This window comes from Diospyros lotus, chromosome 9 (genome assembly GCF_014633365.1).
Source record: "Diospyros lotus cultivar Yz01 chromosome 9, ASM1463336v1, whole genome shotgun sequence".
NCBI lineage: Eukaryota > Viridiplantae > Streptophyta > Magnoliopsida > Ericales > Ebenaceae > Diospyros > Diospyros lotus.
In genome coordinates, this window is record NC_068346.1 from 31,525,604 (window position 1) to 31,597,692 (window position 72,089).

Below are 72,089 nucleotides of genomic sequence, written 5' to 3' on the forward strand. Positions count from 1 at the left end.
ATTGCACTCCAACTCTCCTTTTTTCCACTTAGGAATTTTAATAAATACACTTGGACCCTCCAAGCCTTAATTAATTATCATCAAGCCACACAATATCTTGATTTATTCAAAATTAATAATCGGCATTTACTCAATAAAGACCGATTTCATCCCTATGCCTTTAGATGACCTTTATTCCACCCAAAAACACTTTAGAGTTGCCTTACACACAAAATCGGACCACCCCTAGGATCTATTCGACTTCCCAGAAATTCTTCATGATCATTCGGTACTGTCAACAATTCGGGCTTATATAGAAATTATTCTGAAAATTATTCCCGACCTGATTACTTTCAGGGTCATTAGTCTCACCTTAAGATGCTCACCAATCTCATGCCCTCTTCTTTGGACATCCAAGTCCCAGGGCATTCCCTGTCGTCGATTCAATAATTTTATTAATTAATTTCTCAAAATTCATTTTTTGGGCTCTTCGGACTACCAGGTCCTTTAAAAATAATTGAAAATTTTATATTTTCCAACACCATGTAATATCGAGTGTTACACCTTACCTTTAAAGGACCATAAACATTGGAATGCACTAACTCAAGAACATCGGCTTTTCTCAATGGAGGATGCTTATGAAATGAAATTCTATTTTGCTTTCCTACTAGACAATGAACACGTCTCTTTAACATTCCACTTGTAGTTCTAGGAAGCAACTTCTTTCTTACCAAACAGTTAAGCCCTTTTTCACTCATATGACTAATCCTCCTATGCCATAATTCAATTGAATTTTCATTTTCTGCCATATTCACTACTCCTTTAGATATAGATACTTCCATCATATACAAATTGGAGTATTTGTTTCCTTGAGCTATAACAAGGAAGCCTTTAGTGAGATTCCATTTTCCCTCACTAAAGGTATTACAATACCCTTCATCATCAAGCTTATCGGCTGAAATCAAATTCAAATGCATATTTAGAGCATGCCTAACATCCCTAAGCATCAACCTTGTTCCATTACTTGTTTCCAAGCAAACATCCCCAATGCCAACTATTTGAGCCAACCCTTCATTGCCCATCTTCAGTATCCCAAAGTCACCAGAAGTATAAGATGTGAAGAATTCCTTTTGTGATGTCACATGAAGTGAAGCACCGTTGTCTATCACCCAATTAGTCTCATAACTAGTAAGAGTGATCACATCATCATCGTGAACAACAAGAAGATCATCAGTGATCGTAGCATTAATACGATTATTGTTGTGATGATCTTTCTTCTCTAGTTTCTCACTACTAGCCTTATTCTCTCTTCTCTATTGGTAACAATGCTTCTTAATATGGCACTTCTTACCATAATGATGACAATCAACATTCTGGTATCTAGATTTGGACTTGTTTTGGCTTTTATCTCTACCATTCTTACCTTTGTATGTCTTTCCCCCTCTTTTCAGTGAACAAAACTTCAGATTGTGCTGACGAACATTGAGATCTTCTTCTCATCTCCTCTTTAAGAACACCACCCTTAACTAATTCCATGGACACAACACCATTGGGGGTAGAATTAGTAAGTGAAACCCTAGAGGTCTCCCAAGAATCTAGTAGTGTAGCAAGCAACCAAAGTCCCATCACTTCATCATCAAACTTGACACTCATAGCAGACAGTTGATCTATAACCCCTTGAAATTCATTCAAATGATCAGCCAATGAATTTCTTTTTCTATATTTCAACTGCATTATCTTTTTCAATAAGAAGAGCCTGTTGTTACCACTCTTTGAAGCATATAAGGTTTCCAGCTTAGTCCACAATGTTCTTGCATTTTTTCATTACAAATGTGATTATAAACGTTGTCATCGACAAATTGCTAAATGGAACCACATACCTGTTGATGCTCAAACTCCCAATCTTCGTTTGATATAAACACTGGTTTTTCAGTACTAAAAATTGGCAGGTGCAACTTTTTCACAAACAAAAGATCTTTCATCTTATTGTTCCATATATGATAATTTCAACCATTAAGATAAATCATTTTACTTGTATTCACCTCCATAATTCAATCAAATCAAACACACAACCTAACTCTGATACCACTTTCATGGGAGAGAGAGAGTAACCAAAGATTCACATATTCTCCCTATTTGATTGAACTTGTGAGGAGTTAACACAATGGCACAACAAACACCATAATATATGGAGCACAAAAATAAATTAAGTAAGAACAAAACAATTAACGTGAGAGACAAGCAATTTTTAAGTGAAAAACCCCTTCCAATGTGAAAGGGTAAAAATCACGAGATCTAATGGTCCACTCCAAAAAACTCCACTATGAATAATAAGTAACCACAAGTGATTGTTCAGCAGTAACAGTAGGAACACAACCTCAAATTAGCTAGCTATCATGAACAACTTCAAAGCATAACACAAAAGAGAGACTAGAGAGATATCACCAAAATTAGGCTGCAGTTACAGAGTACAAAACTAGAGTTGTAGAGCTCAAATAAACAATCCAACCGTCAAGTTGAAGTTCTAGATGTCCTTTATATGATGACAAAAAAATCGGCCCAATCAAACCATGGATGTCCCTCCAATCCGCAGATGATCAAAAACTGTTCGCTACTCTTTAACCTAAAAAATTCTAAATAGCAAAACTTTTATTTTGAGACCAATAACTGGAGCTGAAAACCTCAAAATGTTAATCTGGTCGATCAGAATGAAGAACCAGATGTCTTCTACAAACCGATGAAAAATTAGCAAGATCAAACCACGAATGATGCCTTGATCGATCACTTGATCAAACTTGTACACTTCACGCGCCTCTTCTCCAATTCTCCTCTCTTTGTTAAAGATTGTTGCACGCACACGCCCTTCTCCTTTTATACTAAAATTTTAGAAACCTCTAAGGGTTTTGGTGTAATATCCCAAATTTTAAAACTCAAATATGATATAATATCTGAGATTATTAGGTTATAATACTTGAGAAAATATGTCCTTTCAAGGGATTATAGAAGCCTTGAGACAAATGAGACAAAGGTTCAATTTCTAAACCAGGGGTAAAATCGTAAATATTGAGGTTCGAGTAAAAGTGTAATTTACCTGAAATCTTGTGGTATTAGTGTAATTTATCGTTTCTTCAAGGGCTAAAATGAAATTAAAAAAGTAGCCTGGGGACCAAGTTGCAAGGGGTCTAAGTGCAATTATCTAAAAAGTTTGAGCCAAGGTGTAATTCTTGGAACATCGCGACTGGATCATTAGGATAATGAACTAAGCCAACTAAACCATTTGGGAGTCATGATTGCGAAATCCAAACTTATTCTAATATAGTTAAGTCATGATTGCGGATCTCAAATAACATTTGAGCCACATTTGGATCATTTTCAAGTCTTAGCCTTCAAAGTTTCCTAACCTTATCCTCAATGACACATGACAAGCAACCATTGGGCACTTGAAAGATAAGATAAGGTCACATGATGATTCATAATGACCCCCCTGAGGTGGCATCGTGTGATTGGCCAGAAAAAGCTTACTTAGTCTCCAAGTTTGCTAAAGTCTCCAAACCTTATCCCCTAAGGACATGTGGCAAGCATTCATTGGTCATTTGGAGGTAGGATTTAAAGCCTCATGATGATCTCTCAAGGTGGTGACGTGTGATTGGTCCAGGAATTATTTAAAAAGTTTGGGCCAATGTGTAATTCTTGGAACATCGCAACTGGATCATTAGGATAATGAACTAAGCCAACTAAACCATTTGGGAGTCATGGTTGCAGAATCCAAACTTATTCTAATATAGTTAAGTCATGATTGTGGATCTCAAATAACATTTAAGCCACATTTGGATCATTTTCAAGTCTTAGCATCCAAAGTCTCATAACCTTATCCTCAAGGACACATGGCAAGCAACTATTAGGCACTTGAAAGATAAGATAAGGTCACATGATGGTTCATAATGACCCCCTCTGAGGTGGCATCGCGTGATTGGCCAGAAAAAGCTTACTTAGTCTCTAAGTTTGCTAAAGTGTTCAAACCTTATCCCTAAGGACATGTGGCAAGCATTCATTGGCCATTTGGAGGTAGGATTTGAAGCCTCATGATGATCTCGCAAGGTGGCGGCGTGTGATTGGTCCAGGAAGGCTATAAATAAAGCTATAGGTTTGTTCATAAATCATTCCAAGCATTTCTAGAGAAAATCTTTATTAAATTAAGGGAAGAAAATGGAAGAGTTTTGTTCTTGAGAAAGAGGGGAGAGTTCTACAAAAAGAAGAAAGAAAATTGGTGGAGAATCAAGAGAGAATGAGCCTCGCCGGAGTTTTCAAGTCTTTCTCAAAGTTCATGCCAAACAGTCAGAAAACTGCTAGGAAACCCATTTTCGCTTGTTGTAAACCCTGTTTCCTAAGATAATCAGTCAAGTTGAGTGTTTCTTACATATTTGTCCTAGATCCTGGTCATTTTGGCTTCATGTGGGTAAGGGTATTAATTTATGTAGCATGTTTTTCTTTTGAACCGAGCATTTTCCTTTATCTTGTCATGCATAATCGTGGAGTGTGTGGCTAGTTGATGTCAGGGCCTCATGTTAGACTGTTGAAAAATCATGGAGATGTGAGAACGTGATGGATCAACGGGGGTGATTGCAACACCTCGGCGTCTCTTCCACACGGGCGATTTCATGTCATTTGTATAACTCATTTACATGCATGTTTTCCTTCTTTGATGCACTCACTTAGATGTCATTATCTAACTTAGGTGTTTCATACCCCTAGGATATTCAACGTCTCAGGCTTATCAAACGTGCCAAGTGATCCAGGTTCTAGTTCGAGCAAGGGCAAAGAAGTGGTGCTTGGCTAGATTTGGGTTTTGTCGCTAGTTTTGGGTTTTATTTCATTACGTACACGTGTAATTCAAGTGATGTATTGTAATAGTTGTTAGGATGCTCAAGTTGTAAAAAGTAGGTGTGGGTGTCCTACAATTGTAATACAAATGATGTACGAGACATGTGATTGTAATACCATAGATTAGTGGGTATATGAGATATGTGGTACTATTGTGGTGGTCATGATCCCTGTGTTTGTGGTGGTCTTGCTCATGGGCCAAATAAATTTTGGGTTTCTCTACATAGGAAATGACCCAAAACCCAAACAAAACCATCCTGGGTCACATGAGTTCCTTGATCCAAACCACATAATACTACATCACTTCATTGCCACTTCTATTAATGTCAAGAATGGTTCCTTCCATTTTGTCACATCTTATCATTACGTGGTGTGCAATGAAAAATATCAATTTCAATCTTCCTACTTTCATCTTGGATAGAATGTATTGATTTGTCATCGATAAATCCAAGGGTAAACTACCTTATGGCATGATTGTTTGTCAAATTATGAGCAAAACTAAAGGAACATTTCAAAATGAAAGATCTGTACCACATTCTTCTTTTGACATGAACTCCAAACAAACTCTAGTAAGAATGAAATTCAAATGTGTTGATGGAGTATGGAAGATGCCTAAAAAAAAAAAAAAGTTGAGGCAGATAAGATTGATGAAGCATGACCTTCACAACCTCTTTCATCATAATCGTTTTTAATGAATTTATTTACACAAATAAGGGAGATTTTTTTAGTCATTTTGCAACTTCTTACAACTTTTAAGCTTTTCTTTTGCCAAACACCTAACTTTTTAACTAATAACTTAAAGTATATTTTATCCAAACATTTTATTAGTTGAAAACTCTATATAACTTAAAACTTTTAAACTAAGAATTAACTTAAAACTCTCTTTAAAAAAATCTAGGGAAAGGGCCCTTACACTACTACCACCCATTTACCCTAATATATAGGATAGCCCCACACATGCATAACCTTCATGCACTAATGAATCACACTACTATAAATAAATAAAGTTACCATAATCAATGTTAAGATGGGTAGTTAATTGGTAAAGAGATTTTTTTTTTTTAATTTTTGTAGATAATGGGATTGAATTTTAAACACAAATTTTGTTGAGGGAAGTAGACCTTGATTGTAATGTAGTGCATAGTGTTGAAATATTAGCCCAAAAGAAAGCTTGAGGGGGGGTGAATTAAGGTGTACAGATTTTTTCACAAATGAAAATATTGTTGAAAATAATAAATATAAGGAGATGAAAGTTAAGAGAGATTGCAGTAGATATATAGTGGTTTAGCAAACGGTCTACATCCACTACCTTCACTTCTCACAAAAAAAAATTCAAAATCGCTAATTGGAGTACTTTTTGAAAAAGGTAAGCATTATTCTCTATACATCTTGTGTTTTTGAGAGCTTAACACAAACCTTACATGGTTGCTTATAGTGAATGAATAAAGGAGAATGATAATGAAAATACAAGAATCTCACTTAAGGTAACACTTAAGGTTTTTTACAACAAGCTCTCGATAAGGCTTTCTCTAAAATCTATGACTTAAGAATGAGAAATAAATAGAATGGTTGCAGAGGGGTTTTTTAGAAGAAGGTAGAACTTGAAGCACTTGAATGTTTAAAGTTTTTAGCTCTTTCTCTTCTACTTCTTCATTTTTCTTGTCCTTTTATAGGTAGAAAAGTTGGTCAATTGGTCTTGTACTAGAGTTGTAAAAAATGGGTACATCAGCATGTTTCTCATGCTTTGAAAATGACCCAACATGTCCCTTGATTAGATAAAACAATTTGAAATTTGAAATAATCAACCTGCAACGGCAAAAAGACATTAGATGAAAATTTGAAATGATTTTTTATCCAAACAATTGTTTTCCAATGGCTTGATTCTCGAATTTTTTAATTAAGGGTTTTCGATACTTGAGTATCGCGAACTTGGTAATCAACTATTGTATAATGCATTTTTTCATATTTCAATATTTAGCTTCAAGTAGTCAGGATTACTTTAGATAGTCGAGTATTACTCTTTGGTAGTCGAATATCTTTGAGATTGAGACTTTCATACATTCTGTGCTATAATACAATACTCGAGTATTATATTTTTGTACTTGAGTATTTTTGGATTGTATTCAACCAACATTCTCTGCTACAATACCTAACTTGAGTATTGAATCCTTATACTCAAGTATTGTTGTTCTATACTAACAAGCATTTTGATTTACAATGTAAGACTTGAGTATTATACTTCAGTGCTCGAGTATCCGTTACCAACACAATGATACTCGATTATTTACTTTTAATACTCAATTATTTAATTAAATACCCAATTATATTATCATTTAAACCACATATTCTTCAATTTATTCTTGTCTATACCTCAAATACTTTGATAATTCATCAAACTTAAGTATAATTGTTATGTTGAGCATCGAAATCATTATGAATCATGCAAATAATTCAACACATAGGACCATAACTATGCTCCTTAGTGGGGCTAAAATGATAGATTCATTTTCTTAATAATAGCTATAACGCATATTAGATATTTCTAATAACAAAAAAAGAGAGGCTAAAAACAAACTTTTATTGCTCCAATTGATAAATTTGGTCTCCCACACGCCCTATTTCAGTATAATTTTTTGGTATCCTAAGTCAATTAGTTAGTGTCACGTAATTATTATTAAGCCAACTTACTAATATTAATTAAGTTTTGATGATTAATAAAAATTGTATTTTCAATATACAAATTATAGTTTTTTGATGATTAAAAAAAAGAGTATTTTTCTTAAATATAATTATTTTTTTTATTAATTTTAAAATATTTTGTTATAGTATATGTATTACCAAAAATACTATTTTCTATTAAAATTATTTACTAAATAATTTTAAATGCATAAAATTATATAAAAATAATTTTTACAAAAATTTGGACAAAAACTAGGCTCTTAGTATGCTAAAAGTCAACTCTTGATGTCCTAACAGTCAAATTTTTTACTGTTAAAAAATCTGCCAAATGAGTGCCAACGAAAGTTGACTTTTGCTATCGAAAGTTGACTGTTGCTCAAGTAAGAATCGTCTCTCATCCTAATGGTCAGAATTTTGACCGTTGCAATAGTGTCCAAAAATGTTTATAAATACCCCAAACTCATTTTAAAGACACCCAAATGCTCATATTGTATATCCAAAGCATCTGAAAACTTTCAAACGCTTTCAAACAAAACATCCAAGCAATCCAAAACTCACGAAGTATTATTGCACATCTACCGAAGAATCACAAAAAAAGAGGAGAAAAATAGATCGTAAAACCGAATCTAATCTTTTCCATTCAAATTGAGGTCATCGTTTATTTATTTATTTAAATATTATTATCTTGTATATTTTGTGTTTAATTGCTTGTTTATTTGCGTCCAAATGTAGACAAATTATTTGTAAACATTTAAATTATCATTGATGATTGTATAGGTTTTCTAAAACTATTAAAATCTAGGTGAATCTAGTTTTTAAGGTAAGTTAAGGTGAAAACCTTGATGTAGTGCTTTCCTAAAAACCGTTGAAACCTATGTGTGTATCTAGTTTTCAAAGCGATGTAGTGTGAAAATCTTGATGAAATTGATTTAGTGGAACCCCACGGGTGGTTAAACATTGTAAGAGTAGACTAGGTATGCGTGAAAACACTAAACTACTATAAATTGTCTTGTGCATCATTTTATTTATTTTTACTATATTCTATGGTGTGCATTTATCATTAATCACAAACATAATTTATTATATTTATCAAATATATATATTCTTCAATAAAATCATTAATTAAGAATATTTATTAAAATTATAAAAAAATTAATCACTCAATTCACCCATCTTGAGTGGCCATACCTTAAGGGACCAACAATTATAACTCATTATACAATATTTAAATATATATATTTTAAATAATTTATATTTATTATATTTTGATTTTCAAATTTAAATATTTTTATTAGTTGATTTTATTGTAATAATTACATTGTTTTAACACCAAATAACATAAAATATTTAAGCATAAAAATTAAATATAATAAATATGCATTATTTAAAAAATGAGTGTATAATAACCCTAAATTGCATTATTGTGTTATATTGTGAAAGTAATATTGATAAAGTACTGTTTGATAATTAGATACCGAGGGATGCGACGTTAGATTTGATTCATCCCCTATATTTAATTTGGAGAAATAATCATTCAAAAATTAAAAAAAAAGGTTTTAAAATAAACTTAATTAATTAATTTCAATGATTTATTAATTTTTGTTATCCCCAATGATAAAATCTAAGGAAAAAGGCCCATGGGGGGATTTGGGTGGGAGAATGTTGAGAGACTATCAAGTGATTAAGAGGTTAGTTAAGTAATCGAGAGACTATTGAATGACTAAAATGTTAGTTGACTAATCAAAGAAGTTAGTTGAGTAAATGATTGAGAGACTAAAGTTACTCAAGTAAACTGAGTGGTTAGTCTAGTAACTAACCAAGAGTATAATTGAGTGATTGCTGGTCGAGTGACTGACTAATCGAGAGAGTATTTGTCGAGTAACTTGGCTAAGTTAGTCGACTAACTAAGCGAGAGATTGAGGAATATAAGGTTGAATGACCTTATCAAGTGATCTGATTGGACGCTTTTTTTGACGTCATTGAGAGACCCTTTTGAGAGAACTTCACATGTCACTTGCTCATAAGAAAATTCATATTCGGGAGACTTTCGTGGGCCACTTAAATCCAAAAGCCTTTTTCCAAACTATGCGGGAGATTGTTTTCAAGATATTATAGACTTTGAGAGACTTGAACTCCAAATACAACTCACACAATATTATGAAGAATAGGTCAAACACACATTTGCGATGCCTCACTGGAGATTGTGGATCTCCTTCCATCATCTATTAGTCTTTTTGTTCCTATAAATGGGAGACTTTTTTCTCAAGTAAAGACATGTTTACGATTCTACTCAATATAACTCTACTTATCTTTTACTTTTTACATTTTGAGTATAAGACTAACTTAAATTATTAGAGGGTTTATGTAGAACACTCGTCCGCAATTCTAATTAATTTTTTTCTTTGCAAGTTTCTCAAAGATTACAATTAAATCACTCTTCTACTGTAAATAAATTTATTATTAATTCTAAGTAACAATAATTTTATTTTGACAAAAGAGATTCTATTTGCTCTTTTAGAGATATAGAAATAAAGAAAAAAATAAAATTTTTTAAATTATTTTGTAAATTAGTCAATTTATCAGTATTGTTATTATCTTATATAAAAAATATATAATAATACTAGACAAAGTCTATATTTTTTAATAAGACCGGACATAATATAATCCTATCACTAAAACGTGACATGACGTGATAGTCTTCGATTATTATATAGGGATATGATGTTTCGAAGAAAGACCGCAAACGGACGGCGCAGATGACACAAAAAGCCAAACCAGAGCTCAATTCCGCCACTCTCTTCTTTATCGTCCGATCCATTTCTCTCTCCTTCTACGCTGCCAAGTAACAACGTCGATCAAAGCTCGCGCCAAATACAAAATCTCTCTCTCTCTCTCTCTCTCATCTGGTAAACAGGCATCCTCCTTCCTTTTCTCTCCCTATAAATGCTCTGTTTCTCTCTCCCTCTCTCTCTCTCTAGGTTTTGCTTGCTAGGGCTAGGTTTTTGCTTGCAATGATGTAGTGTCTGTGGTTCAAAACCAGGATTCCGGCGACAATGGCGGATGCTCCGGCCAGCCCCCCCGGAGGAAGCCACGAGAGCGGCGGCGGCGGCGACGACCACAGCCCCCACTTCAACGTCCGCGAGCAGGATCGCTATCTCCCAATCGCCAACATCAGCCGGATCATGAAGAAGGCCTTGCCCTCCAATGGAAAGATCGCCAAGGACGCCAAGGATACCGTCCAAGAATGCGTTTCCGAGTTCATCAGCTTCATCACTAGCGAGTGCGCACGGGGTTCTATATATATATGTGTGTGTGTGTGTTCCTCCTGCGTATGTGTGGATTTTCAATTTCTTACTTTAGGATTGTGAAATAGGGCGAGCGATAAGTGCCAGAAGGAGAAGAGGAAGACGATTAATGGCGACGATTTGCTTTGGGCAATGGCGACGTTAGGATTCGAAGATTACATTGATCCGCTCAAAGTGTACCTAACTAGGTACAGGGAGGTGATTTTCTCTCTCTTTGAATTTGTATGGGTGTGATATATGGTTGCTCATTTGAAGAACTGGATTGGTTACTGGTTTACCGTTAATTGGCTGTTCTGATTAGGAAGGGAAGGATAAAGGTAGAATAATGTAAATTTGTTGTTGCTATTTTCTATATACTTTTTTGTACATGTTAATTTCTGAACGTTTCTAGAACTCAATTCTGCTTGGCCAGCTTATTAATAGGAACAGTTCAATGGGAGGGTCACTTTGTATGCTTAATTTTATCTGCAGCTGAATAACTATTAGCTAATATTCTGTCTGACTTTCTGTTAAAGTGCACACTTGTTTTGACTTTAAACTAATACCAGTTTTTGTCCTCCACTTTTGCTGGGTTGTTTTGTGGACTGATTGTGCTTTCTCAGTTAGAGGTATGTGAGCCATTTCCTCTCCAGAATTGCTGAAGTTTGTTTTTGGTTAATTGCTGATACAGCCAGTAACTTGTGCAAGTTTCTACAGGGTGACACTAAGGGATCTACTAGGGGTGGGGATGGATCCTCAAAGGAGGTAGTTGGTGCTCAGCTTCCTCCAAATGCACAGGTGTGGCAGCAAAGGGCATTTCTTTTTGACACACGACTGCAATAAGTTTAAAACTGTCTCCTTAAATTTGTTTGGATTGAGCTCCTACTAATAATTTTATTTTGTTGTCTTCTATTTGCATGTTGGTGGATAAATATTGCAGTTTGCTCATCAAGCTTCTTTTACACAAGGCATGAACTACTTGAATTCCCAAATTTGAAAGTAAATCTCTCTCACAGTATATCTATCTGTTTCTGCATGTGCTTGCATGCATTCTCATGCACTGTTGACATTAATAAAATTTATCCTTGTGGAGTGACCATCAATGTATACCATAATATGTGTTATGTGTACCATAATATCCTTCTTCCAAATGTCAAATTCTTTGGAGATTTTTTGATAGCCATGAAAAATAATCATCTACTTAATCTTTTTCTCGCATTTCAATTCCTTCTACGTGCTATCTAGATAAAAATATCCGCATGCCCTCCATGTAAAGGAATCGTCAGAGGTCCTCCTCTCCATAGTGGGTAGGGATGACAATTGCATCATGTATTGGGTGGGTTTGCATCAACCTTGCCTGACTTATAGGCCAATCTAAAGAGGAAACTCTCTTGACCCATGTAGCAAGTTTTGTTATCAATTTTGTACTTGTTTATTTTTCTTGAGTAGAACTTATACCCACCTCATTAAATTACATAAGTTATAATAGTGTAGGTTTTTAATTAGCTAGAGATTGAAAGAAAATTGTGGCTTCATATAGAAGGAAATTTTTTATCTTACTAATAAAATATTAAGAATAATTCTATAATTAAACATCTGATTGAGTCAACTTTAAAAAAATATGTTATTTCCATATTCAACTTGATTTCTCATTACATTTTGCTAAGCCCAAATAACCTTGCCCCATACTCATATAATGCACTCTCATATCTGCCTTATAATGGTTGAAACTGGGGACCCTCATTTTTTTGGTAAAATTGCCATGATGCCATCCCAAAAATTTGTGGGACTTCTAGTTTCATTTTAAAATCCTTCACTAAGTATACTTAATCCTGGCTACGATAACTGTTCTTACAGGGTGCTTGCTTGTTGCTTCCATTTATGTAGTGTTGTGTATCTAGCACAAGAGCAATTATAGGAGCTAACCTTTATATTCTTCACTTGAAGGGAATTACTCTCAACTCCTTTCTATTCTAATTAAATATTATCTGTTTAATGTTCTTTGTTATATACTTTTTGGGTGATTTTTATGGGCTATGAGTACATAGCTTTTATTCCTTTGTTTCTTTTATTTTTTATTTTTTATTTTCATATAGGTTTTCCAAATTCTTGATGACGGTCCATTATATATCATTTAAAAAATCACTTATTTTCATAGTCAGATTAAAAGGGTATTGAAAAGTTAAAAATAAAAATTAAGAGAGTTGCTAAAGTATGTCAATTTTAGGACTTGATATGCTCAACCTTGGGTTGTATTCATTCCATGACTCAATAATTTATTTCCTTGATATTCCTTTTACAACAAAACAAGATTGATAGTGCTCTTCTTCTACTCCTAGATCACATTAGATGCCCCTTAAATGTAAGATTTTCAAATAAGTTAGTACGCTTTAGGCTATCAGTTTACATTTTGATTACACAGTTTCTTATTTAAGATAACATTCAACCTCCTTGTTGGAATGGCTGTGTTCTATTTTTCTTTTTGCATCACGTGGCATATTTCATGCAAAAGGAATATGAGAGATTTTGAGAAAGTAGTAGTTTTCATGTGAGGGTAATTATTCTTCTTTCCCCTTTTCATGGCTTAAGGTGGACATTGAGAGTGTTCTTTTGTAAGGGATTTTTATCCCTTATACAAGGTTTGTGCAGCACGTTGATTGCTTCATGTTGTATATTGACTTGTATTAACAACGAGAACAAGAACAACCGCTGTAAGCCTTAATCCTACTAGATAAGGTTGGGTACATGAATTCTAGATCTCCAATTAGCTCTATCTATGGTCATATTCTTTGTAAAGTTATTATAACCTATTTTATGTCAAGAGTCTCCTACCAAGTTTCCTTTGGCCTTCCTCTCACCCTTTTGCTATAAATTTTCTCTATTTCATCCACTCGATTATCATGGACCTAGGGTTCAACCTAGGGTTTGAGAGATAATTTGAAGGAATTGGGGAAGATAGATAAGAAGCAATGGGAGGGAATTAGGGAAGAATAGAAATAGTGAGAGTGATTAGGGAGAACCAAGAGAAAGAGAGGGAAATTGAGAGAGAGATTGTAATCAGATTTCATTCAAATATTTTTCTGTGTCTTGAATTAGATTGGATCAACTTTATATACTGATTTGGTAGCTAAGGTTTGGCGCCAATAGGGTTGCCAAATATTTAAATCAGTATAGTTGAAGGCATTGGTTGCCAAATATTTAAATCAGTACAGTTAAAGGCAGTTGTCCTTTAGGTACAAACCACTACAACTACCATACAACTAAAAGGAAATTCATCAATACAACTAAAAGGAAATTCATCAATTATCTAATTACTACTATGTCCTTGGGTCATGACAATTCCCCCCCCCCCCGATAGAGTTCTTGTCCCCAAGAACTTGCTACAATTAGTCCCTTTTCTTCACCCAATCCCGACTTGCTCTTCTTCTCCTTCTTTTCCATCCTCCAATCCTTCCATATATAGTAACTATTTCTTGCACTTGTGACTTGGGCCAAACTGTTCTCCACACCGGTAGCACAACCCTACTTGTCTCCTTTGTTCCATCAAAAGAGACTTGGCTGTACTAGGGTTATTATAAACCTTATGATTTGGATTTCCTTCCACCTGCGAACTATTTGCAGGATGAATTTCAGTTAGGGGTTGGTGTTTCTTCATAAAGGCTTCCACTGTCATTTTTGCAATTGCACACTTTCTGCAGCATGTTTGACGGACTGTGGTTGAAGCATCTTAACGGTAGGTCTCAATTCTTTACTTAAGCTGCTGATGAAGCTTGAGACGAAGTACGCTTTCGTTAGGTTGTGATCAAGGATCAACACGTTGAAACTATTGGTATCTAAATGTTTTGTTGTTAATTAGTGGTAGCATTGATGTACTGTGTATGCTGGTTGTAGGAGGTTATGTGTTATTTGGTTTGCTGTATTAGAGTGGTTATGAGAGCTGACAGTATATAAGTTAGTGTCTCGTTGTGTACTAGTGTGGATTTTCATTTTTCTGATTTTCAATTCAAGTGCGCTTGAGGTATTGTTCTATTTTTATTTTCATTCTTTCCATCGTGAAGCTCTCGCTTCATGGCATCAGAGCCAAAGACTCACGTCAGTGGCGTTGCGCGATTCAATCTCATCCAATCCTCCTCACTCTTCCTCTACCTTGTCTGATGCTACTCAGTTGGACTTTATGACAGTAGCAAAAGCTTTTAGTTTCGTTCCGACAAAACTCGATTCCAGTAATTATCTCTACTGGAAGGCGCAGAACATGGCTACTATCCATATGTTTGATCTGATGCAATTCGTTGACTCTATCGCCTAAGTATCTGTACTCTGATTAAGGAGAACAACAGGCTATCAATTCGAATTATCTTGGCTGGATCCGATCTGATCAGTTTTTGTTAGGTTGGTTGTTCTCAACGATTGACAAGGAAGTCCTAGGTCAGGTAATACATTGTGAAAGCGCATTAGAGGTATGGTTTTTCCTCGAGAATCTGTATTCACAACAAACCGTTGCTTGTTCTTTCCAACTTAAACAACAACTTAGGTCTGTTAAGAAGAACGATCTGCCAGTGAATGATTATCTTTTGAAAATTAAGACCATAGGACTTCCTTAGCTGCTATTGGTGATCCTATCAGCGACAAGGATTTGTTAATGACGATATTGAATGGATTAGGTGATGACTATGATACTGTTATAGGTCTGATCACTTACCAAATGGATGAGATTAACATAGATAAGGTGCAGTATCTTCTGTTGATGCACGAGCAGAGACTGTCGACTAAGAATGTCTCTCATGTGTCTACAGTAAATAACTTTGAGAATGCAATGATGTTTGTGAATTTTGCATCTTAAACAACTAGAGGCGGTAGGAATTCTACTTGATTTCGAGGTGGTAGTTATAGAGGAGGCAATAATCGAGGTTGAGGCAGATCCTCAGGCAGAAGATTTTATTGCCAATTGTGTGGCAAACTAGGCCACTTTGCTGATTGCTGCTACCATAGGTTTGATAGAACCTTCCAGCGAAGTTCTAATTTGTTTGGTAGAGGAGGAGGAGGAGGAACATCATAGTCTGATTCTCAGGCTTTCATAGCTTCTTCTCAGGAGTCTAACAGAGGTTACTTGACTGATTTAGAGTTTCAGTCTGGGGCTTCCTATGAACATGTGTCACAACCTTTTGACTCTAGCTCTCAGTACTCTCAGTCTTATCCTCATTCTAATCAGTTTGGTGATTCATCTTGGTGTGTAGACTCAGGTGTTGCAAACCACATCACTTCAAGCTTGAACAATCTTTCTCTTCACTCTCCTTACAATGGCACTAATAAGGTGGCTGTCGGCAATGGTAAGACTCTTCCAATCTCAAATGTTGGCCTTAGTCAAATGCTTACTCATACAACTTCTATTTAAGTTCTTTCATTACCAAATGTTTTACATGTGCCTAACATGACGAAAAATCTCATTAGTGTCTCAACTTACTAATGAAAATAATGTCATTACTGAATTTCATTCCACCTTTTGTTTGATCAAGGACAAGGAAATGGGTCAGGTGCTATTTCGAGGGGTGCTTAAAGACGGTCTTTACCAACTTGCTCTAGCACTTGCTCGTGCTCAGCCTCAAGATGTTTCTTCTTCTGCACTCAGCAATTGCTCTGTTGTTACCTCAAATAGGTTTCCTACCACTTTTATTTCAGCTTGGCCTGTTAATTGTTGTAACAAACAGAGTTTGTCTTCGTCTAGTAACTTGCCTAGCACACAGTTATTTTGTAATAACAATAGAGTTTGCAAGCAATGGCATGATAGGCTGGGTCATCCTTCATTACATGTATTGAAACACATTCTCAATAAAATACATGTTTCTTGTAACTCTACTAATTTGTCCTTTTGTGATTCCTGCAAATTGGGTAAACTACATATCTTATAAAACTTATATAACATAAGGTTGTAGATTCGGTTCATTTTCTAGCATGCAGTTTGGTTTATTTCTGGGTGTCTTTCTGAGGTATGCCCGTTGGTCTTTTTGTAAACTCTTGTTTGGTTTTTCTTGTTAATACATTTTCATTTATAGAAAAAAAAACTTATTTAACATATATAATAATGTTGAGAGTATTTAAGATGTTTTATTTTTATATGCATTATTTGATTTCTTTTCATATTAAATATATTATTGTTATTATTATTTCGATAGTTTAGCTCCTTGTGTTGCTCAGTTGAGTGCTTTTTTGGGGCCTAGCACCACAGGCAATATAATGCCTTACTGCCTTATGGGTGCCTTTCGCCCTTGACTACCTTGAATATGACCTTCCCTCAATCTTGGCAAAGTGGGAGTATAGTGCATTGATGATGCCTTTTTATAAAATATTGGATACACTTCTCCACTTTAATCATCTTGCCCAAATTTTGTTAATAACATTTTCCATAATCTCCATTTCTTTTTGAAGAATGGATTCAACATATTGAAATTGATTTTTTTTTGGAATAACTTGACTTCCAAGTTTTACAATAACATTATCCACACTTATATTTGTACTAACATTTCATGTACACAGTTTTTGACCTACTTAGTTTAAACCTTTGAATTTTAAGCTATTACTCCATACTAAGTCTATACTTATTTGATTTAGTAATGGATGAACTCACTAAACACATTCAAACAGAGGTGCAATGGTGTATGCTATTTGCAGATGACATAGTGTTGGTGGATGAAATAAAAGAGGGAGTGAACACTAAGCTTGAGTTGTGGAGAAACAATTTAGAATCTAAGGGATTTAAATTAAGTAGAAGGAAAACAGAATATGTGGAATGTAAATTTAGTAAGAATGTAAGAGTGGAGGATGTTATAATAAAATTGGAAGACCAAATCTTACGAAGAAAAGACCATTTTCGATATTTGGGATCAGTGATTCAAAAAGATGGAGAAATTCACGAGAATGTCATGCATAGAATTAAGGCATGTTGGCTAAAATAGAGAAATGCATCCGGGGTGTTATGTGATGGTAAAATCTCATTAAAACTAAAAGGAAAATTCTATAGGACAACTATAAGATCAATTTTGTTTTATGGCTCAGAATGTTGGGCAATCAAATACCAGCATGAGCAAAAAACGAGTGTAGCGGAGATGAGGATGCTAAGATGGATGTGCGGCCATACAAGAAAAGATAAAATTAGAAATGAGGTTATTTGTAATAAGGTAGGAGTAGTGCCAATCGAGGAGAAGATGAGAGAGACTAGACTAAAATGGTTTGGTTATGTGAGAAGGAGACCAAGAGACGCTCTTGTGAGGAGAGTTGTTCAAATGGAACAATTAGTTAAAAAAAGAGGTAGAGGCAAACCCAAAAAGACTTTGGGAGAGACATTAAAGTTTGATATGAAGTATATGAGCCTAAATGAAGATATGACAAAAGACAGCAATACATAGAAGTTTAGAATTCATGTAGCCAACCCCACATAGTGGGATAAAGGCTGGATATGTTGTTGTTGTTGTTTACTCCATAATTGAAGTTTGTTATTTACAACTTCTTTTTCCTTATCTATCAAGACAATATCATCTGCAAAACATACAACAAGGCACTTCTTGGATGTGTTTTCATCCATAACAAGATCAAAGAGGTAAGAGCTCAATGCGTATTCTTGATTGGGAAAGAATTGGTATCTCCTCCATTAGTCCTCAATGCGTTTTTTTTATTCACTTGTATCTCAATAAAAAAATAAATGGTTTTATTAGATTATTAAAAATTAAAACTCAATAGTAGCATTCCAGCATGTTTTTGGCATAATACATCTTGTTTGTCTCCAGATGGGTTTAGACAACTGTTTAATTAATGTTTTTTTTTTTGGTCCCAAATTTAGTGCTGTGTACCTCAAGGATATGAGCTCTTCTCTCTTCCTACTTTCATCCCATAATTTTTAGTTGATTTTTTTGTTTAATATCATAGACTCACTAGCCCATCTCATTTTTACTAGAGGATGGCCTGCAAATGTTAAACCATCACACCATTTTTTTGTTTTTATACTGCATCTTCTAGAATTTTAATTGGATTTTGTTTATTGGAAGAAAGGGAACTTTTCTTGTATTTCAGAGGGTGGTTGTTTTCTTACATTGACTTTCTTCTGTACTATATTCATTAGCTAAAATCCATGTTATTTATTTTTACAGACTTTTAAGCAAGTCATCATCTCCTGCCCTCTTTTTTTCTTTTTATCATTCCAACGTTTCACATTCAAATCTGTTACCAATAGCCTCATTCATATGCAAGTGTGTAATGTATGTAATGTATTTGTATGGCAAGTGGATATGGTTCATATGCCTTTGAGAATTTGCTGAGTGACAATACCTGACCATGGTTACCAGGTTTGCTCCTCCCCTTGGAACCACAATCTGGATCCTGTGTTCTAGATTGTGGTTCTTTTGCGTCTTGGGATTGTGAGGAATGTAATCTGGATCCCAAGAATGGGGATCCCTGGTAATGCATAAATTCTGTTAATAATTTAAAACTAGGGCATAAACATAAAGTCAAAATAATTTTTCAAAGAAAATTAGAGAAAAAAAAGCCTACTTACCTCACTTTCTTGTATATTCTATTACATTTTAAATTATATTCAAACCTGACTTCATTTGCATAGGATTATATCACGTTACTAGGGTCTGAGAATGGAATTAGGGAATAGATTGGGAGGGAGAGAATGAAAAGGAAGGGAGAGACCAGGAGGAGGGAAAATTCAAAGAATGGAGGGAGAATTCAAAAGAATCGAGAGAAAGGACATAATTCAAATTCATTCATTCAATTCTAAGCTGCCTAGTCTCTACTCGTCAGCCTATTTAAAGGCCATTGCATCCCTTTCAGTTCGTGACAAATTGGAAGTACAATCCTATAACAACCTAAGGTACAACAAAGAAAATTATGTGTAAAAGAACAATGTTAGATCGGAGATTTGACAAAGGGGCCTCTTTCGTAATTGAGGAGGAGATTGAATTGGCGAGAAAAAGAATTGAGGGAATTCAAGAGAGGGGGGGGGGGGGAGATCAGTGGAATAAACCTCAGATGATCCCCATCCTCTTGTTAGCTTCTTATTTATAGGAGAGTTACATCCTAGAGAATTCCCATAACAAACTCTCGACAGTTAGGACCCAAGTGGCCATGTGCGCTTGGGCTCTAATTACCAATACACGAATTCCTAATTACAATCTTATCCCACCCTTAATTACAGTAGTGCTCTCAAGCTGTGACAACCCCCCTCCCCTTGAATTACTTCTTGTCCCCAAGAAATCAAAGAAGCTTGGCCACCTTGGGATATTGCTGGAGAAGATCTGGCAAGTACTCCCAAGTGGTGTTGTGGGGGTGTAGGTGTGTCCATTGCACCAAAACCTGTGTGAGGGGAATGGAATCCTTGTAATCACCCTTTTGTACAGCATCGCTTGAGGCTCCTCCTGCACAATCCTATCTTCAATGTTAAAAAGTTGTCTCGAGTATAGGATAAGAAGATCAGTGAAAGCAGAGCATTTGAGGGCCAATGAAGAATTAAATAGGAGTTTATATCCCAATCTATAATTAGTGATAGTTGGGAGGAGGGGGGGTAAACTATAAATATGTTTATGTCTTCCTTGGGATATCTGCCTACTCTATAAATAGAGGGCATGGGGTGTGTGTGCAACATAATTCATTCTTATTCTCTATGTTCGAAGTGTAGTGTGTGAGAGGAAAGACTTATATCCAAGAAAGTTCTTTGTAATCTCCAAGAAGATTGTACTCGGGTGGGATAGAGCGGGAAGAGAGTGATCAATCATCTTCTCATTTTTATTGTTATTGAGTGCAGTTTCATTTTGAGAGAAAGGCTGGAAAGGTAGCTTTGTAATCTTGTGGAATGAGGAATTGTTGTACTTAGATATAGAAAGAGAATGGCTGCTATTGTACTGATTAGTTTAATCAATAAAGAAAGACTGCATTATGGGGGTTTGGACGCTGGATGTAGGGTTGCAACTGGTGCAATCTGAACCAGGATAAATCTTTGTATCTTCTTGTGGTTTGATTCTTTCATGTGTGTTTTCATTCATTTAAATTTTGTTCTTGCACTTCAGTTTATATTTTTGTTGTTTGGTTTTGATTTTGGTTGAAGAGTGACTAAATTCTTGTCTAAAAAAATTGATCCAGTGACCCTTGGATTAACCTTCAACTAGTTTAGGAACCTCCCTACTAACTTCCTCAGTTGTTCCCACTGCCTTCTTCAAGAGGGATACATGGAACACAGGGTGTAGCCCTACTCCTTCAGGAAGTTGTAATCGATAAGCCACTGTCCCTATCTCGGTAGTGATCCTGAAGGGTCCATAGTACTTAGTGTTAATTTTAGATGTAGGACCTTTGTTGAAAAGGTGCTATTGAAACCTTTTAACCTTCAAATAGACCTCCTCTCCTACCTCAAAGGTCCTATATGAGCAGTGTCTATTAGCCACCTGCTTCATTCTCTATTGTGCCATAGTGAGCTCCTCTTTAATAACTTGTAGTGCCTCCTACCTTGCTTGTAGAAACTGATCGGCTGAGGTTTCAGCTGGAGTGTAATGCATGACAGCTAGGATTATAAGGGGTGGATACCCAAAGAGTGCTTCAAAAGTAGTTCTCTTGTGGGCTATATGGAAGTTGGTGTTGTACCACCATTGTGCCAATGCCATCCACCTACTTCAACTCCTTGGTTTTGTAAAGCATAGGCATTTGAGATATGTCTCTAGGCACTGATTTACCTGTTTTGTTTGTCCATCAATTTTTAGATGATAAGCTGATGACAACTGCAACCCTATTCCCATCCCTTGAAACAAGGTTTTCCAAAATTGACTTGTAAATATCTTGTCTCTATCGGAGACAACTACCATTGGTAACTGTTAGGTAACGATCTAACAGTAGGAGTTCTTTTGTAAATTTGGAAGAAGGGGCTGTGGTGGGAAAGGTTTGAGAAGAGAGAATAGGGAGAAATTAGAGAATAGAGCTAGAGATGGGAGAATTGAGAAATGAGAGGGAAGGAAATTGTGGAATAATCCTCACATGATTCCCCATCCTCAGCTTATCTGTATTTATAGAGGAATTACAAGACTTGGCGCGATAGTTAGGGAGCTAGCCCATGCGCGCGCCTTTTGAATTATCCCCTCATTGATTTATTACATCAATGCCATTATACCCTTCTAATTACACTTATACCCTTGGTCTATGACAATTTCCCCCCCTTAAAACCTTTCTTGTTCCCAAGAAATTACAGTAGCCTTGTCATCCTGGGAAAGCGTTGCAGAAGGTCAGGGAGATACTCCCATGTGGTGTTGTTCGGGTGTAGGTGAGACCACTGCACTAGGACTTGAGTCAATGGAGCAGTGTCATTGTAGATCACCCGTTTGTCAAGCATCGCTAAGGGCTCACCGTCTTCCTCTATGTCTTTCAGTGGGATGGGCAGTGTATTACTGGCGACATTTGCCAGGCCAATAGACTTCTTCAGAAGGGAAACGTGGAACATCGGATGAAGTCCTACTCCCTCAGGCAATTGGAGACGATAAGCTACAGGACCCACCTTTGTCAAGATTTTGAATGGCCTATAGAATTTGGGACTGAGTTTAGAGATTGGCCTTTTGTGGAAAAGGTGTTGTTGGAACCTTTTGACCTTTAAATAGACCTCAGCTCCTTCTTCAAATTGTCTTTCTGTTCGATGTTTATCCGCCAATTGCTTCATTCGTTGTCTTGCTAGGGCCAATTCTTGCTTAATGGTCAGTTGAGCTTCATGTCTGTCCTTCAGATACTGATCAGTTGATGTTTCCGAGGAAGAATAGTGCATTACAGCTGGGATGATGGGGGGTAGGTACCCAAACAGAGCTTTGAAAGGAGTCATTTTGTGTGCTGTATGATAGTTGGTGTTATACCACCATTGGGCCAGAGCTACCCATCTGCTCCAACTTCTTGGCTTGGAAACACACAAGCACCTAAGATAAGTCTTGAGACATTGATTGACTCTCTCAGTTTGCCCATCTGTCTCGGGATGATAGGCAGAGGAAAGATGTAGCTTGATGCCTAGCCCATGGAATAAGGACTTCCAAAATTTGCTGGTAAAGACCTTATCACGATCAGAAACTACCGCCTTAGGTAAACCATGTATTTTAAAGACCGAGTCCATCAATTTCCTCGCTACTTCAGTGGCTGTGAACGGATGAGCCAACGCGAGGAAATGGCTGAATTTAGTCAGCTTGTCCACCACAACCAATAGAGTGTCAGTCCCCTTTGATTTTGGTAAGCCCTCGATAAAGTCCTTTGAAATCAGTTTCCATGCTTGGGACGGTATTTCCAACGGTTGTAGGAGGTCTGGATAAGGAATTTGCTCATGTTTGCACCTTTGACAGATAGTGCATTCCATGACAAACTTGGTCACATCCAACTTTAACCCCTTCCAGTAAAAAAGTTGTCGGACTCACCGATAAGTTACATTGAGTCCTGAATGCCCACCTATGGGGGAGTCGTGTAGTCTCTGGAGTATCTTTTTCTTCAACTGTTCGTCATTTCCAATAACCACTCTGTTTTGGAACCTCAATAATCCACCTTTTAATTGGTAGTTAGGGTTAGCAGTTGCCTGCACTGAGATCACTGAGATCTTAGTAAGTAGATCTTTGATCCAAGGAGTTTGGCCATAGCTATGGGTAATGTCTTGCACCCAATCTGGAACCAAGGCCAAAATGGCCTGACAAGAGGCTGGGACATCTCTCCTTGACAGAGCATCAGCTGCTCTGTTCTCTTTCCCTTTGCGGTAGAGAATGATAAAGTCAAATCTCATGAGTTTTGTAATTCCCTTTCTCTGTAACTGATTATGTACTCTTTGTTGGGATAAGAATTTAAGACACTCATGGTTTGTCTTAATGGTGAATTTCTTGCCTTCTAAGTAATATTTCCATTTTTCTACAGCCATTAATACTGCCAGCAACTCCTTGTCACATATACTTAGCCTTGTGTGCCTTGTGGCCAATGCTTGACTTAGGTAGGCCACCGGTTTCCCTTCTTGGCTAAGCACAACCCCTATATCGGTGTCACATGTGTCCGTTTCCAGAATAAACTCCTTGGAAAAATCTGGTAGAGCCAATGTTGGGGCTTGAGTCATGGTTGCTTTAAGAGATTCAAATGCTTCCTCTGCTTTCGGTCCCCAACCGAAACTATTCTTCTTTAGCAGATTGGTTAGTGCCTTGCTAATCATCCCATACCCTTTTATAAAGCGTCTATAGTACCCAGTAAGGCCTAGGAATCCTCTCAGTTCCTTCAGGGTTTTAGGCTGGGGCCAAGCCTTCATAGCTTCAATCTTGTGAGGATCGGTACTAACTGTTAGAACGGGAGATGCTATGGCACACACCAAGAAGAGGGGATGAATTAGATATTTTAAAATTCTTGATAGAACTTGAAAACTTTTTGATCCAATTGAGGTTTTAGTGATTTAAAACATAGAACATATGAAATGACAAATGTAAAGCAAGAAGAATAAATGACATAGAGGATTTATAGTGGTTCGACTTAAATCAAGCCTAATCCACTACCTTAGCTCCCACTAAGGATTTTGAACCAATTTACTAAAACCTCCTACTTACACAAGTAGGTTCTCTAGCTACACAAGCTAGGAAATACAACCTCTTATTTAAACCAAGTAGGTCCTCTAGCTACACGTGCTAGGAAATACAAGAAGTGTACAATTGGAGAGAATCTAAGAGATAAATCTCTTAGTTACAATATCTCTAAAAAATAATACAAGGCTTGAAGTGAATAATTACAAGTGAAGATTAAAGCCTTAAAGAGAAAATTAAAGTATAGTCAATATAAATACAAATGTGTATACGATGTAAGCTCAAATCATTTCATTTCCATCCATTAGCCGTCTCTTGATCTTGCTTGAGTTGTATATATAGGCTTCCCAAAAAATTGAAGAGAAATGTAACCGTTTGTGACCGTTGGGATTTTCAAACTAGCCGTTGGAAGCTTTCTGCGAAAAGAGATAGTCGGCAGAATATACTGGATAGTTGATTATATTTTCAAGTAAAACCAAGATATAGTCGACAGACAAAAAAACATAGTCGACTATTTTCTAACACAAATTACCCATAGTTGACAGACACATACACATAGTCGACAGATGCAAAATTGTAAAGAAGATTTTGAAAATCATGAACAAACATAGTCGACAGAAGAAAAACCATAGTCAACTATTCTTACATGATAGTCGACAGAAGCCTTATATAGTCGACAGATTAAACCAGCATAGTCGATTATCTTTATACATAGTCGACTATCCTTAACAACATAGTCGACTATTTTTAGACATAGTCGACAGAATGAATCACATAGTCGACTATCCATTTGAAAAGATTGAAAACTTAACTCCTCATTTTGATTCTTTTGAAAGCAAGTTGAGATTATCAAAAATGAATTTATTTTGAATTTAAAACATGCTCAACTGTACTCAACATTACTCTTATATAGATTTTCATAACTTTGCTTCAAGGAGATTTAAAGATTGTTTTTCTCATTCATATGGATTGATTAAAAAAACTTTGGCCATATATATATTTACTTACTCATAAAGATTTAGAGATTGATTTTCATAAAGTCATTATCAAAACCACTATTTTATTTTTCAAGAGTAAAATATCACTAACTCCATGTCCAGATATGACATGACCTAAGTATTCAAGCTTCTCTTCTGCAAATGAACATTTAGACCTTTTCACATACAGTTTATGGAATCTAAGGATCTGAAATGCCAACTTGAGATGAGATAGATGCTGGTCTAGGGTGGAACTGTAAATGAGAATGTCATCGAAGAAGACCAATACGAATTTACGCAGACAGGGAGCAAAGTGTCATGTGTCACAGGTAAGAGGGGTGCTAATGTAATAAGGTTATACTATGGGTAGTAAGTAGTATATTAGAAGTTTGCATTGAGGAGTTGTAATTTGTTTGTTGCTGCATTAGGAGTAGTACATTCCCAGCAACGACATTTTGTTACACACATGGCAGGTGGCTTAGCTTTATAAAGCAGCTATCCAGCTTGCTAATCATTATGAATGAATATTCCTAGAAGTTTCTATTCTCTCTCTCTCATTCTTCCTACTGATTCTCTTCCTCCTAATTCTATCAGTTAACGTTTCAATCGCTCAACCGGAAGAATCAATAGTCAGATCCTTGGAAGCTGACATTTGGTATCAAAGCGGTGTTCTTGGGCGCAGGCAGAAGAGGAGAAGGTTATCCATGTGGCCGAAGGAACGAGGATGAAGCAGATGGAGTCTCAACTGCAGCAAGTGGCTACAACAGTGGCGGAGGTGCAAACAAGAATGGGGACTCTCAAATCCTCGATTGGAGTAGGGGTAGATGCTCGGATTGATCAGGCCATGGAAAGGTGGCGGGGTGAGAATCGAGAACAGAATGCTCGGTTCCATGAGTAAGTGATGGAACAGATGCACTAGATTATGCGGATGTTCTCAACCCAGCAGCCGGTAAGACTTTCCGCAAAGGGAACGGTCGGAACCCATTCTTCAAGGGGTAGGAATGGAGCGTCGACCATTGGGAACGTCGGAAGTGGAATCTGAGACAGAAGGGACCTGCTATAATATAAGGGAGAGAAGAGCGGGAGCTCAAGCAGATTGTTATCAACCGAGCTTTCCGGTACCCAAACTGGAGATTCTGCTCTTCGATGGAGAAAACCCGAGATGGTGGGTAAGGAGGTGCGAACGTATGTTCACCCTGTATCAGGTGCAGGAATAGCAGAAGGTCACCTTGGCCTCTGCCAACCTGAACGACATGGTACCAAGGGTGGCTCGCGGAGAAAGAAGGCAGCCTGTGGAACGAGTTCGCTGATGACTTATGTGAAAGGTTTGGAGACAGGAGTATGCGGGATATAGTCGAAGAGTTTAACAAGCTCAAGCAACTGGGGACGATACAGAACTACCAGCTCAAGTTTGAGGAGCTGAGGTCCTTAATGATGATACACAATCCCCATCTATCGGAAGAGTATTTTGTATCGAGTTTTACTAGTGGCTTGGGAGATGAAGTGAGACCCATGGTAAAAATGATGCAACCAACGACAGTGAGGCTGGCCGCCGAGAGTGCAAGGTTGCAAGAAATGACGATTGAAGCACTGTTAAAGAGGCAACGCAATCAAGTAAAAGGAGTGATCTCTGGGGGATGGCAGTCTGGTAACAGGACTCAAGGACGAGATACGGTGCACAGTGGTAAGGGGGTCCTAGCATTGCCTCCTGCAGCCCCTAACCCAACGAATGGAGGAGGGTTAATGGAGCAGAGACGTCAAGCGAACCTATGTTATAGGTGCGGGGATAAATACTTTCCGGGACACAGGTGCAAACGACAAATCCTGTTACTGGAAGGGGAGGATGAGGAAGAACTCGCGGAGGAGACCTTGGAGGTGGGTGAAGGTGATCAAGGAGAGATTTCCTTACATGTACTAAAAGGACTAGCACATAGCAAGATCATTAAGGTAGAAGGGCGAGCTCATCAATGCCCACTAATGGTACTCATTGATAGTGGAAGCACCCATAGCTTCCTGGACGAAGGTATGGCAAAGAAATTGGGATGTGAGGTCTCAAACTCTCACCCCCTTTCGGTTACATTAGCAAACGAAAATAAGGTATTAAGTCAATTCCCATGTTTGGGATTCTGCTGGGAGATGAATGGGGAAGAATTCGTGGCAAATTCGAGGCTTCCATTTGATCATTAGGCCTCTGTCTATTCTTTGGTGTCGTCAAAATTGGCATTGAGAAAGCCCTAGGAGGAAAATCCATCGGTAGGCTGGTGTTGGGTTGCCGAGCAAACATGCTTATGGCAGCACTCAACTGTTGGCTCAATCCAATGAATCCCTCTTTGATCCCATTAACTGCCCAATCCAAATTGGTTGCATTCTCCAAGCTGCTCTGGTTGATCTCCTCTTGAGTCTGCCAAATTCCCAATTCTAAGGTCTCTAGTCGATTATCTACCTGTTCCTGTTTTTGGCTCATTCACAATTCAATGGCATCCAATTTGAATTCCATTTGCTTCGCCTTGGTGCTTTCAACTGATACGACCTTAGGGTTTGGCTAGGGATTAGGAAGTAAATTGGTAAGAATTAGAGGAAGGAAGAGCAGAAAGGGAGGGAAAAAGAGAACAAAATAGAAAGAATTGTGGGAGAAGAGAGATAACTGAGGGGAAGCTAGGAGAATTGAGAGAGGGAACTGGAATTCAATTGTTATTCAAATCATGCCTTTCTCTAACTATGCCAGCCTCTTTATAGGTTTACAATTGAAGGAAATAACAGAAAATATAACCCACTAACTACTATAACAGCCTTGCTAACTGTTTATACAAGAGTTAGTTATTCTCGCCTAACCTCTAAACTTCTACAATTAGGTCTACAACTTATACACCATGGATTCCCCCCCCCCCCCCCAATTACAATCATATCCTCAGGGTCATAACATCAACCATGTCCAATGCTCTGGCCAGATTGCTGGCTCTAATATCAATTGCCAAAACCTAGATTTGACAAGGGGACCTCTTCTGTAATTGAGGAAGAGATTGAATTGGCAGGAAAGAGAATTGAGAGAATTCGAGAGAGAGAGAGAGAAGAGTAGAAGGAAGAGAGGGAAATGATAAGTGGAATAAACCTCACATGATCCCCATCATCTCGTTAGCTTCTTATTTATAGGAGAGTTACATTCTAGAGAATTCCCATAACAAACTCTCGGCAGTTAGGACCCAAGTGGCCATGTGCGCTTAGGCTCTAATTACCAATATACCAATTCCTAATTACAATCTTATCCCACCCCTAATTATAGTAGTGCCCTCAAGCTATGTGACAAACGATTACTCTTGATGCCCTTGGGTCGTGACAATTTTCCCCCCTTGAGAGGTTTCTTGCCCCCAAGAAACTTATTACAGTTGTGCGTCTTTCGTCACCCAATTCCCGCTGGTTCTTCTCCATCTTTGCCCTCTACTCCTTTTATGCTCATTAATTGTCTTCGATTGACTGAATTTGTCTCTACATGTATAGCATAATCCTAATCCCTTTCTCTACTCTATTGTCGATGAGCTAGCTGCAACAGGAGTAGGATTAACCTTATAATTTTTATTTCCTTGATTGCTTTCTGGTTGCTGATTGAACGAAGGCTGAATGTCCGTTGATGGCACATACTTATTGAAAATAGCTTACAAGGCAAGCTCCTGTAGCCTTGCCTTGTCAGCACCCTGCTTCATTGTGTAAGTTGCATCATTTTGACAGTGGGTCTCAACTCATCATTTAAACCACTGATGAAGCCGAACACAAAATAGAATTCTTCTAAGGTTGGATGAGAGATGATCAATAATGACTTTAGTTCCTCAAATTTGACTTGATACTCATCCACTGAACCTTGTTGCTTTAGCTTATTGAATTCTTTAATGACAAACATCATAATTCTTTCCCCGAATCGCATACAAAAATCTTCTACAAACTCCGGCCAATTCAATTCCATCCTCAAACCACACATCTACTATGTCATTGAGATAAGTAGCTGCCAAATTTATCTTTTGTCCTTCTGCCACTCTATAAGGGTAGAAGAATCGTTCACATTGACATATCCACTATCTTGGTTTGTCTCATTTGAATATTAGAATGTTCAATCTTGACATTTGTGCAATATATGGATTTGTATAGGCTCCTCTTGTTGACGATTCCGACATCAACTCCAGTCGCTCCTCTGTTTCTATAGGATTAGGAGTACATTGTCTACCCCTAAATCTAGAAAGGATTAGAGCCGTGTTGATCCTCGGAGGGAAGTTTGTTGACAGGCTCGCGTTAGGCATTCTAGAGAACATGCTTAAGATAGTGCATAGTTGCTAACCAAAACTGGAGAATTCTTCTCTGAGACTAGCGAAGTCTTCTCTCATATGTCTATCCAACGTCATCGTCTCAACTCTGCCTCGACTCACCTCCTCTTGAGTTTGGCAAAGGCCGAGTTCCATCGTCTCCAATCTCTCCTCCAGTTGCTCCTAGTTTTGTCAAAGGCCAATCTCCATTGCATCCAATCAAGTTTTCAGCTGCTTCATTCTAGTTCCTTCCACCATCACTTAGTTGCACCTTTGACCAAAGAACTACTGTAGTTCATTGGATCCAATAAGTGGAGGTGTCCGATTGTAGTTGCATTGAGTTCCGTTTTCTCGAGTTTACTGCTTCCCGTCAACTTGAACAAAATTAGATGGTTGGGATCGCCTGGCTCTAAACAGTTCCAGAAGACAGCCTGTTCTAATCAGCTTTGGAAACTTGCTGTGCAATTTTTGAAACCAGCCTTCCTCTACGCAATTTCTTCCACTGTGCACCTTTGAAACCAAAACTTTCGTGGGGCAATTACTTTCGCCGTGCAACTTTGAAACCAGCTTCCGAAAATCACTGGCCTGTTAAACTTTTGAAAATCGTTGATATGAATAGCTACGATAAGCTTCTAGGAAACGACAGGCTTCTACAATTTTGCTTTCGAGAATGGGTAGCTCTGATACCAATTGTCACGTTCTTAGGGTTTCCCTAGTATTGGGAATGGAATTCGGGAAGGATCAGGAGTGAGAATGAAATGGAAGGGAGAAACTAGGAGGAGGGAAAATGCAGAGAATGGAGGGAGAATTTTGAAGAATGAGAGAGAGAATAGAATTCCAATTCATTCATTCAGTCATAAGCTGCCCAGTCTCTTCTCGTTAGTTTGTTAATAGGCTGTTGCATCCCTTTCAGTTACTGACCAACTGGTAGTATAATCTTATAACAGCCTAAGGTATAACAAAGAAAATTATGTGTAAAAGAACAATTACTCCTAATGCCCTTAGGTCAGGACTGATTATTCACTACATAAGTTGGATAAGCACGCAAAATAGAAGTCCAAAAAAAAGAAAAAATCGACTTCTTTAATAGCAAAGTATCAATCAAAATTATCAAATGAATTTTATCTTAAGTACAATTTAGAAAAAAAAAAATCAACTTACGTACAACTATAAAACATACCATGACCTGAAATAATGGACTGATTAAGCCTATCCCTCCATACCAGAAAACTAGCATGCTAGCGTAGCCCATACCATGACCCGACATGTACCACCTTGTTGATAGCTATCTACCTGACATCTTTAACATTAGTGAAAAATATTAGTTTATGAAAGAAGGTGCCATCCATGCAGAGCCTATATTCTAAGCTCGGGAAATTTTGAGACTACTTCTTCTATACTACATCACAATGTAAGGGTGCCACCATTACCTTGAAACAAAAAAACTTGTCTTTCTTATGAAGAAAAAGGATTTTTCTATGCTCATAAAGCATGAAATTCCTTTCTTCTCAAGTATGCCATTGAGAATGTTGGCTTTGTGCCCCAACCTTTCCTCCACTATTATTCTATGCCAAGCTTGATAACAATTCAAGAGTTCAACCATTATTTTTTGGAAGGACTAGTGCAAACCAGAAGAAAATAAATAACATATTTCTTTCTACTGAGAACAAATGAGGTAATTTATTGCCTCTCCTGCTTCCTCAGGCACCAAATTGGGACGATATCTTTGACCTATCAACATGTCAATTTTCATATGAATCTTGTGAATGGAAGCTCAAGCCAAAAATAACTAGCTCTGGTAACAAAAATTTATATTGCTGTGTTGAAGAGAATGTAACATTGAGATAGTGTTAACTTGGTGTTTACTGTTTTGCTTTCTATTTTATGTTGTTGTTATCTTATTAATTGTATAAGGCGTTAATGCCTTACTGTCGGTTAAGCTGCATATATAATCAACTCTTGTTTAGTTGCTGTTGTTGATTCATTCTTTCAATAAGATCCTAGCGCACAAGCTTTCTTCCTTTTCTCTGTTAATCGAATTCTTAGGCCCTAGGTTTTCCAACTTACATGGTATCAGAGCCAAACATGCTAATGGGTTAGTTCGTGAAAATCGATCCTCCTCTTCTTCTTCTCCTATTAGATCTACCTCAAATCTGTCATCGGTTTCTCATTTTGATTTTGCTATAATATTTAAGGCTTTCAGTTTCATTCCTCTTAAACTTGATTCAAAGAATTACATCTTTTGGAAGGCTCAAATTTTAGCAACAGTAAGAGCTTTTGATTTAGTTTCGTTCTTGAATAATGCATCTCCTCCTTCGAAATATGTAATCGACTCAAATGGCAGTAATTCAACTATGAATCAAAAAGTGAATCCAGAGTACATGAGTTGGCTTTGATCTAATCAACTGCTTTTAGGATGACTCTTCTCCACAATTACTGAAGAAGTGTTAGCGTAGGTGATTCAATGTAAATCATCTGCCGAGGTTTGGCTTTATCTTGAAAAATTGTATGCTAGACAAACCATAGCCAAGTCATTTCAATTAAAGCAGCAGTTGAGATCTGTTAAAAAGGAGAATTTATCAATTAATGACTATGTCTTAAAGATCAAGACTATAAGTCACTTGCGGCTATAGGAGAGTCTTTAAATGACAATGAATTGTTGCTTGCAATTCTTAATGGTTTAAATCAAGATTATGACACTGTTGTGAGCTTAATAATTGTCACAACCTTGGGATTTGATTAAGGTTAGAAAGGGAAGTGAGAAGAGTTCAGGAGAGAGAGTAGAATTCAGAGGGAGAGATTGAATAGAATTAGGGAGATAAGGGATGGAACAGTAGAGAACGAGAGAAAGAGAGAGAGGGAGGGAAAGAGAGAGAAATTGTAGAGAGAGAATTAGAATTCACTCAATTCAATTCAAGCATACTCTTCTCTACATACTATAGTCTATTTATAAGTTATACAACTGAAAGAAACATCTAGAATAACAGCTCATGTGCTGTAATAAAATAACAGAAATAGCTCTTAACAAAGTAAGGTAACTAATTACATTATTGCCCTTCTAATCATCCTTGGGTCGTGACAATCCCCTCTACTTGAAAGGTTTCTTGTCCCCAAGAAACTTATTACGTTAAGTCGTTCTTATTCATCTAATTCCTACCTCCTTCATTTGATTTTTCTTTCTTTCTTATCCCCAGGAACTTGTAGCAACTATTCATTGCATTTCATCCAATACCCGCTTTCTCAATCCGTTTCATTCTTCTGTCTTGCTAGCGCCTTTTAGGCCTTTTCTTCTTCATTCTTAAGTTTCCAAGATCCATCCCAGGCACACTTTGACCTAGAACTTCAATTGAAGAAATCTGATTGAGTTCAAGTTCGATGCCCCCACGTTCTGCAATAGCTGGCCGATCAAAATCGGTCTCCCTGTCCAATAAAAGGATGGATAACGGACCTACAACCATAGCTGCCTTTACTGTATTCCCATTCAACCCTTGGCCAAGCTTTGTTGCAAAAATATCAACATCCTAGAAATATAGCAATGAAGAATTGTAAACTTGCCTTGGGTGCTCAGACCAATGTTGTTTGTGCGCATTGGAATTAGGGGTTGCTGTGATTTCAATCCCAACCAATAGCTCCTCAGTGGTTGCCATAAGGCCTTCATCCCGGCCCTCTTTCCCGACTTGATTTGCAGCCCAATTATTTGATGAAACAATATCCTTGCCCAGACTATCAGATGTATGGAAGCCATCTATGTAGTAGTTCTTACCTCCAATTTGTTGTATAGACTGATTAGCACCCGATTTATCAGCTTCCAGCTCTTGTAAAGTGTGATCTATACAGATCTCCTAATCCAATCTACTTTCATGTTCTGAATCCTGAGTTACCATTAATAAATTGGCTTTGATTCCAGCAACAACTTCCTTAATATTGACTGAATTTTCAATTGGTTCCTCTTGATTCCATACAAGTAATCCAGCAGCTTCTTTTTCCCCGTATTTGTCGAGATATTTCTCTACATGCACTTCTCCTTCAAAAAGATCCGTGGGCTCCTTTTGATCTGCTGCCCTATCAACCTGATCAATATAATTTTCCTTGAGATTATGCTTTTCACCACAAAATTACTCCCAATATTGCAGCCATCCTTTTGGTCAATGCTGCCTCCATCAGAATGCTTATTTTTCTACCCAAAGTCTAGCGTAGGCAGTGAATCAGTCGCTCGTAATCTTGTCTCCTCCTTCGACTGCTCCACTCCAAGGAATTCCTCGTTAAAACTTCCGTGATAATCATTAAAGTATTCCACTGAAAAGTTGTAATGATACTTTTTAATAAGTATCATCGCAAACTCTTGCAGCTTTTCACGTATCATAAGGCCAAATTCCTTGCTCGTATCATGTACCCCATTGCTTGCTCTCTTGTCCCATTGGTTGATCTCATTCTCAAACTTCTTTTCCCTTGTTTATTGCTTCTGGCCAACTGAAGATGCAGCACTCTTCTGCTGTAGTTGAGGCTCCACTTGTTTCATGTGTACACTGCTTCCCATGGCTGACATCTCCTGAATAGTACTCTTCGAAGACTAAGGAGGAGGAGTTCTATACATCATTCTGTTGCTGTCTGAAATTTTCGTTAAAACTAACTGCAACTTCCAAGCCTATAGTTACTTCTCCCCTTCGGTTATGATCGGCAATCGAACTCGTTGGAATAATTTGCTTCGCCTTACTAACAACACATGCAATAGCCTCGGAAAAATCAGTCGTAAATCAACCTGCCCTTCCGCTTCGATGAATCGTCGAACCTTTCTTCGGGGACATCTTGTCTGCTCGTCCACAAGCTCCAACCAACACTTACTGAATTTCAAACCAAGAGTCACCAAATGCACTGTTAGAACCACTTGACCAAGTTGCCTCCAGCACAGCCTCTCGAATGGATCGACTCAGCTATTCAATCCATTCCTTGTTGTGTCCAGGATGCTTATTGCGATCCTTCGCGTTCAGCCGCCTTCGTCAGTGGAACTCCTTCCAATCCCGATTGAGCGATATTTCCGATTGGAGGTGTTCAATCCGTTCGCCTAGACTGCTAAACTCACCTCAGATCCTTCCTCTGTTTTTGTCCAATCATCGACCGTAATTTGAAAATGGTCGCGACACCCATTGCACCGCCGTGAGGTACCCATTGCACAATCACCAGACCTATTTCGTAACCTTCATCTCACTCGATCCAAATCGATCAGCTCCCCCACTGAAATTAATGGTGGTTCTTCTCAACCCAATCGCTGTCCAAGGCTCCCAAACCAATTGCGATCACCTCTGATTCAAAATCACCAGAACTCACTGTTGAGAGCCAATCTCCTGCTTCTCCTTCAGATCCGAGCCAGCGCTCCATTCCTCGTGCATCAGATTCAATTTCGAGATTCCATGGCTGTGGATCTCAGGCTTAGTTCAGCCTTCAAACAAATGATTTCAAATCTGCTCAATCTGCTTCGGCGTTTGGATGGGCTAGTCACAATGGATTCCACGGTCGGAAACCTTCTGGTTTGATTCGACTGTAATTTTCAACCTACCTGGATCATTTCTAGAAGTTTAGCTTATTCAATTGTTAGAACTTTGATTGCGTTGAATTCCCCAGGCCACTGGAATTGTCTAGGTTGAGTCGCCTTTTATGTAGTGACTTGGATCCAGCCTCTAGGGAACAACCGCCACAATTCGCCCTGATATGCTATGTGACTTCGTCAAGTCGGAATCAATAGAATCGTCTCTAGCCTTCTCGATCTGGGGCCTTAATCACCGGAATTAATTTCACCGATCTTTAACTCGAATCAAAACCACAACCAAGGATGGACTGCTCTAATACCAATTTGTCACAACCCTGGGATTTGATTAAGGTTAGAAAGGGAAGTGAGAAGAGTTCACGGGAGAGAGAGCAGAATTCGGAGGGAGAGATTGAATAGAATTAGGGAGAGAAGGGATGGAACAGTGGAGAACGAGAGAGAGAGAGAGGGGGGGGGAGGGAAAGAGAGAAATTGTAGAGAGAGAATTAGAATTCATTCAATTAAATTCAAGCATACTCTTCTATACAACTAAAAGAAGCATCTAGAATAACAGCCCATGCGCTGTAACAAAATAACAGAAATAGCTCCTATCAAACTAAGGTAACTAATTACATTATTGCCCTTCTAATTACACTTGGGTCGTGATAATAACCTATTAAATGGATGATATAGATTTGAAGAAGGTTCAATATTTGTTGCTTATGCATGAACAATGCTTAGCTGCTAAGAATGTACCTCAATCTTCTCTGCATTTTGATTCACTGTCCTCCATTATGAATGTTAATATGGCTTCACATCAAAGTAATGGAAATTTTGGTTATAATAGAGGAGGATATTCTCAGATAGGAGGAGGTTCTGGATTTAGAGGAGGTAGAGGTCGAGGTAGATCAAACAAAAAATTCTACTGTCAATTGTGTGGAAAACCAAGGCATCTAGTGGAGAAATGCTATTATCGTTTTGATCAAAATTTTACTCGAGTAAATAGTCAAGGCACTGGTAGATCTTCTGGCAGATATAATACTGGAAATCAGATAGATTCAAGTGCCTATATGGCTACCTTTAGTGATTCTAGTGGAGTCTACTCCAATGATAATGGATCAGTGATAGGCTCACCATATAATAGTACTCTTGAGCAATTTGCTGCTCAACATCAACTTTCTTTTTCTAATCCATCCTAGTTTGTGGACTCAGGAGCCACAAATCACATCACTTCGAGCCTTAACAATCTGTCCCTACATTCACCTTATCTAGGTGGGGACAAAGTTACCATAGGCAGTGGTAAGCAATTGCCTATTACTCATGTTGCTACAAGTATGTTAAATATCAATTCAAATTCTTTTCTTTGTATTCCTAATATCCTTCATGTTCCTAGCATACATAAAAATCTTCTAAGTGTTTCTCAACTTACTAGAGATCATAATGTGGTGTCTAAATTTCATTTTAATGTTTGTTTGATTAAGGACAAAAGATTTGGGGAAGTTCTTCTACGGGGACACCTTAAGGATGGGTTATATCGGCTAGTTCCAGCATCTTGTTTCGCTGCAACAAGCACTCAAGCTCAATCCCTAGAGCTATTTTTTGTCAATTCAGCTAGTACTTCTTTCAATTCGTGTAATGATGAAAAAACATGTAAAAGACAGTCTTCATTTGTTTATGAACTATCAAATGATGTAAATGTGGCTCAAAATACTGGTATTTGCCAAGATTGGCACAATAAATTGGGTCATCTTTCTTTAAATGTATTGAATAAAATTGGAGTTTCTAGTTCATCTTCAAATTTATTTTTCTATAATTCTTGCCAGATTGGTAAATTGCATTAAATGCCTTTTTCTACACATGAGATTACTGCTTTTTGTTTTTTACAGCTAGTATATTCTGATCTATGGGGACCAGCTCCAATGTTGTTAATGCAAGGATTTTGATACTATATCATTTTTGTAGATGCTTACACTAGATACACTTGGTTATATCCTTTAAAACTCAAGTCAGATCTCTTATCAGTGTTCATTACCTTTCATAAACTTTGCTGAAAATCAATTTCACACCAAAATTCAAGCCTTACAAACTAATAATGGGGGAGAATACTTTGCCTGTTTACCCTATCTATGGAATAATGGCATTCAACCTAGATTTACTTGTCCTTACACTCATCAACAGAATGGAGTTGCTGAGAGAAAACATAGGCATATAGCTGAAATAGGATTATTAACCTTATTAGCCCATGCTAAAATGCCTTTAAAATTTTGGGTAGAAGCCTTTCTAACTGTTGTTCATGTGATTAATCTTCTCCCTTCCTCATCTGTTAATTTTTAGATCCCATTTAAATTGTTATATTGAAAGACTCCCAATTATAATTCCTTAAACCATTTGATTGTGCTTGTTTTCCTTTTCTTTGACCTTACAACAAGCGCAAATTTGAATTTCATTTAACCAAGTGTATCTTGGGATGACGTCCCCTTGCGAACGCCCTGCCACCGCATCCCTTTAGTGACGAGGAGGTAAACCTAGGTATTATCTACCAACAACTGTGCTGGGGAAGGATTTGAACCTAGAGACCAGGCTAGCCCACCTCCCTCAGCTGGCCGCTGAGGCCACCCCGTGGGGTGAACCAAGTGCATCTTTATTAGATATAGTATCACTCAAGCTGGTTACAAATGCTTACATCTTTTTGGTTGTGTATATACAACCCGGCATGTACAATTTAATGTTAGGGATTTTCCTTACTCCACTATATTTTCTTCATCCAATGTGACTGCTAACTTTCCCTAAGATTCCAAGCCTAGCAGTCCTCCTACAGAATTTCTTCATTCTTTTGTTTCTTCATCTTCTTCTTGCAAGTGTCCCTTGGTAGCTTGTTCCTTGAGTCCATTTCTGAGATCAACAGAGAATGTTAACTCTCCTGCCACCACATCTTCTCGTGCATCATCTGCACCTCCTATCTCAAAGGTTCCTAAATATAAGAATGTTCCAGCTCGTCTTAAAGCCAAACAGCTTGTTAATTCTTCTCCTCATGCCTTAGTGAGCTCACTTGAACCAACATCAGTTAGAGAGGCTCTTTTAGACTCACAATTGGTTAAAGCCATGGAAGAAGAATATACTGCTCTACAAAGGAAAAATACTTGGGAGTTGGTTCCATATACTGATGATATGAATCTCATTGAGAATAAATGGGTTTTCTGGGTGAAGTTTAAGCCTGATGGGTCCATTTTAAAGTATAAAGCCAGGTTAGTTGCAAAAGGCTTTCTCCAAAATCCAAGTGTAGACTATGCATAAACTTTTAGTCCGGTGGTTAAAGCTCCTACCATTCGAGTTCTATTTTCATTAGCAGTGTCATTTGGTTGGGAAATTCAACAAATGAATGTTAACAATGCATTTTTGAATGGTGATTTAGTTGAGACCATGTATATGGCTCAACCGGAAGGGTTTGTCAATATTGCCACTCCAAATCATGTTTGCAGATTGAAGAAATCTTTGTATGGGTTGAAACAAGTTCCTCGTGCTTGGTATAATAAGCTGAAAGAAGCTTTACTTAATTGGGGTTTTATTAGATCAGTTTTTGATGCTTCGTTGTTCATCAAGCGGACAAATGAGTATGTGTTGTTTGTGTTAGTATATGTGGATGATATACTTCTTATTGGATCCAGTTCTACTGCTCTTAAGGCCTGTATTCATGATCTAGACCATCAGTTTGCTTTTAGAACTCTATGACCTGTCAATTACTTCCTAGGGTTTGAAGTATATAGGAGCAAAAATGGCCTTTATCTTACTCAAACTAAATATGTTGTGGATTTGTTGAGGAAAGATGGGATGAAAGATTGTAAGCCCTGTTACACTCCTATGACTGCTGGTCTTTCTTTGACAAATGAAAGGAGAAGAGTTTACTAATCCAGCTGTCTATAGAACAATTATAGGGTCTTTACAATATTTGACCTATACAAGACCTGATATTGCCTTTGCTGTTAACAAGTGAAGTCAGTTTTCAGCACATCCTAAGTGTCAACACTGGTTAGTTTGCAAGAGACTGCTTCGATATATAAAGGGAACTACTGATCTGGGTTTGTTCTTCTCTTCTACACCTGGAAATCTGACTTTATCAGTATTCACTAATGCAAACTATGCTGGCTGCAAGGTCACCAGGAGTGCTAGTGGGTTTTGTATTTATCTTGGCAACAATCTTATTGTTTGGGATTCCAAAAAGCAATTAGTGTTGTCAATCAGTAGGGGAAGTTGAGTATAGGGCTGTTGCATTGGGAGTAATGGAGTTACTATGGCTTAAGTCATTGTTTACAGAGTTGGGATATTCAATTGTTACAACTCCTATTGTATGGTGTGATAATTTGGCAGCCAAAAGTATGGCTGAAAATCCTATTTTTCACTCTCATACTAAACATGTTGGTGTTGATATTCATTTTGTTCGATAGAAAGTTGAAAATGGTGTAGTGGAAATACAATATGTTCCTAGATCAGAGCAAGTTGCTGATATTCTGACTAAGAGTCTGCCTAGAGACAGATTTCAACGGTTATGTTGCAAACTTGGGCTAACTTGGAGTCCTGTATGTACTGGTGAACGAAGATATACAACAAAGGAAGCATCTTCTAAAAACTTGTGTACTACAGAGACACTGGAGGAGCTTGATTTGAAGGGGAGTGTTGAAGAGAATGTAACATTGAGATAGTGTTAACTTGTTGTTTATTGTTTTGCTTCTTATTTTATGTTGCTGTTATGTTTTTAATTGTATAAGGCGGTAATGCCTTACTGTTGGTTAAGCTGCATATATAAGCGGCTCTTGTTTAGTTTCTTCCTTTTCTTTGTTTCTCGGATTCTTAAGCCCTAGGTTTTCCAACTTACATGCTGGAATCAGACCAACTAGGCCAACTCAATCTGGTAGTTAACCTCACACCAGCCTGGTTCACAGTTTTGCTAGATATGTATTTGGGCAATTTTATCCCAGAAAAATTTTCATGTTATTTGTTCCGTTGAATCTGATGTTTGTATGGAATTTGACTGATTTGTCTGACATATTTTCAAATAAATCCACCTGTTTTTAATTGGGGGATGCACCTCCAGGTCCTATACTATGTAAAATTTGAAGCCAAGATAACAAAGTGCAGAAAACTGAAAGCTGAATTTGTAAATAGATAAAATGTAGGGCTACCAGGCCAGCCAGGGTTTTCTTTTCTTCCTTACTCAGCTTTTACGAAGACTTATTTGTGATTGGACAACATTTCCCATTGTGCTGCATTATCTTGCTTACTGTTTTCTTCATTGCCCTAGTCTTCATCTTGATGTATCTCTCTATCTCATTCTTTCTCTGCTTTGCGGTGTAGTGCCAGCTGTATACAAACATGTCTGTGTAAAAAGTCAGTAGAATAACCAAGCAAAAAAAAGCCTAGTAGAATATGATGTGAGGATGCTTTCATAATCCACTAGGTTGTCTAAGATTTGCCATGAAATCATCCATTGCCTTCCAAACAAACTAATCACGAGGCTTCTTCATTGTGACTGCAATGACTCAGTCATGCTTAAAACAAGCCCATTTAATGAAAATCTAAAAGTTTCTCAAAAAGGTTGTGTAGGTCTAAATTTACGTATGTGAATACTATATGCATATGGTATGCAAATTATGCATTTTATGAACTATTGGCAATTTGGCATTTGCAATTTTATTTTTAGTTTTATTTTTATTAAAGTATTCATTCATAATTATTTATTAATCGTAAAACCATTTGATCATTGAACTAGTAGCTTGGTGAATTTGATATCTGGTTTTCATATGATTGAATTTCTCTCATTGCAAGCTAGGTCTCTTGCTACCTGTTTCATATTTACTCCCTTGATCCGTCACTTTCTCTTAATTTGTTTCTCCTCGAGTAAAAGGTCAATTGGCCTTTTGAGTACTTTAATTGATTACTTACATGGTGGTGATAACCAAACCTACAGATGCATCCACCCGCAGGCTTCCTTGATTGTTCAAATTATTATCATTATGTTATAGCATTACCAAGAGTTGAAGTACTGCTTTTTGATCACTTTTCGTTATTAATAATAATAGTAGTAACATCATCCTCCTTGAATGTTATAGAGTGACTGGATTGCTTTAGTCTAACTATCTTCATAAATAATACCTTGCATATTAGCTCTCCTTGTGTTTTGTTGGAGTTCTTTGTTAGTTTTGTCAATATTTTGATTGCATAAATGCTTTGAAAGGAGCACAGCCACTCTTACTCCACAAAGTGTGAATTTTTTCAACAAGAGACTCCCAGTGTATATTTTTAAATATTTTAAGTTACACGACCATTCCACATCAGTTGGATTGCCCTTGGTGGTACGTTTAGATTCTTGGATCTCAACCAGAGAGCCTGTACACCTACTCCAAACTTGATAGGTCCTAAGCTATATTGCTGGTGCAGTTAGTGGCTCCTCACTAATTCTTCTTGTACAATTCTTTGAAAATGACTTCCTGTTTCCACATATGGCATAGCATGATATATTGCCAATTTTTTTTGTCATTTCTTTCCGACTGGGACATAAAGTTACAATATTACCTTCTTGTGGCATTGGACTTTACAAATTTTGTTTTGAATGGATTTGTCCAGTTTAAAAAGGATTTGCATAGAGATGGATGCATGATTTGAGGTAAATGGGACTACATATGATGTGAAACAGTCAAAGGAAAGCCCTAATACCAATTTGATGCTGAACAATATGAGAAAGATTGGTGAAGAACGAGAAGAAATTGGGGAAATAAGAAGAGAAATAGAAGAAGCTTAAGAAAAAGCAAGAAGTTAAGCTGAAAAGGGGGGGGGGGGGGGGGGGTGGGGACAATATTAATTGTATTCAATAGTCAAAGGCATTAATTTTCTTTATACATAGTGTGGTTTATTTAGAGGCAAAATCTAGTCATAACTATAACATGATTATGAATCTCATCCAAGTCCTATCATAACTATAATTGTCTAATCAAAATAAAGATAGAAAGATAAACCTGCCTAAAATATAAAAAGACAAGATAACAAGATAAAACCTAAGGGTAAATTGCCCCTATACCTCGTGGTTGGGCCATTTGGATGGAGAGCTCCTGTGGTTTACTTTTGTTGTTGGGACCACCCCCTCTATTAGTTTTAGGCCCATTTGGCATTAATTAAATCAAATTGAATTACATTTGACCAAATCTTCTCTCTAATTATGAAGTAAAAATAAAAAAATAAAAGTAAAAATAAAAAAATCAAAGAACATAACCTGTTTTGTTCTTCAATGAAGAGATTGCCGTTGGTGACGAAGAGAAAGGTTTGTTGTTGACAACCACATTGAGAGAGGGAGGATGAGCCTTGGAGGACAATTCAAGTGGTGACAAAGACGAAGGTGAACACAAAGTAGAAGAAGCAAACAAATTCACCTCCATCAAGGTCTTGATTGAGGTAATAACCTCTGGTTGTGATGCTTGCAAGGTGGAACCCTCAGAGGTGTCTGGTGAAAGTGGATTTGGCTTTGATTAGGGAAGATAGTTAAGGTTAGGGTTTGGAAATTGGAGGTGGAGAGTTGGAGAACTGGGGTGGATTTGGCTTCGATTGGGGAAGGTAGTGAGTTAAGATTGTGTTTTTCTACTGATTTTTTCTTTTTTCTTTCTGTTTTTCGTTTCAATGAATTTTTTATAATGTTTTTATGTAACAATAATGCACTTTTATGTTTTTCTTTCTTTTATTTATTTATTTTTGGTAACACATCTTAGAATTTTGTTACTAACTGATGTGACTATTCAAGTACCTCCAGATTGTTCCTCTATCTCTCATGCTTAAGCTCCTCTGGGCTGATGATGTTTATATCTTTTTGTTGTACCACTTCCCTAGGTTTTTCTAAATTGGTAGGTTGGGGTGGTAAGGGTTTCAGTTGGATCTTCTTGCCTTTGCATAAGAATAAGCACAGTATTCAAGTCAAACAAACATGGTCTTCCCAAAATAATGTAACCCACATCCCAAAATAATGACGGAAGGAATTGCACCATAAAAGGAGATACAAACCAAATCTAGAGTGAAATGGCTACTGCTTTTGGAAATACGACAAAAATGATCCTAGGAGAGTCAAGCGGAAATGTCTCAAATCCAACAGTGTTGGTGATGGAATGAAGAGGTAGGAGAGAAATCTATACTAACATAGCTTGCTAGATGACTTTACATAAATTCTGTAATGAACAAAGCATAAATAGGTTTAGTTTGGCCCAAAAAAAAGAAGCAAAAAAGGTAGATAGTGAAGTAAACTCAAAAATTATGAAAATTTATACCAATGATTTGATACCAAAGATGGAAAAAGAGAGAGATATATGAACTGGCTAAAGCAAGAGAAAGAAGAACAAGAGATTTAAGCCAAGTGAAATGCATAAAAGATGAAATATAGAAACACGAAACAAAATAGAAACAGCGGGGCATCTACTTTTCCCAATTGTGCCACCAGTGTGATCACCTTTAAGTTTAAAAATCTAATTAGATGGAAATTCTGAAGATACTATTGTCTGATATGATAGGCATTGTGCATATTTGGCCATTTTTTATTTTATTTTTTTATTTTTTTGGTCAAACTTCTTTGTGGATTTTTTGTTTAGTTTATTGGGCAGCGGCTCTGGAATTTTGCAGGCATAAGGCCAGAATCCAATTGTTTCGAACATGGAAAAGCAGCAAGTAGGGAGATAAAAGATTCACCTTTATTGATTCATAATCATCATCATCATCATCTTTATGATTCTATCTATTCCTAGTAGACAACGTTCAGCAATGGTAGCATTGTTTTATATAGAGATTACTGATGGAAGAGCTGTAATTTCTCTATTTATGAGGATGGTTTGGTTAAGGAAGAGGGGCATGTTTGCAGTTTGGTTGCTGGTGCTCAAGTCAAGTCAGGTGAATACATCCTCAAAAGTTTGGTACTTTTATATACATATATTTATGTGAGATGGTATGGTATCCAAAAATATGAATTTTTAACTTTTTAACAACCATTTAATGACGTTTTATGTAGCAAGATAAAGATCGGCTGCTTTTTATGCTGCAATGTACTAATTAATTAAGCACTTTGGATTCAGATGTGTGGGAGAGAGTTTGCTAATTACTTTTGTACAGTCTTATTTATTTAACTTGAAATTTTGGTGGGTGGAAAGCATCCTTGTCTAGTCAGTTTTATGTGACTTTCAATGAGCCCTTTTGCATTTCATTGGCACATTCTCTAATTGCTTTGTTAAAGAGGTCAACCCAACGTATCTCATCTGGTATGTTGTACAATAGCTATATGTTTTCTTACAATGGCAAAAAATGGGCCAATTCTAGGGTGCTTGTGGGATAGTGATATCCACCTCCTCTAAAGTGCATCACTCTTGTGGATACTGATATATACCGTACACTCTTCATTGTTTTTACATTGCACTTCCTCTTTGCATTGACCTCCCTTATTTTCACACTGCAATTCTTGAATATCGGTGCTCAAAGGGTATTATTGAAAGTATTTGAATTTGGGTCCAATTGTATCTTGGATTTGGATTCTTTAAAATAGATGAATTTGAAATTCTACTAAAATAGCTGTTGTTTAAAATAATAGCATTTGAAATGCAAGTATTTTAAACATTAATAATATAATGTAACCATAATTTCTCATTTAATTGTCTATCAATGCCATGGAGAATTTTTTGCACATCTTAATGCTAGTATTCTCATTTTACATAACTTTTGATGACTAATTCTCGTTATAGAAAATTTGAGACATCACACTTGAGTTGGTTTGCAGTTATCTTTGCTTTTTAAGTTGTGGTGTCATTACGTATATGACAAGAGCTTTGAAATTTACATGAAACGCAAGAGCCTGAGGCTTTGCTTTCTTGCAAAGAGTTGAAAAGATAATTGTAATGGATAAAATTTTTTACGGTCTATGACTGCAGGAACATATAGCACCTGGGGCAAAGGCAATGTTTGTGGTTTACATATCGTGTTAACCCAGTTGATGGCCAAAGAGTTGTAGTTCATAGAGGTTTTCTATGTGATGATTGTAGGTGTAATGTCTTGCTTGACTACTACCTGTGTTGCTAGTTTGATTGTTGAGTTGGATCTAGTAGAGCAAATTAGATAGCCTCTTAGTGGGGAACGTAGATTGAAGTTATGGATTGATGAGAATGACCAAGTTAAGAGGCCAACATTTGAATTTTGGAATTGGATACTTCGATCCAATTGCTGTGTTTATATGCCTCACGAAAAAGAGTTGAGTCAAAAGTATTCTAGATAAGGACCAATATGAATTATAGTCTCCAATAAGGATGAAAAATGTACAGTTCATCTTGGGGTGACCAAGGTATATGGGGACCTTGTAACACCCTAGGTATGAGTGTGAATTTAATTAAATAAATTATGAAAATAAGGGTATCTAACTTTCCAGAATTGTCCTAGATTGGCTGGTGGAAGTTTATAAATTTGAAATGTCTTTAGAAGGGCAATATGGTAATTTAGATATTATCCCATTAAAAGAGAATAATTATGGGTGAAAATGTGTAAATAAATTCTATGTGAAGGATTTAACTTTGATTAATTTATAGAAAAATATTGGATGACCAAGATTGAGGATTAGGGGTCAAGTGGGTGTCGAATAGTGACATTTGGCAAGTTCTCATTTAAGAATATGAGATATTAAAGAAATAAGAAATGAACAAATTAAGTATATGGATGACACCTGGTAAATTCTTGGGAGAAGAGGTGTGAGTTATTTTGTGGGTGGATATTTTAAGTAAAAAGGAGTGATTAAGGTAAATCAAAAAGGATTAGAAAAGAGTCACTTTAACCTTTAGTGAGGGTAATCATTATGGTGAATAAAGTAAATGGAAAAATAAATGGAAAAATAAATTGAAAAGTTGCTATGCAATTAAATGGGAAATTATGTAAAATATGTCTTTTAAAGTGATGTATATGAAAATAGTCTCATTTAAATAAATTTTGAGAAATTGGAAATTCAAGGAATCCAATGGTTGAGAATGAGTCTTGGAATAAGGCTTGATCCAAGGGCCATGAGTGGTTCTTGAAGATTGGCATGGATTGTCAACATAATGAGAAATTAATTTTAAGAAATGGAAAGTGAAAATCTTGTTGGATAAGAGAATTTTCTCTTTGGTTAAGGATTGTGTTTCTTCTTAAGGGTAGAGATTAAATTCTATGTGATTAAAGGGATGAGATTAAAAATTCATTAAGCACATGGATTGTGCTTGTAGTGAAGAGTGGAGATTAGTTCTCTCAATTCCATAAGATCCAAAGGCTTGGATTGAATCTTGAGTTGAAAATAAAAATTAGAATGAGAAAAGTGGAGAAATATAAATAAAAGGGAGGAGGAGAAGGCCAAATCTCTTTGACTAAGAGTGAATTTGAAGTAGAAGTAGAGAAGCTCAAGTGAAGAGTAAGGGGTAAGCCTTGAAAGCCTTTTAGTTATTTCAATTTATAGTCTTGAAAATAGTTTTAATGATCAAAGATTATTTTTCTTTAAGGGTTGAAAGCAAATACATCTTGCAAGCTAAAGATTGTGGGAGATCTAAAGAAGTTTAAGATAAGGGATGATCCCATAGGTGGTGGTCTTGCATGTTTAGCAAATGTTTGTTATGAGTTTCATGTGTTTGCAAGTATATATGCATTTGTGTGCTCTAGTGGACCTTTGGCTATAAGGAAGACTAAGAGTTGGGAAAAAGGGATTGGTTGAAGTCTCCACCTTGAAAGGTTGTAAAGGTTAGGAAGACTACTCATATTTGCATTACATCTCGCATTACATGATTACTTATGCTCTCATTTGTTTTGCATTGCACCCTTACTGAGCAATAGCTCATAAGGTCATTTTGTACCTCTTTGTAGGTGGTGAAAGTTCAAAGGAAAAGGGAATCTTGGAAGGGGTAAGGGCTATGAGTATGGAAGGCTAATTGTGTGGTTGTTATATTTTGTAATGGTGTTTTAAAGTTTGATGGAGTTTAAACTTGAGTATGTATTCTATTTGGTGTATGTCATGTAAGTACCTCATGGGTTGTATGGCCGTATTTTGGAGTGAATGTGAGAGAATTATATTTTAATTTATGCATAATTAAATTTTGAAAAATATGGGATATGTACATAAAAAAAAAAAAAAAAAAAAGGCTAGCAGGTTGTTGCGGCCAGTAGGCACGTGCGCATGCGGCGAGCGCGCTGCTGCCACCCCTTGCTATTTTTTTTTGGTTTTTCCTTAGTTGTTGGAATTTTTGGATTTAAAAAAATTATTTTATAAAGAAACAAATACGGATTTGAGCCTCCAAAATATATATTGAATTAATGTAAATTTTTTAGGCATTTTTGAAAAAAATTCTATATTTTGAAAAATAAAATAAAGGAGTATTTTTCTTGAATTTTGGAAAAATGAATGAGAAAATTTGATTCTTTGAATTTCAAAAATTTACTTCCTAAATTATAGGAATTGGGTGTACTTTGGGAAAAATAAATTGAGGATTGGTTAAGGAAAAATCATTAAATTTTTCAAAGGGAGATTAACCCAAATATTTTTCAAGGGATTTTGGAAATGAGAAAAATGGGTTAATAATTGGGTTAAATTTATTTTTTAATAATTAAGGCCTTGTGCCATAGTTAAATAAAGCGAGTGTGGTTTGTTTATTTTTGTCGAATTTTGGGAAAGGTTATTTCTCGGTTCTTCATTAAGAGCTAGAGAAAGGTGATGTTTCACCAATGTTTCAGGTTTTATTTTCACGAGATTTTTTTTTATATTTTTTCTGAATTCTTGAGTGGAGCGAAGGGAGGGACAGAGTTTAGTTCCCACCTAAGACGTTTTTTTATTGAAATATAGCTTGTCTCTTCATTATTGTCTTAGCGAGTGAATAGTTAGTTGATTATTTACTAGTAACACCCGCAGTGAGAGCGGGGCGTTACAAACCTCATGGATGTTTGTTGATGGTCATGGATGAAGAGTAGTGTGGTCACATTGTGGAGGCATCTGTGATATGTTGCAAGCACGTGTGATGGATTTCTAAGCAGTTGGGAAGATCATCTATCATTTAAGTTTGCATACAACAAAAGTTATAGAGTACTATTGGCATGACAGTGTATGAAGGATTAGAGGGGCATGTGCATGAACTAACCACGTGGCTGCATAAACAATTTGGTTGTGTAACAAGGAAATGGGTAAACACAGGGAGTAAAGTAATCTTAGATGGTGTTTGACTTAGCTTAAGTTTTAGTTAAAAGAAATTATACAAGCCTTTCAAGAATTTAAAAAAAAAAAAATCTACCTGTTTGGAAAATTATTAAGAGCTTATAAGCTATTCAACTTATAAATTCTCTAAATAACTTATTTGGTAAGTCGTATGTGCCACATTCCTAAGGGTAGAATAGTAATTATAGTCATAGTGGTAAGTTGGTTATACCTAGTTAGTTAGATCCCTGTTGTACTAGGTGTACATTCCCAATTAGTTATGGTAGCTGGTGACTGTATATGTGGCTACATTCGAGAATGAGGATATGATTGAATATACAAGAATCTGAATTCTCTCTTTCTTTTGTTATTCTATCTTTTTCCCTTGATTGTTCTTCCTATCTTCTCTAGAATTCTTCAATTTCCAAAAGAATCCCCTTGTTAGCTATCAAAGTTGACAATTGGTATCAGAGTAGAAGGCGATTCTGATCGGTGCTCTGCGGTGTGTTGCTCGCTTTGATCAAAAGGCGATTTCAACCCAGATCGATGAGACCTTCGACCGACGCATTGTTGTGTGACTGTCGCTTTGATTGGAAGGTGATTTCGATCCAGATCGGTGAGGCAAACTTGATCGGGTAACCAGGGTAATCGACCATGGCAAAGGTAACAAGGATGAAACAATTTGAGACGCGATTGGAGACTTTGGAGCAAGGAATTTGATAACACCAAGAGCATTTGGATGACAAGATGGACCTTATGGACGTCGACCTACGATAGAACCATGAAGAGTTGGGTCGAATGAGAGTTGAGGGTGCGGCCCCGTAGGAGGAAGTCACCAACCTTCGAGCAGACATCTAGGGCCTTAAGGAAGAGGTCACTGGAATTGGGCAGCAGCTGAAAATCGTGTTAAACTTGTTCTCACGGTTATCGAACACTAGCCTTCTAGTGAACTTCCTTCCAAGGCTGAACACAACCCCAATCTTGATGAGAGTAAGGGACAGACCACAGGTCACCAACCTAATGTGCATGGATGAATAACCAAAAAAATTTCAGTGAGGACCCCTGCGACCTTGAACCATGTGTCTATGCTGAAGGTGGAAATTCCAACATTTGAGGGAAACAAGCCACGTTGGTGGGTTTGGCATTGTGAGCGATTAACCAATACTGAGTGGAAGATGACTAGAGGGTGAATCTGGCTACTGCATATTTGAATGACATGGCAGACTCGTGGTTCCAAGGGTGGAATAACAGAAAGCCGATTCTGGTTTAAGAAGAGTTTGTAGTAGCTTTTTGCATCCAGTTTGTAGAGAGAACCATGGCTGATGTAGTGGAAGACTTCCACAAGTTAAGGTAGATCGGGTCAATGGAGGAGTATCAAAACAAATTTGAGGAACTAAAATCGCCGCTCATGATTTCTCGACCTACCTTAGACGAGCACTATTTTTTGTCGAGCTTCATCAACAGATTAAGCGATGAACTTTGACCCTTGGTTAAGATGTGGTTGATCGCTGTTGAACAAGTAGCCAAAAAGGCATAGCTACAAGAGTTGGCCTTAGAGGCAGTGGTTAAGAAACAATGGAATGCGACAAAAGGTATGTTGGTAGCAACTTCCAAAGTGGGGGTGTACGAGTTAAGTTCGGCCACTAAATAGGGCACAAGGGGAATCTACTACCTAGGGGTTCCTCTAACCCTATTTTAGAGAAGTCCTTACAAAAAAGACAATTGGGATTGTGTTTCCGCTGCAACAAAAAGTACTTTCTAGCATATCAATGTAGGAAGCAATTGTTGCAAATGGAAGGCTTAGAAGTAGAAGTAGAAGAAAAAGCAATGAATGTCGAAGAGGCAGAGGACACAAGCAATGGGGAGTCCGGAACAGATGGAGGGGAGATATCATTACACGTCATAGAAGGCTACCCCTTAGAAAAGATAATTAAGGTGAAAGGCTTAGTGGGTAAGAAAAGAGTGGTGGTCCTCATCGATAGTGGAAGTGCACACAGCTTTTTAGACAAAGACACTGCCCATAACTTACAATGTGAGATTCAGGTTGTTATACCACTTTGAGTTACAGTTGCGAATGGAAGTAAGATGGTAAGTCGATTTAAGTGTTCAGGTTTCAAATGGACAATGCAAGGTCTTGTGTTCATGACTGATTTGAGAATCCTTAGGTTGGGTGGTCGTCACATTGTACTAGGGGTAGATTGGATGAAAAATGTGAGGCCCTTGATTTTCGATTTCAACACACTGGAGATAACCTTTGAATTGGCATGAAAAAGGATAACATTAACAGGGAGCATGAAAGAGGGAGATTGCAAGTTATTAACAGGCTGAATGATGCAAAGGTTCTTTCAGCATGGTGAAGCTGATATAGCTCAACTGCGCTTCCTGTATGCAATAGAAATGGTGACGGATGGGGAAGAAATTGACAGTAGACTGGTGATCGAGAAAGGTGATCATTCATGGCTTAATCCTATTACCACTCTACATTCCTTAAAGGAGGCATCTACTTATGGTCTTTACATTCATTGTTGATTGAATTTGGGGAACTATTTGTCGAACCTACTACCCTACCCCCAACTTGTTTCCTTAACCACACCATTCATTTAAAACCCAATTCAGAACATGTCATTGTTCGTTCCTACCAAGTCCATCATTCAACTGAGTCAAAGTCCATTTGCCTTCCCTGTACTCCTAGTAAAAAAAAAAAAAAAAAGATGGAGCATGACAGTTTTGTGTTGATTACGCCAATTGAACTCCTTTACCATCAAAAATAAATTTCTCATCCCAATCATTGAAGACCTTCTAAATGAATTATCTGGAGCCACCATCTTTTCAAAACTCAAGTTAAATTTGGGATACCACCAAATTAGAATGAATCCAATTGATATTCTTAAAACAGCCTTTAGAACTCATCAAGGCCTTTACGAGTTTCTAGTTATGTCGTTCGGCTTAACTAATGCCTCTACCACCTTTCAAACATGAATTACATCTTCCACCCTCACCTCAAAAAATTTATTCTCATATTTTTTTATGACATCTTAATATACAACCCCTCTTTAGACCAACATATAAATTATTTAAGGACCACTTTCAGCATCCTCTGATCCTATCAACTTTATTTGAAGAGGTCCAAGTGTACCTTTGCCGAAAGGAATATAGAGTATTTAGGCCATGTAATTACGAGAAAGGGGTGAGCATCGACCCAAAGAAGATTGCAGTGATGTTGAAGTGGCTGAGACCTGAAACGGTTAAGGGGATTCCTAGGCCTCACAAGTTACTATAGGCAGTTCATTAAAAATTATGGTGTGATTAGCAAACTATTGACAAAACTTCTCAAGAAAAATGGCTTCGGGTGGAATCCACAAGCAGAGGCAACGTTCCAAGCACTTAAAAAATCAATGCCATAAGCTCTTATATTAGCCTTACCCAACTTTTCGAAACCTTTTATTTTGGAGGTAGGTGCATGTGAAATGAGAGTAGGGGATGTGCTTGTGTAGGGTGATAAACCTTTGGCTTTTCTTAGCCAACCCTTAACCCCAAAGCATCTAGGGCTCAACATCTATGATAAGGAGTTAATCGTCGTTTTGATGGTTGTGGATAAATGGAGATACTATTTGGAAGAGAGCTAGTTTGTGATTAGAATGGATCACGAGAGCCTCAAATTTCTGATGCAATAGAGGCTCCACACACAATTACAAAGAAAATGGGTAAACAAACTGTTGGGACTAGACTGCACTATACATTATCACAAGGGAAAGGAAAACATAGTGGCTGACGCCTTATCCGGAAAAGAGGAGAAAGGAATCTGCAACGTTATTTCTGTAATGGTGCCTGACGGGGTAAAAGAGATCACTGCTAGCTATGAACGTACTCCTTGGGCCAAGGACCATACTACATTGCTAGCAATCCAAACCACATATTCAAATGGGTATACATTATCAAGTGGGCTACTCAGATACAAAGGAAGGCTAGTGATCGGAGATGATGACCAGCTCAAAGAGAGGATACTAAATTCACTTCACAGCTAGGGGGACACTCGGGATTAAATGTCACATCTTATAAGGTAAGGCAATTGTTCTATTGGCTTGGGCTTTAGTGAGATGTAAACGCATGTGTGATGGGGTATGCAACTTGTCAACGCTGCAAGCACGAGCATGTACCTTATCCAGGGTTGTAGCCACTCAACATTCCTGAATAGGGATGGGAACAAATTTCGATCAACTTTGTGGAATGATTGCCTAAGTCAGAAGGAAAGAGCATCACATTGGTAGTAGTGGACAGGTTGACAAAATTCGGGCACTTCCTAAGTCTGTTTTACCTCTTCATAGCCTCAGAAGTTGCAAGACTCCTACTAGACTTAATGGTGAAGCTACATGAATTACCTATGTCCATTGTATCATATTAAAATAAGATATTTATCAGTTTTGTAAGTTTAGAAGTTGGGTTGCACATGTCCACGACCTACCATCTTGAGATAGATGGATAGATGAAACAGGTGAACCAATGTTTGGAAACTTATCTAAGGTGCGTTTACTTTTCTAAACCAAAGAGCTGGAATAAGTGGTTGCTATTGAGTCACCACCCCTAGTACTTGCTACCAGGAAGTACTCAAGTGCAAAAGTGGTAGTGGATCAATATTTGAGGCAAAGGCAAGAAGCACTACAGATAATCAAAAGAGAATTAAGCCTAGCACAAAACAAAATGAAACAGATGGCTAATTAGAACAGGAGCGAAAAGTCCTTTGAAGAGAGAGATCAGGTATATTTGAAAGTCAAAAGATTTCAGCAACAATTGTTCTTTGCTACTCCCACCTCTAAATTAAGCCTCAAGTACTATGGACCATTTGCGGTGATGGCCAAAGTGGGGGAGAGGGCTTACATGTTACAGCTTCCTGAATAAGTAAAGTGCATTCAGTCTTTCACGTATCTCTCTTGAACAAGGCAATGGGACCTACATATTCCGTCAACTTGGAGGTTCGCCCTACCGAAGAGGACATAATCGAGGCAACAAAACTTCTAGTAGTGCTGGATAAGAGGGTGACTTACCAGAATTCTATCCCCTTAACACAGGTGTTGGGGAGTACCTACCCAACCTCCTCAAATAGTTTTCAAGGGTTTGCCCAGCTTTTGTAATTTTTTGGGGACAAGAAAGTTTTAAATGGGGGAAATTTTGTCACATTCTTAAGAGCTGAATAGTAATTATAGCCATAATGGTAAGCTAGTTATATCTAGTTAGTTAGAGCCAGGGCCCTGTTGCACTGGGTGTACATTCCTGGTTAGTTATGGCAACTGGTGACTATATATGTGGCTACATGTCACGCCCCGCAAATTCACAGGTTGTCATGTTGGAAGAAGGGCAGAATTTATGGCTTGCCAAACGTGTGGCAACTGGTGGCTATATATGTGGCTACATGTCACGCCCCGCAAATTCATAGGTTGTCATGTTGGAAGAAGGGCAGAATTTATGGCTTGCTAAACATGGCTTTACATGGGAAAAATCTAGAAACAAGGTATTCTAGATGGTGGTGGATTATTGTAATATATTTGTATGGAAGATTCTAGAGAAAGCTAGATTAGACCTTTGAATTGTTTATTGTAAATATTTTATTGAAAAGTTGTAGAAAACTCTAGAACCATGATAAAGACCATTGGATCAAAGTGATCCTAGCCGTCCGTTGTACTTGGCAACCATTATATATAGGCGGTGCCTTCATTTGTAATGGCATCAAGTCTTTTAAGTGTTCTAAGTGAATACCTAAGCTTTCTCCCAATCTCTCCTGTGTTCTTATATTCCTTCTTGTTTAGGTGCGATCCTTCTTGTGCCTGAGTCCCATTCTCAAGGCCAAGTCTCCAAGTTCGTGACATACAGCTGAGAATGAGGACATGATTGAATATACAAGAATCTAAATTCTCTCTCCCTTTTGTTATTCTCTCTTTGTCTCTCCTTTTTCTCGCGTTTCCCCCCTATTATTCTTCCTATCTTCCTCAGGATTCTTCAATTTCCAAAAAGTATCCCCTTGTCAGCTATCGGAGCTGACAGTATGCTGTAGCATTTTTTGGTAGTTTATGGGTCATCTTAAAATAAGTTGACGTTAGCCAAGTAAATGTCTAAATTACATTTGTTAATAAGCTCTTGTTGCCAAACATTTTTTTTATTATTATTAGTGAATACATATCGCTAGGCCCACAACCACAAAAGGCATATGAACTTGAGAAAACATCTTGTAAGGGATGATATGCATTGAGGTACAATTAGAGCTGTTAGTAGATTATTTGACATCAGTGGGTTTGAGTCAATTTTTAACAGGTTGGGATTGTTATTGAGTTGACCTGATAGGAATTTATTGGGTTCGAGTCGAAATTGACTCATTTAATTAAAATATCTATTAATTTTCAAAATATCCTCAATTTTTATTCATTCACTGTCTGCTCATATTCATATTTTTTTTGTTATTAATATTTTAGTTATTTCTTAAGTTGTATCATGGATTATGGATGTATTATTCTTAATTTATGTCTTAATTATTTTGGATTGCTCGGAAGAATCAGAATAGAATTAATCAGTTAATTAGTAATTTGTAAGTTACTTTATTTTATTTTTGATTTTAATATTTTAATTAGTATTTAAATTTAAATACGTATTTAAATATGTTAATAGTTCAACTTGATCTGAACATGTCAACTTTGCCAGGTGTTTAACAGATTAATTTATTTATTTGTTTAGTAAATATGTTCAGGATTGGGTTGAGGGTTCATAACTTAATAAACTAAGAGATGTTTAACTTGAGTCTTAATAGATCATGATTTGTTAGTGACCCGACTTGAACTAGATCCATTTCCCTATTTTGACACCCCAGGTACAATTTAGACCAAGCTTCAAAGGGCTGACAGTCGAGGCTAGTACAACCAACTAGCCCAATGAAACAAACCTAACAACAAAATTTGAAATAACTCTGCAAATTGACTAAGTCAACTTTAAGAGTCAGCATGAGTTAAGAGGACTAGTCCACTCCCAATAAGGGTAAGATTGCCCTTAGGGGAAAGGTGTGGAGAAACTTTTTTGATCTCAAAGACTGGATCCCTAGAGTGTGCATGGTTCAATTTTTCAGAAAAAATCGAACTGAACTAAACTCTTGGATTTTTTGAAATGATTGTATCAAAATCGAATCAAAGATGGATAAAAACCAAAATGAAATGGAACTTAGATTCAATTTTTTTTAGTTCAAGTTGATAAAAGAATTAGGAGTGTTCAAAAAAGTCGCTAGATCGCAGTTTTTGATTAAACCGAACCGGTCAATTTTTTTGAACTGACAGTTCGGTTTGGTTTGAAAAGTTCTCAAACCGCGTAGTTCGCGATTTGATAGACTGACAATTCCGTTTAAAATTCGAATCGCTTATGATATATAATTTTAAAATATATATATATAATTAATATATTATAAATATAAAGAGGCAGGCGGACGCTGCAACTTCTTTCTCTCCCTTTTCACCCCAACCAAACCCTAAGCCATTTGCACCCACCCACGCTTGCCGCACTTTTTTCTCTCCCCCTTCTCTCGAACAATTGTCAATCGGTGCCAACCCATCGATAGCCCCCACATCGTCGCAAGCTCGCAGCAATCAGGACCTCTCTTCTCCGATGCCCGTCACCCTATTTTGTTCCTTCTCCTATTTTGATTGTTGGTCACTGGTTTGCTCTCTCTCTCACTTTCTGTTAATTATTTTTTAATGCAAGTTTTTGGTACTCAAGCAATGAACTCACTTTTCAGTTATCATTGTTATTTTGATATGACTATAGATTGAAATCTAATCACCAAGAAAAATGATCTATAATTCTTAATCATGCTGGGGATCATTTTGCCTCTTAATTAGCTGAATCATATGGCACAAAAATTATAGAAAAATGCTATTGATACACCTTTGTGTACACCTTAGGCTACATAAAGGTGTATCAATGACAAAAAAAAAACCCTCATGAGGTGCATAGAGGCGCGTGAAGCGCAAGTGAGACGTAAGGTATTTTGATCATAATACCTCCTTATGTAGTCCAAGATATACAAAATGGTTGTACATCTAGCATGATTCAAAATTCTAGGATTGGACCGGACAAAATCAAACCAAATCGAATCGACTGCAAAATTTCTAAAATTGCGAAAACTGAACCGCACCGAACTGCAAAATGCAGTGTGGTTTGGTTCGTTTTTTCACACCAAATCAAATCGCTAAAAAATCGAACTTGTGGTTCGACGCATTAAATTGGCTCAAAATTGGCTAAATCAAACTGCAAATGCCTCTAAAAAGAATTGAGAAATTTTTCACTTTTAAAAAACAAATTTTGGACAAAAAAAATGTTGAAATATGAATATAACTAAGTTATTACATTAATATCATTCAAAACCAATGGGAATGCTCGTATAAAACTAAGAAATAAGAAATCTCCAAAATACAAAATCAAAATATGGATAACTTATTGTAATCATCGTATAGTGTGTACAAAAAATTCAAAATAGCAGCAGCATAATATATAATATATTAGGAATAATATATATAGTATAATAAGCATCGTGCACAGTGCATTGTATAAGATATAATTAATATATAATATATATATATATATAAAGAATTCTAATAGTAGCATAATACTAATTTTACTAAAAGGGTTAAACTTCCATCTGATTTGGGTTTGGATTTGCTTTTAAACTCGATTTGGTTCGATTTTTCAATACTCTAACCTGAGCCCAAATCAAAATAAAAAACTTCAATTTTTGTCAAATGATGAACCAAAAACCAAGTCAAACACCTTGGTTCGATTCAATTATTCTATTTTACTAGTTTGACCACACAATTAGGACCTTTTTAATGGTTGGTGGACAAAGGCTCCAAAGAAATTTGGGGGGCATTGAGGTTAAAGAATTCTCTACTAAACCTTCGATGCAAATAGGAAGAGCCTTGCCTTTCTTCTTACTGGGGCATAAGAGATCCCCAAAGCTGAGCCTCATGTTCTTTTAGCGAGCAAGATTATCACTAAAGGACTAGGAATGCCGGTAGGGATCCTTGAGCGAGCAGCATCCTTAGTTCAAGGAACAAAACTCACCTCCTCAAATCCCAAGTCCCGTCCTTGAAAATAACTTGAGAAGTGACTTTTTTAGGTTGGGGTCAATGAAAAACCTTTGATCCCTTGCAAGATGATTATTGGCAATCAAAGGTTTAACCTCGACCACTACCTCTTTGCATTTTCCATTTGGTGCAACGAGGAAGCATTGACATTTTTAGCACGAGGCGCTAATTTGGTATTTTCTTTGTTGAACGATCAATCAAAGGGTGATAAGTTTTTCTCTTGTTCTTTTTTCTTGTCAACTTAGCAAATGTTAGAGGAGCACCAAACAAACGGGAGTGAAGGAGCTCTTTTGGAAGGTTAGTGGTGTTGTGGATGTCAAAGTAATAGAATGAGCCAAGTACAATTATAGTCATATTGAAATTGAAAGAGAAAAATATGTAGAGACTTACATTTATATCTGTTCAAATTAGTAGTAACTAGGAGAGTCTCAAATAAATATCTAGTACTCAAACTCAAATTTATTCCTGACAACTTAAGAGGCATTAGATAGTGTTGGCAAAAACCCTTGGTTGGGCAAGAGGGCAGTGGCGGAGGCAGGGGGGCTTCAACCCCTCTCCCCCCCAAATTTTTTTAAAAAGTAAATTTTGAACACTAAAATATAATAATTTTTTATTACAAGCCCCCCCCCCCCACCCCCCCACCCCCCCCCCCACCCAAAACTCAAGCCCCCCAGCCCAGCTCCCCCTTCTTCTCCTTTTCTTTCCCAGATTCTGTTAAAATTCTAAATTTTCCCTTGATTGCTGCAGTTGAAAAAAAAAAATTTAAAGCCCCCTTGATTAAAAAATTCTAACTCCGCCCTTGCAAGAGGGCTTGGTGAAACAAAATCTTCCATTTGTTTTGTATATCCTAAAAGCCCTCGACCTATGGTCGAGAGGGACGTGGGTAGAACACAAGTGTATTGTTGTAATGGTGGGCGAGCATTAAGGATTTTTGGGGGCTTAGTGAACTTAACCCAAGGGATGATGGCAACCTAGTTGTTGTCTGAAGCCTTGTTAACACTGTAAGAATAGTTGAAGAGGCGGGTCAATGGGATGACCTTGGCCTTGTGGCATACTAGAAAGAATGCCATCAAGTTTCTCCAAGAATAGGGCATGAAGCGGCATTGTCGTCCTCGTGAACTTCATCATCTAGATAACTAGGCATGTAGGGGGAGGGGCATTAAAATCAGTAGGAATTGGGCACTTTTGATAGAACGATTGTCACTCTTTGGGTGCCACCTATGCAAAAAAAAGGGCAGGGTGGCAATTCTAGTTAATCAAGGACCACTTTTGTGGGGAATTATCCTTTTTTGGAAGGGCTTCCTCAACAATTACAATCTTCGTTAACGTGGCGAATGGAAGTTATTAAACTTTCTTACTTCCATGACTAAGGAAATGGTGGACTCTTCTTAATAATGATTCTGAGTATCCAGATCACTCCCACAGCTAGACACAAAGGGTGTCTGCCACATGGACAAAGGGCCATGTTAGCAGCCAACAGAACCATTTACAGTCTTATGGGCCCCTCAGTCCATCATGCACCAAGGTAAGTCCAACCACGATTAGGCCCACGATCCAAGAGCGATATCAAAGAAGGAAGGCATCCACCACGCATCAATCGAGAGGCAGATCTCTAGCTATAATTCATTACTCAAATATGAAGAAAAATAATAGGTTATAATCGAATTAAAAATTACTAATTAAACTAAATCAAATCGATACATATAATTGAACCGAACTGATCGAATCATTTAAATTAATCGAAATCGAACTAACCGAATTTTGAGCCATTATAATTGAAGCGAAATTCTTAACAAAAAAATCGAACCAAACCTAATAATCAAATCGAACCTAATAAAAGAGGATTGGGTTGTCGGTTCGGTTCAATTTTTTGGTTAATAATATCAAAAAAATCAAATCGAATAATCGAAATTCTATAGAGAAATAATCAAACCGAACCGAAACTAATAACCGAACCAACAAGTTTAGTCGATTCAATTCGATTTTTCACCGATAACGGTTCGATTCGATTCGATTAATTCGATTTAATTGAACTTTTACTCAGTCTTACTCCCAATTATAAGGAAACAATTATAAATGGATTCTGTGAAAAAGTAAACAGACTACATACCTAACTGATTACTCTCTTTATGTGTCCTGCTCTTTTATCACTCAACTCCCTTTACCTCTACATTGTCACACTGACTTAAGCATTAGAAGGTCTTTTTTGAAAAAAAAACCATCTCCTTAGTCCTAATTAAATGTTGTTTTACAAGAGATCCTAGGTTTACAAGCAATTTAACTCAACCTTTTGGGACCAATCTGATGCTCAAGACACTACAAGATTTAAGGGAATTCTAGGCGTTTTACACCCAAAATGCTCGAGAATTCCATCCATGGTGTTTACTACATTTGTGTGAAGCCTCAACAAATGTCAATGCTGGCAATTTTTTGACATTTATAAAATCCATAAATAATTCTTACATTTATTTACTTAACACTGATGTTTTATTAAACGTCGATAATTTGGGGCACGAGGCATTTAAGAAAATGTCGTAAAATAAATTAATTAAACGCAAAGTTTATAAATATCGATAATAGGCAAAATAAACCTAGCTAATTTTTTGGCATTTGTTTTGTTTAAAACTTTGGTAATTCCTTGCCTGAGGCACTTCTCAAAATGCCATTGCACAAGTTCATAAACACTGCAAAAGGTTGCATAAATTTTGAAATGAAATTTGATCAAGTACTTGTTAGAAAGATTAGCTCATATGGTGATGGTAGATGAGATTGCTTTCAAATTGATGGAGTGTGAGGATTTAGGCATTTTATGTCAGTTGTTTGTCCTAAATTTTGAAATCCTTCTTGTTGGATTATTTCTCGTGATTATTTTGATCTATTTAATGAAAAAATGTTGAATTTGATGAATGAGTTGGAAAGTTCTAGTCAAATAGTTTAGTTGACTATTGACACATGGTCCTTCATTCAAAGAATTAATTATATGTGTTTGACGGCGTACTTTATTAACAACAATTGAAAATTGAAAAAAAAAATTAAACTTTTATCCAATTTTTAGTCATAAAGGGGTGACATCATTTCATTAGCAATTGAGAAATATCTAATGGGATGGAAACTTGATAAAATTTTTACTTTGAGGTTGATAATGCTAATTCAAATGATGTTGGTGTGGTTCACTTTAAGAAAACAAAAAATGGCTAAATGGGATTCTAATTCTAGCATTATGAATAGGCATTATCTTTATATAAGGTGTGTGGCTCACATAATTAATCTAGTTGTGCAACATGGTTTAAAAGACATTAATGAATCAATAATAAGAGTTAGTGATACAATGAGATATGTTAGATGTAACATCCCGCATCAAGTGATAGGAAGGATCAAATCAACTTACTCTGATGGGCCTACATGAACTTCCGAGGGGTCACCCATTCTTAACATTTCCCAGCTCAAGCACGCTTAACTCGGGAGTTCTTTGCCTAAATTCAGCCCAAAAGGTATCTACCTGGTGTTATTTCTTTCTTTACTTATTCTCGATATATACTACCATTCTCTGAGCTCTTAGGGTATTATATTCTCCCTCCCTTGAGTACATGACATTCTTGTCATGTGACCTTACAACTAGTCCCAGATCTTCTCTCTTTGAAGGATGTCATCTTAGAAGCCTGACAGAAACCGCTCCTTGTACAGGCCCTCGAGCCCCGACGCCACTCCCCGCCTTCATCGGACCACCTTCACCAAGGGTCGGCTCTAATACCACCTATAACATCCCGCATCGAGCGATAAAAATGACCGAAACAACTTTCCCTGATAGGTCTACGTAAACTTCCCAATGATCACCCATCCTTAAACTTCCCTACCTTAAGCACGCTTAACTCAGGAGTTCTTCGCCTACATTCAGCCCAAAAGGTATCTATCTGATATTGTTTCATTTTTTTACTATCCTCTATACATATACTAGCTTCTTTAGAGTCCCTTCTTCGATCTAACATTGGGCTCTCGAAGTATTACATTCTCCCCCCCTTAAGCACATGATGTCCTCATCATGTGGCCTTACGACTAGTCCCAGATCTTCTCTCTTTTAGGGGCTTCCATCTTAGCAGTATGCCAGGAGTTGCTCCTTGTTCTAGCCTTCACGCCCCGGTGCCACTCCTCGCCCTCATTGGACCACATTTTTCAACGGTCGGCTCTGATATCACTTGTAATATTTCGCATCGAGCGATGGGAAGGACTGGATCAACTTACCCTGATGGGCCTACGCAAACTTCCCAGAAGTCACACATCCTTAAGCTTTCCCAACTCAAGCACGCGTAACTTAAGAGTTATTTGTCTACATTCAGCTCAAAAGGTATTTAGTTGGTATTGTTTTCTCGATATATACTATCACTCTCTAGGCTCTTGGGGTATTACATTCTTAACTTTGGAGTTCTGATGGTTTGTTGTCTTTGAATGTTGTAACTAAATGGAACCAGACATACTTCATGTTAAAAACCGCACAAAAATTTGAGAAGGCTTTTAAGAGATATGATGAGTAAGATCCTTGTTCTAAGATGGATCTTGAAATAAGTAATTGGAATAAAGACTTATGACAATTTTTTATTATTGATGGGAGGCCTAAGCTTCAGGGTTTGACAAAGGTTAAAAAGTTTGTTACATTGTTACAACACTTTTTTTAGCTCACTTTGTAGGCTTCGGGGTCATCATATGTCGTTCTCGACACTTTCTTTCATAGAATTAGTATAATTTATTGTCTTTTACAAGAATGACAAGATGGTGAAGATTTTGAGGTGCGTGAAATGACAAAAAGGATGAAAGGGAAGTTTGACAAATATTGAGAGAATCCAAAAAATAAAAAATGAACCACTTACTTTACATTGTTGCGGTGTTTCATTCTAGGCACAAATTAGATTTAGATTTTATGGAATATGCACTTTAAGAAATGTATCTAAGTGAATGATGTCAGTGCAGTTTTGTCATTAGGGAATGCCATTTATGCTTTATATGATGAGTATAAGTAAAAGTTGGCCCCTCAAGATGAAGCAGAAGAGATGTCTCAAGTTTCTACTCCAAGTGTTGTGAAGAGTATTGGGAAAGAAAAATATCAATGCATGAGAACAAATATGCTTATTTCTTCTATACAAAAAGCATTAGTTTGCTATATTTTAAATAACTTGACTAGTTTGCAGTGAAAGCAAGATTTATGCACTTGAAGAATAAGAGTTTGTCAGTTTGGCATCTACAGGGACAATATTTGATTGCATTATTGCTTCAAGGATTATGCACTTATAAGTATATGCTCCTTTGTTTGTTGTTGTTGAATATTGCACTTGAAACTTACAAATGGTATCTAATCAGAATGTTGCACTTGAAACTTGAAAATAGTATATAATCAGAATATTGCACTTGAAACTCACTAAATTATATTGTTGAAAGTTGATTACTGGAACAGTTTTTTTTTTTTTTTTTTGTTATCTTATTTTTTGAGTGTTGATATAATTTTATTGAATAGGAATGTATAATATAATCTCAATAGAAATTGAAGTTGACAGTGCAAGGTGCACAGGAATGGAAGTTATTTTATACAAATAATTTTGTGTTAAATGTGTAAGTTGGGAATCAGCTTCATCTTTCATATTACTTCTATTTGCTTGCACTTCATTATTTTCTGTTTTTTTCTTTTTATTTTTTTGAATTTTTCAATTTGAACAACTATTTAGTCTATTCAGTTTGATTTTTGAAAAATATTTGATTTATTCAATTTGAGCAATTCAATTAGTTCGATTATCGAATGTTCACTCCTAATAAATAGCATATATATATACTGCAGCAAGAATTTTGTAAATACTACACATAGCTTATATATACACACACTGGAGGTGCAGCTTGTGCTAAGGATTTGGAGATAGTTAGAAAATAAAATATTTTTAACTATTAGATACATAAGTTAAAAAATAAAATATTTTAAATTATAAACTTATTAGATGATAATTGACCGTTACAATTTAATCTTTCTATTTTTTAAGCAAAATTTAAGTGAAGATTAGATTTAGTGCAATAATAAATTTAAGTATATTATAATTTGGAGATAGTATAAGTTCAAATCTTACTTGTAAAATTTATTTTTATTTTTTAAACAAAATGTATACAGAGTATTTTAAGAATTCACTTTATTAACATGGTTTCTTAATATCAAAACACACCTTCTTTTCTTATATAATATTATAAATATTTTTTCTTTATTTATTTTGAAATTACCACCCTTTTTCTTTATTTATTTTATCATGAAGGAAGAAGGGAGGAATAGAAAACATGGGCTTGAGGGGGAAAATGTTTTTCCTTGTAATGGTGCATTAATGGAGGTGTGTTTAGGGTCACGAGGGGGGAATGTTCATCCTTAATTAGGCTTTCTATTTTGGGCTTATTCTTGTACTTATAATAAACAATTTTTATATATACTAGTGTCTTGAAGTCATGTTTGAGTGCTACCATATAGCCCCCACAATATCCCCCAAATATATATGCATGAAATGAAAAGTGGTAGCTTAGCATTAGGCCTACGTTGGACTCAGTGCTTCACATGTCTTGAACAGTCTTCAATTATTATTCCATTATTATTCAAAGAATTTGATCTATTATTGGTGTTAAGTAACAATTATGTTACCCCAACACTGACATTGCACTATCATGTTAGGATAATAGAAAAGGGGTTGGGTGAAATGGGGAGGGGTGGGATAATTGGGTTCCACCGCCCTCTCACATTTCGTCCATCTTTTTTAGAGTATTTTTTAGAAAGTGTCATCTAAAATATCATTTTAAGGCACAATCTAAAAAAGTGACTCAATACAATAACTTTAATGAGACACAACAATTAAGTACCCTATAAAATACCATTTTAAGGCACAATTTAAAGAAATACCCTAATAAAACAATTCTAATGAGGCACGCCAATGAAATGCCCTAATAGACAAATATAAGTGTTTTAATAGATAATTCTAATATAGCAGAATTTTTGAAATGCTCCATTAAAGTAATTCTAACAAGACACTCTGATGAAGTGCCCTAATAGACAAATCTTAAGTGTCCCAATAAAATAATTCAAATGAAACTTAGATATACTATAAAATAAACATCGGCATATATATTAATAAAATGATGCGTAGATTAGGTGGCCGCACGTATGCAAAAAGAAGGAAAGGTTCAGGGCTCGAGCTGAGAGAGAAGTAAGTTAGAGTTAAGAGAAAGTTTTGTGGGGGATATGAAAAATAAATTTATAGTGATTTTTTAAGCATTTTTAAGTGTTGCAACAAACTTAAATTTATAGTTATTTTTGAGGCATTTGTAAGTGCCTCAATACGTTTTTGGGGCACAACTACACATGGTACTATTATTAGTGCCCTAATAGTTAAAATGCCCCGATAAACTATCTATTAAGACATTTTTAAATGCCTCTTAATCTAAAATTTGTTGTAGTGTTTTGACATGATAGTGTCATGTTAGTGTCGAATAACATAATTGTTGCTTGACACGGGCAACAAATTAAATTCATATTATTCAAATGATCTCAAATTAGACTATTTAAATTCTAGAAATTAATATTGTCAGGGATCAATAATTTATGATCAAAGTGATTTGCGTAGAAACTAGTAACTACTTGAATTTGTAAAAATTTTCATGAGATTTGGATCAAGCACCAAATTGATCTGACTTCAAACCAGTAACTACTTGAATGAGAGTGATTTGGATTGAAATTGTTGGGTAAGTGTGGACTATCTTGTCCATGTTTGTAGAGATTAGGACATGTGACCCCCAAAGGACTTTGAGATGCCTGTCTTATGCTTCTTCTTATTAAGGTTGGATTTATATGTTCTCTAGCTTATAAGAATAATCCCATATTAGAGTTTATCCTATGAAAATTGTCTCTAGATGAGAGTTTAATAGATATTAGCTTCAAGATTTCTTCTATTTTGAATCATGCTTTGTGAAGATTATCTCTATCTCAGCCTTGAAGATACCTTAGTTCCCATCTTCGACCTAGATTGTATTGACGGAGTGTTTTGATTTCTATGAAAACTTTTATGGCATGATGTTTTGTTTTAAATGTATTTTTTGTAATGTTTTAAAAATTGGACTAGACCGGTCGATCGGACTGGTTTAATCGGGAATCGGTGGCCTATCTGATCCGGTTCGACTTAAAAAAATGGATAGCTTTTAACCCGATCAAAATGCGGTCAGATCGATTAACCGAGAATCAGATTGATCCCGATTTTTTCACTCCCCTCACTCATTTTTGAATTTTTAATTATTAATTAATTCTTTAATAACATATATAACAATTATATATAAAATATTAGTTATATGTTAACTAATAATGAGACTAATATTTCAAATTTATATTAAAATATATATTTAATATATATATTATTTAATTATAAAATATATATATGATATCATCCGATTGGACCACTCCAGTCCAATCAGTCGAACCAAGTGACCCATGACCCAATTAATAAGTTGATTCCCAATCCGATTTTTAAAACATTGACTTTTTGTTTTCCTACATATTACCACAAAGCCAAATCACAATAAAATAAACCTTAATTAATGAAATGGTATTTCAATCCTTTCTTATGTACCCTTTATTAATTCCTTGAAAATAAAAAATTGAAATGACAACTTTATAAAGCCCTTTGACAGGTCTCCACCCAACACGTAGTTGGCATGAATCAATCCCATCCAGTAAGGTATTTGAAAAAAGCATCATGTTATGTCATGATATGGTATATTTTTGCCAGCTCAAATCAGCCACATGAACACACACACAAACACACAATATTATTTAGATACAAAATTTTAATATTTTGTATAATATTTCGTATTAATTATCAAAAATTTACCACTATGTCACCCAATGCATGCATGACAGATAGCTTCCCGCTCGTTGTCACTAACGCTTTTATTGAAAATATTATTTAGATATTCAATTATGATATTTTTAGGGATAAGTCTAGAAAGTCCGAGAGGGTGATCGACGGGGTTATCGAAAGGGGGTAAAAAGACGAAATTGCTCCCGCCTAGCCTTCGCCTCTCTGCTTTCTCCTTCTCCCATGGCCGCTTGCTCGGCCTCGCCTAACTCCTCTCCTATTTCTCTCATGGCCGTCGACTGCTGCGCCTCACCTCACATCGCCTCGCCACCTTGTAGTGACGATGCTCGCTGTGAGGCGATGTGAGGCGAGGCGCGGCGATTGACAGCCATGGGAGAAGTGAGAGAGGAAAGAGGCGAGGACTGATAGTGGGATCTATTGAAAATTTGTGTTTTGGGTGAGGGTGTTTTGGTCTTTTCGACCATATTCTATAACCCTTTCTATAAGGTTGTCTGGCCCTGTAGTATAACCTTATTTTTGGTAGCATTTGTATATTAAAATATTAGGTTGTGTTCTTTTGCTGTTTTCAAGTCATTTTTAGTTTTTAGTTTTTTAAAATAATGAAAACGCGTTCTCTTTGATGTTTTTAAAAATGCATTTTTGAAAACAAAAAAAAAAAATTGTAAAGAAAACTCAAAACAACAAAAAGTTGTTTTAAGTGTTTTCATCCAAAACAAACTCTAAACTCAAAATACATCTGTAACACCCGAGAATAATTTTGAGGATAAAAATGATGTTTGATAAAGGGCATAATTGGAATTTTGGGAAAAATAAGACTATAGGGCACACTAACACAGCTTTAGACGACCGAATTTATCAGAGGGAGTACCTCGGACCCTAGATAGCCAAGGAAAATGGTATAGTATCGACGAGCAATTAAAATTATGATTTTTAGTGATGAAAGAAATGAGATCGGGAACAGTTTTCGATACAGCAAAAATACAACTACCAATTAGGTCGTATTACCAAATTGCTGTAAACGACATCCAAAAAGTCAATGGAGAGTTTCAAGGACTAGTATTCGATGTATAGAACAACCCTTAAGAGGTTTCAGGTTGAATCGAGTGGATTTGAGGTCAAATAAATCAGTCGGGCCTAAGTGTAATTTTCTAAAAATGCCCGAGGGAGGTCAAAACGGTAAATTTTCAGAAATTTCAAGGGAGAAATGAGAAGTCCTAATCTTGAGGGTCTTAGTGAGGGTGCTAAAGAGATTAGGGGCTTGAGGGTAAGGGCCAAAATGCAAAAGAGAAACTTCAAAGGACCAAAGTGCAATTTTCAGAAAATTGTACAAGCATGGCCGATTTGGCCATAGATTTGGCCGGAAAATCCGGCCATTTGGCAGCCTAGGATCATCAGGTCATGGCCAAGGACTGTCTTGATGGCGTGTAGGAGGAGTTTTGGCCGGAAATCGGCCACGTGGGGGTCGAATTTGGCTATAAATAGCCAAGGGTTTCGGCCGAAAATGAAGCATCAAATTGCTCGATTTTGAGAGCAAATTGAGGGAAACCAATAAGGGGCTTTTGATCCTTGAGGGAAGAGGATCATTTCTGGAGATTTTGAAAATTTTTGGGGTAGTATAGAGGGTGTTTTCGCATATATATACATTCGGCCGTATATATATATGCATTTTGCGTGAAATACCAAATCGGGTTGTAGAGTGATCGATCGAGTGATCTAATAAGGGGCTTTTGTTTGCAAGGTGATGGGTAACTGATCTGGAAAGTTTCGTGCCAATCGGAGTTCGAATCGAGGGTCAATTTCATTCGCCGGAGTTCAGTGGCGGGATAGCTTTGGCTGACTGTTTTTGGCCAAATCGAAAGGCTTACGGTGGTTTTTTCCGAGCAAGATTGGTACCATTGGGATCGACTAAGGGAGAGGAACAGCCTGGTGTTGTTGCTTCAATTTTTTGGTGTACCGTCGCCAAAGAAGATGACCGGAGGTATTTTTGTGTTTTTTTTAAATACTGAAAATATAGAAAATTTGATAAAAAATAGAATTAAAGGAATTAAAATTCTGGAAAAATATCTAGAAATTCTAGAAAGATGAATAGTTTATTTTGATGAATTTTTATCTTGGAAATTTCTTGAGAAAATAATTATTTTTGATTTTTGAAAGGAAATGTAAATAGAAAATAAATAGGATGAATTTTTAGAAAATTCTGAAAAAATTTCAGAAGTATAAGGAATTTATTTGATGAGTTTTGGTGATTTTTCTTGAAGTATATTCGAATTAAATCGATGAGAAATAAATTTTCTCAAGGAAAAGTAATTATGGAAATTTGAGAAAATAGGAGAAAAATGTGGAAAATTTCCAGAAAATCCCAGAGGCTTATAAATATTTTCTTATTAATTATTATGTAGAAATATTTGATAAAATAGTTGTTTAGATATTTATTTTGGATTATTAGAGAAGAAAATGGGAGAAAAATAGGAAAATTGTGAGAAAATTAAGGAAAATTATAATTGTTGGATAAATGTGATGATTAGGGTGCTTTGAGGGTTGAGACGAAGTGACTCGTGCGAAGTTCGAAGAAGGCACGCAAATCGAGGCAGGCACCCAAATCGAGGCGTACCACGCTTGTCAAGAAGAATTTGAAATTTCGCCAAAGGTGAGTGTTCGCCGCCAACTTTGTTTTGACTTGTGAGTGGTTCTACCCGAAAAGACTTTAAGTGACATGTGAATGGTTTACTGTGAATGTTCATCCCTATGGCTTGGTTTATTATGGTTGTCCAAACAATTATTTACACATGCATTGAATTTCGTACAGTAAATTGCATACATTGAGATGTTGATTTTTATGCATGTTATGATTTTTTCGGCATTGGCTTGTTTTGTGTGGTCCATGTGGGACGTGGGTTGGTAACTTGTGACGTAGCCCAGAGTGACAGCACTCGGGATGCGTACCTAGGATTAATGCTAGGTGACCCACTTGGGACGGGGCTGAGACGGACTTCACCCTACAGGACCTAACTGGCGGGGCTGAGAGTGGACACCACCCCGGTTGTTGGCTCAAGTGGCGGGGCTGCGAGTGGACACCACCCCAAGTTCCTTTGAGCAATAGCATTAATGCCGAGGTGACGTCGATTCCGAGGATAGTGCTGATGTGACACTCTTGGGGCTAGGGTTGCGTTGGGTTTTGGAATGCTTTTGAGTTGGAGCGTAAAACCTAACAATGACAATAGGGTGATTCCCGGGTTCATATGCCAAGGTTGTCCCTCTTAAGCAGGACTGTTTTGCCAATGGGCCGAAGTGGTTGTGTCGCCTTTAGAGAGATTGCATTTTCCCCGGTTAGGGTTAAGTGCTATGTGGGATTCTCTTAGGCTGGTGCATGTCGGGATTTATCGATTTTGTATATGATTTTTCATATCTGCATAAAAACGTTTTTGAACTCTCACTTAGATGATTCAGCATCTAATTTGGACTATGTCCCTGTAATATTCAAACGTTCCAGGTGAAAGCGGTGGCGCCAAGGGAAAGAATATCATCGAAATGTAACGGCCATGTTTAGTTTTCGTAGGTTTTGTCCATGATTACGATGTTCAGAGGTTATGTAATATTTTGATATTTTCATGTGAAACATCGATTTGGTTATTGTAAAGAAATTGTCGGTTATATATCATTGAGGTTTCGATCTTGCTTCCGCTGATGTGATTGTTGATACCTGTCTTAGTTTATTATTAAATTTTGATATGCTAAGAAGGTACGATCGGAATTGACGGGAAATGATTATGATGAAGGTATATGTATTGAGAGACTTATGTTGTGTGTTCGATGTTGAAAAAAAAAAATATTCCCGAAATCTCGAATTAACGCTCGTTGTGGGAAAATGGGGCGTTACAACATCTATTTATTTATTTATTTATATTTTATTATTGTAATAGAAAAAATATTACAAAATTCATTAACTTTAAAATGTATATATATTTTTAATAATATATTAACATTAAATATTTATAATTTACTTAATAATCAAATTTATTGAATAAAATATCATTAAAAAAATATTTTCAAAATTTCAAAGAGAACGCACTTTTTAATTTTCTGTTTTGAAAAATAATTTTTTAAAATGACAAAGAGAACGCGTTTTCAATTTTCTAAAAACAAATTATCAAAATAAAAAATTAAAAATAAATTCAAAACTCAAAACTAAAAATTGAAAAGTAAAGGCAACGCGGTCTTATATTTTGTATCATATTAAAAGTATTAGAATAAAGTATTTTGGGGAAGAGTAATTTAATTATGAGGGACAGAGAGGGAGGAGGAGCATTCACGATGGTTGGGGTGAGTCAGTCAAGGCGTATGTGGTGGGCACAGCTGGCCATGTTGTTTCCCCCTCGAAAGAATAGACAAAGGGGCGGAGGCTGTCTGCATGTCATGCATAGCTGTCCTGGCATATGTTAACATGCTTCCCTCACGGTCTCACACGCACACATGCATAATTTACTGCTGCGCTGCCCCATCTTGACATCTCATCATGCATGCTTCGCTGCCCCATATGTCATTCTTCAGTACAATCTCTTTAAAGTTAAACCATAAAGTTGGTCAATTTTTAAATCCATTGAACATTAGCTAGAGATCGTATTAATCGCATTGCCAACATTCTTTTGATGTTGGGTTTGCTGTCAAATCCTTCCTTGAGGAATGAAATCCACATCCAATGTAAAGCAGGCTTGTTGCACTAATATATGCATATATATATATATATGTGTGTGTGTGTATGTTCTCACTAGGGTAAGAAAAAATCAAACCCTTTGAAATTGTTAAATTGCGATTTCATGAAAGTAATCATGAGTTATGATTTAATAATTTTAAAGAACGTCTAATATGATTTGATTATAGTTTGTAAAAGAGTTAAATTATCGTTAACAATTTAATATGAAAAACATATTTTAAATCGTTTAAATTGTCTACTACACACTACTAATAGGGCATTTGGCCAATCAAAAGAATGTGTTAAATGATTTTTTTTTTTAAATGAGTTTGAAATTGAGATTTTAAGAAAAAGCTATATTCAAGTTTTTAAGATGTTTAAGCATCTTGAGTGACACACTTAGAGTACAATCAAGTTCGCAATTTCATCCTTAATTATTATTAAATAAGCATAACTAATTAAGAAATTTAAGGGTGAAACCCATTAGAGGATGATAATAAATTCTACTTAAGGTATGGCTTAAAGTAAGCATAACTAGGAGATTTAAGGGTGAAACCCATTAGAGGTTGATAATAAATTCAATAAAATTCCTAGAGGGGTGGGGCATTGCAATTCGTATCAAAGCATGATTAGGTTAAGCTAAGATTAATCTTTAGAATGATGTTAGTATGAATTGTGTACACATGAAAGACAACAAATAAGTTGCCTATCATTTGTCTAATAAGTTGAAATAGTAAAGTCTTGGAAGATTAACATTTTGTGGTTAAATATGAAGGTTGCATATCTCAACATTATGGTATATATCAATATGGATGTAATCATCGTTGATAGCAATTACATTAATCTTTATGGTTATTACATATGGTGAGAACGACGAGTAATAGGTTAGTGGCCCCGTCACAACAAGATCAAAATATGCCTCGCGCGATTAAAAGGAATAAGAAGCTGATGGATCAGAGGCTAAAAACTATAGAGATAGAGATATATAGAATTCAGGGAAGAATGGAAGTGATTCCTAGAAAATATGATGCGAGCAACGCACGGAGTGGGTG

General features: G+C 36.6%; 1 protein-coding gene across 7 annotated transcripts; it reads left to right on the forward strand.

The window, feature by feature from the left end:
* Nucleotides 1-10,274: 10,274 nt before the first annotated feature.
* LOC127809810 (nuclear transcription factor Y subunit B-1-like) lies at nt 10,275-47,258 on the forward strand. 7 transcript variants are annotated; one of them, XR_008025259.1, is made up of 8 exons: nt 10,277-10,445; nt 10,580-10,819; nt 10,913-11,042; nt 11,393-11,452; nt 11,541-11,621; nt 11,764-11,822; nt 43,807-44,070; nt 47,041-47,258. XR_008025259.1 is itself a non-coding variant. In XM_052348924.1 (7 exons), exons 2-6 carry the CDS (start codon nt 10,593-10,595, stop codon nt 11,818-11,820), a joined length of 555 nt encoding a protein of 184 aa, XP_052204884.1. In that variant the 5' UTR covers nt 10,275-10,445; nt 10,580-10,592; the 3' UTR covers nt 11,821-11,822; nt 36,639-36,916. The 7 variants fall into 7 exon arrangements, 3 of the variants coding, with proteins under 3 accessions (XP_052204884.1, XP_052204886.1, XP_052204883.1); XM_052348924.1 differs by lacking the exons at nt 43,807-44,070; nt 47,041-47,258 and adding an exon at nt 36,639-36,916 and having other exon boundaries at nt 10,275-10,445; XM_052348926.1 differs by lacking the exons at nt 43,807-44,070; nt 47,041-47,258 and adding an exon at nt 16,337-16,623 and having other exon boundaries at nt 10,275-10,445.
* Nucleotides 47,259-72,089: the final 24,831 nt, after the last annotated feature.

What these genes read in the sequence shown, in the direction of transcription:
- LOC127809810 (XM_052348924.1), top strand. Translation starts at nt 10,593, where the DNA reads ATGGCGGATGCTCCGGCCAGCCCCCCCGGAGGAAGCCACGAGAGCGGC. An exon ending in TTGTGCTTTCTCAGTTAGAG is followed by an intron (nt 11,453 to 11,540) that starts GTATGTGAGCCA and finishes AAGTTTCTACAG; the next exon opens with GGTGACACTAAGGGATCTAC. An exon ending in AGCTTCCTCCAAATGCACAG is followed by an intron (nt 11,622 to 11,763) that starts GTGTGGCAGCAA and finishes TAAATATTGCAG; the next exon opens with TTTGCTCATCAAGCTTCTTT.